This window comes from Monodon monoceros, unplaced genomic scaffold (assembly GCF_005190385.1).
Source record: "Monodon monoceros isolate NGI ecotype Baffin Bay Population unplaced genomic scaffold, NGI_Narwhal_1 Super_Scaffold_9, whole genome shotgun sequence".
Lineage (NCBI taxonomy): Eukaryota > Metazoa > Chordata > Mammalia > Artiodactyla > Monodontidae > Monodon > Monodon monoceros.
In genome coordinates this window covers 7,155,569-7,226,024 of record NW_021703786.1, presented here as the reverse complement: position 1 = coordinate 7,226,024, position 70,456 = coordinate 7,155,569, and the positions used below count along the sequence as shown (strand labels likewise).

General features: G+C 45.9%; 3 protein-coding genes across 7 annotated transcripts in view; 1 reads left to right on the top strand and 2 right to left on the bottom strand.

Moving 5' to 3' along the window:
• Positions 1–9,128, bottom strand: part of LPO (lactoperoxidase) — a 23,882-nt gene extending 14,754 nt beyond the window's left edge. Inside the window, exons 1-3 of one of the 3 annotated variants that reach the window (XM_029212093.1) lie at positions 8,971–9,089; positions 5,101–5,178; positions 3,786–3,873 (exon numbers count right to left, since the gene is read on the bottom strand). In XM_029212093.1, the coding sequence (XP_029067926.1) occupies positions 3,786–3,873; positions 5,101–5,176 (164 nt within the window). In that variant the 5' untranslated portion in view covers positions 5,177–5,178; positions 8,971–9,089. Of the gene's footprint in view, positions 1–3,785; positions 3,874–5,100; positions 5,179–8,970 lie in introns of those variants that run through there. The other 2 variants (XM_029212094.1, XM_029212095.1) reach the window with 2 other exon arrangements.
• A 31,812-nt stretch (positions 9,129–40,940) lies between these two features.
• MKS1 (MKS transition zone complex subunit 1) lies at positions 40,941–52,380 on the top strand. Of its 3 annotated transcripts, XM_029212670.1 has the most exons (18): positions 40,941–41,084; positions 41,497–41,606; positions 42,727–42,797; positions 43,270–43,425; positions 44,480–44,577; positions 44,765–44,893; positions 45,157–45,261; positions 45,702–45,810; positions 46,343–46,399; positions 47,471–47,513; positions 47,772–47,837; positions 49,333–49,403; positions 49,754–49,823; positions 49,923–50,030; positions 50,711–50,844; positions 51,334–51,416; positions 51,503–51,600; positions 51,708–52,380. In XM_029212670.1, the coding sequence occupies exons 1-18, from the start codon at positions 41,005–41,007 to the stop codon at positions 51,797–51,799; spliced, it is 1,680 nt and encodes a 559-aa protein (XP_029068503.1). In that variant the 5' UTR covers positions 40,941–41,004; the 3' UTR covers positions 51,800–52,380. The 3 variants fall into 3 exon arrangements, with proteins under 3 accessions (XP_029068503.1, XP_029068505.1, XP_029068504.1); XM_029212672.1 differs by lacking the exon at positions 51,334–51,416; XM_029212671.1 differs by lacking the exon at positions 41,497–41,606 and having other exon boundaries at positions 41,008–41,084.
• EPX (eosinophil peroxidase) lies at positions 52,007–67,947 on the bottom strand. The gene is made up of 13 exons (XM_029212673.1): positions 67,863–67,947; positions 67,662–67,755; positions 67,229–67,404; positions 66,967–67,084; positions 66,747–66,876; positions 65,075–65,281; positions 59,640–59,958; positions 57,987–58,147; positions 57,376–57,631; positions 56,783–56,953; positions 54,183–54,420; positions 53,404–53,616; positions 52,007–53,092 (listed from the first exon to the last, which is right to left on the bottom strand). The coding sequence occupies exons 1-12, from the start codon at positions 67,936–67,938 to the stop codon at positions 53,415–53,417; spliced, it is 2,148 nt and encodes a 715-aa protein (XP_029068506.1). The 5' UTR covers positions 67,939–67,947; the 3' UTR covers positions 52,007–53,092; positions 53,404–53,414.
• Positions 67,948–70,456: the final 2,509 nt, after the last annotated feature.

Below are 70,456 nucleotides of genomic sequence, written 5' to 3'. Positions count from 1 at the left end.
CTCCCCCTTCCTGTGCCTCAGTTTCTTGTGTGTGAGATGAGGGGTCCTATGAGATGATCTTTACGGCTCTAAGACTGAAATTTTGGAAATGGCTCAAATTCTCACAAAGGCAACCCTGCTTTGGGGATATGCGTCACAGGCTGTAACTCCTGGCCTGTCCCTGTGGATCAGGTTATCGATTCTACTTCAAGCATGAGGGGGTCTGGTGCTCAACCTGAGGGGTGACAATGGGTGATGACTGAGCTGTAATCACCAGGCCTGACCCCTCCCAACCTCCCCCCAACCTCGGTAAGAAAGGACCCAAGAAGATAAGCCAGACTGCCTTTTGTTGCTGTTACAAGAGACATCATGGCCCAGTGGCCCAGACTGCTGCATGGCATGTCCAATATGGTAACCGCTAGCCACATGTGGCTGTTTAAATGGAAATGCATTCAAATTAAATACAATTAAAAATTCAGTTCCTCAGTGTCACTAGCCACATTTCAAGGGCTCCGCAGCCACATGTAGTCAGTGGCTCCTGTATTGGACAGCACTGACCTAGAGTTTGAACCCTGGTTCCCCCAGGATTGGTTTACAGACATGACCTCTGAGTGAGCTAGGACTCACTGTGTTACTTACATCAGGGCCTCCGGAACACGCTGGCTGGGTTTGACTCCTGCGGCCACTTAGTAGCTGTGTGCCTTTGAGCAAGTTACTCAACATCTCTGTACCCAATTTCCTTACCCATAAAATGAGGATAATGGTCGCAATCACGTTATTTGATCATTTTGACCTTCAAAAACAGCTACTTCACATAGTTGGATTTAGCACTTTCTAGGATTTGGGGGGGAAAGGCGTGGGAAGTGCTGAGAGCTGTCTCTGGCACAGAGGAAACACTCACACGTGTTAGCATCAGCGCCATCACCATCATCATGGGTCCCAAAGGGCCCCCCCACCCAAGAGAGAAGGTGTGTTGCTGGGCCTCCCAGGGCTCCACCCAAAGGTCCCATGCAAGCCCCTCCCTGTTCCTGCCTTTCTCCCCTGGCTAGCGTTATGCGCGGTCTCCTGCCTGACCTTGACTCGCCAGGGACTTAGCTCCTGATCTGCCTCAGGGCCGGGCTCCACAGACGCAAGCAGGGCCTTGGAAGAACTCTGTTTCCATCTCCAGGCCTACCCCCTTGTCCTAGCCCCCAACCTCTCCCATCTGGATGGCCACAGTAGACTCCTAATGGGACTCATGCCTCCTCTCCTGTCCTTCTCCCATCCGTTCTCCATCTGGCTGCAGGAAGGTGCTTTTTCGAATGAAAAGCAGACCAGGACACTCTTCCTGAAGCACTTTCTTGGCTCTCCCTGTGACGTGCATGAATCCACAGGCTTACTGTGTACGTGCTCGTGACGTTGTGGGATCTTTGCCTCTATCTAGTTCCCAAACATTTTCATCACCCTCCAAGGAGACCCCACACCCATGAACAGCCAGCCCAATCCCTCCCCTTCTCCCCCAGCCACTGTCAGCCACTGCTGTGCCTCTGACTCTCTGGCCCTCAGGCTCCACCTGTGTGTCCTCTTTTCCTACTGCCACCACCAGCGTGGGCCTTCTTTCTGTTTCCTGAGCACCCTAAGCTCTTTCCTGCCTCAGGACCTTTGCCTTTGCTGCTCCCAGACCCTGGCTTTCTACATGGCTGGCTCCTTCTCATCCTCCGTCAGGCTTCCCTGCTCCCCTGCTCCCCGCGCCTAGAGTAGCAGCCACTGCCCTGTTTATTTCCTTCATTTTCCTTATCACAGACTGTGAGTCACTGGATTGTGTGTGTGCTTGTGAACAAGATGTTTAAATGTGATTCTCTGTGTCTCCATGAGACCCCTAAATCCAAGAACTAATCGGTGGGGATGAGTTCCAAGGCACGGCTGGGTCGTCCTGTGCAGCACGACTTGCAGAGGAGGTGATGAAAACCAATTGTGAGGCTTTTATTCTACCCCGACCTTGGGCTATAAAAGGATTGACATTAAGGAGGGGGGGAGAATGTTCGTCTGGAGGTAGTTGCTGAAATACCAGGTAGTTCCCTCCTGTCACTGTGGGGCTTCTTCTTGGCACTCAGTCTAGTGACAAGGGCCTTGAGAGGAGGGCCCTGCTGCGTGTCCTGGAGCTATGGCCGGTGGTTGACCCCTGCCCAGAGAGCCTAAAGAGAACAAGAAAAGCAGACGTGGCTCGTGCTGTGCACCTAACAGCAGAGTAAGCCAGACAGGGCAGCCCTCGGCCCCAAATCGGCACGTCCTCCAGCAGCAGGGCAAAACTTTTAGTCTTCTGCGGCATCTTTAAAGGGGACCTGGCCCAAGATGGTGTGAGGAGGGGTGAGGGAGGGAGCCGCAAGCTCCAGGGCTGAGGGGTGGAGCTGTGAGCTACTGGTCAGAACTTCTCTGGGCCAGAGAGCTGGCAGCAGAATCTCTGAGAGCCGAAAAGCGCCCAAGGAGGGAAGGAGCTTCTGACCCAACCCCTAACACCCAGGCTCTAAGCTGTCCAGGCGACTTAGACTTTGCCATCCTGTACCTCTCCTACCTCCCCCAGCTTGACCCCTAAGAGGGACAATCCTGGGCTGGGGGATGAGGAAAAGCTCGAGAAAGAGGGACGGGCGGACCACGCGCCCTTCTCTCACTATGAAAGCCTAAAGCAGCTCCGAGGGGAGGAAAGTGAGAGGCTCTGTGCTTTGTCTTCTTCTGCTGACATTTGAGCTCCTGAAAGGACTAGAAGTGATCAGAGCACATCTTGTCATCTAAAAGTCAGCAAAAAAGTTATGGGACCTCTTGAGAGTTTATGCAAGGGCCAGTGAGGAATGAAACCCCAAGTCCAGTAAAGGGGCAGCAAGAGGAACGAGTAAGGTTGTTTTCTGCTCAGTAAAGTGGTTACTCTTGTTTTTCTGCCTCTCTAGCTCCAGCATGGGCTTCCCGAGGGCAGGGACCCAGTCTGCATTGCTTATTTCAGGAAACCCAGGCCCTACACATGGTTGGGAGGTGGCTGACTCTGCCGGTGTCCTGCACGTTTCTCAAGTTCATTTGGGCCCATTTATAGCTTTGGCGTGCCCCTCCCCTAGCCGCTGATGGCTCACTCCCGTAACTGTCCTGAGCAATTGCTTCTGAGTCAGGGTGGCTTCCTGGCTGGAGGTGCCTGGGAGTCACACAGTGTGCTACACCACGGCCCCCCCACCCCAGTGCCAAGCTTGCAGCACGTCTGGCTGACATCAAGGACCCTTTTGGCAGGTGAAAGGTCTGCTCTCTTGCTTGGGGTAGGATAGGCTCTGAGGTGCAGCCTACACTCTGGATCTCCCTGTGGGGTCAGCTGGGGCTAGACCTTAAACCACATCCCTGCTTAACCCCTTCTTTTTACCTATCTGGCCTCACTCCCTCACTCCGCTACAGCTTTCGTGAGAGCGCTCCCCAGTAAGCCACCCACGTGTGAGTCCAGGTCTCAGATTCTGCCTCAAGGGGACCTGACCTAAGACATGTTGAATGAATGGAGAACTTCTAGGGACAGGCTTTGTGAGAGCCTGCAATGCGTGACCTAAGGAATCACTTAGCCACGTGGAAGAAAGTGCTTATAGGAGCAGATGAGACATCCCCTTCAAGGTAACTTAGAGGCTGAGGATTTTAGGAATTGTTGGCTTTTACTCATACTTGCCCCATACTCGCAGGTGGGCAGGGGCTGGGAGTGGAAGGGCAGGTTGTAAAATTGCTTTGGCTCATTGGCTTGTCAGGACTGGCCTAGATGCACTTGTCAGCCTAGGAAGAGAAGCATGTGGTATGTGTGTCTCACCTACCTGGTCCGGGAGTCCAGGAAGGCCTTGTTGACCTGGATCTTGACCTGACTCACAGCATCAGAGATGGTGAAGGTGCGGGTGGCCTGCTCTTGGAGGGGGAGAAGCAAGGAGCAGGGTATCAGACACCACCCTTTGGAGAAGCCCTTTTCTCTGTCTCCCTCTTTCTCCACCATTATCCTCACCACTCAAACCTGAGCAGGCAGAAGACCAAGGTTAGGAAACATTCGACAGGAGGAAAAGCCCAGAATGGGAAGAATGCTCTCTGATCCTCAGTAAGGTGCCAATATCACTCTTTAGGAGTCCAGTAGAATACATTCGTCCCTCAGTATCCACAGGGGATTGGTTCCAGGACCCCCCAGGATGCTCGAGTCCCTTATGTAAAAGGGCATAGTATTTGTATATAACCTATGCGCATCTTCCTGTATACTTTGAGTCACCTCTAGATTACTTACAATACTTAATGCAATGTAAATGTCATATAAATAGTTACCAGAGTGGGGTTTTTTTTTGGGAGCCTGGGAGCTTTCTGGAATCTTTTAAAAAAAATATTTTCAATCCACTGCTTGTTGAATCTGCTGGTGCAGAACCTGTGGATACAGAGGCCCGACTGGACCCAGTGATGGGATTAAGAAGGCGTGAGACCACTCACGTTGGCTCTTGGCTCTGGGCTGTGGGGATTTTTTTGGTTCTTGGTGAGGTGGATCTGAAAACAAGTCCCTCAAAAGGCTTAGCTGGTCACAAGGACCCTGAGGTAGGGAAGGGGAGGGTGTAGAGTAGAGGTGGGGTTCCTTGTTTTACTCGAATCGGGGTCTGGAATGGTGGGGGGATGAGGATGCAGTCTTTGAACAAGGGGAGTGTAGTGGCTTAAATAGTGTCCCTCCGAAAAACTTGTCCAACTAGCACCTGAGAATGTGACCTTATTTGGAAATAGGGTCTTTGCAGATGTAGCTAATTAGGAAGAAGCCATACAGGTACAGGACTAGAGTGGGCTCTAAATCCAATGACTTGTGGTCTTATAACAAGAGGAGAGGACACACAGAGGACACCACAGAGAAGAAGGCCATGTGAAGATGGAGGCAGAGATTGGCGTGAGGCACATATAAGCCAAGGATTGCTGGGAGCTACCAGAGGCTGGAAGGGGCAAGGAATGATTCTCCCCTAGAGCCTTCAGAGGAGCATGACCCAGCCAATACCTTGATTTAGGAATTCCAGCCTCCTGAACTGTAGGAGAATACATTTCTGTTGTCTTAAGCCGCCCAGTTTGTGGTCCTTCGTTACAGCAGCCCCAGGAAACACAATACAAGGTGGTACTTACCATTTGTGTCAGATTCTGCAACCTGGAACAAGCTCAGGGAAGCCAAAAGTACTGGGAGATGGAAGAGGACCCTCATCGCTGAAATGAGACCAGGATCAGGATGTGAGCCTTGTAGAGTCCCCATGGGTAGGACTTACAGACTCACAGAAAGGGGGTGGTAAAGCAGAGAAAGCCCAGAGAACATGAGACACCCTAACATTAGAACAGAAGAGGGGAAACCACAGTAACTAACTAGGCATCTACCATATGTGCAGGCCCATGGTAGGTCCTGGGAGATGGAAAGAGGCAGTGGTGGAAGGGAAAGAACACAGGCTTTGTGGTCAGAAGGTCCGAGTTGTAGTTATGCATTTGCTCTAACTAGCTCTGTGACATTGAGCAGGTTACTTGACATCTCTGGGCCCCCGGCCTGATTGAGTGAGAGGGTTGGACCAAGTGATCCAGGATGTCTGATTCTGCCCTGACACCCCGTGACCCAACTTCCTGTACCTGTCTTGTCACCGGTGACAAATGCTCTTACCAAACCCAAAACACAACTTTGGAGTTCCTCTTCCTCTTTTCCCCTCAGGATGTATTGCCATCCTCCTCTGGCCCAGCACCAGGGGAGTGTGCCTGAGAAGCAGACACTCAGTTCCTCCTATGGGAACTGGCAAGGAACTCCACCCTCCCTCAAAGAGTCGACATGATGGGAAAACACGAATGAAAATTGTGGCAAAGCTCAGAGCTCTCCAGAGCTCGCAGCTGTGTTCCAGGTTGCCTGAAGAGATCCCTGCTCTTGGATCAACGCCTTCATCATGAGCTTTAACTCTGAACCTAAATCATCAGATCAAAATTGTGCAACTTTGTTTGCTGACGAGGGGCTTTGGGGCTCAGAGCGTTCACTAGGATTGGTGGGATAGACCCCAAAATGTCTTTTGAGGAGATTCTAGTTCCAGCCCAGGAGGCACCCATGCTGTACGGATGGAAGGATCGTGCGTCTAGACCATGTTCTTCACGAGAGGGCACAGGCTCTCCCCATAGTGTGCATTCACTGGTTGGACCCCAGAAACGTCCTCAGATTGGCTGCCCCCTCTGTCTCTACTCAAAGCTCCCTAAGAGACATCGTGGTTCTAGAGTTTTGCCCAAGAGACCACCCAGGAGGTCTTCCAGATACTCTCCAGAAAAGGACAACTGTGTATCTGGACAGGTAATTTCGGCTTCCCTTGCACTCTCCCAATCTTTCCCTCTGACCTTTGATGATCCCTCTAATCATTTTTATCTTGTTGAATGTACTTCTTGTAAGCTAACTGTAGAAAAAACAAACAAACCAAGGTGCGAATAAATACCTCTCTGGCCAAGATTCTCCCTGGCACTTTTTTTTCCCCAAGAGGAAAACAGCTTGACCCCTCAGTGGGCTCCTGTCCTTACACCTCTATGGCCCCGCGTAGTCCTCCTATTTGTGCTTCGAGGAGACCACTGAGCCAGCAGCAATCTGCCCTTTTAAGCAAACAAATACGATGGTTTTGGAGTAAAAAGCATCACTGATATTATTTTAAGTTGTGGTAAAAACGCACAGGACAAAATTTACTACCTTAACCATTTTAACCAGACAGTACAGTAGTGATAAGTACATTCACATTGACGTACAACAGATCTTTAGAACTATTTCATCTTGCAAAACTGAAACTCTCTACCCACTAAACAACCAACTCCCCCTTCCTCCCTCCGCCCAGCCCCTGACAACCACCATATCATTGATTTTTAAGAGAGCTGATGGGCACACAAGTATTCATTATGTTATTCTTTCAATGACTAGTGTGTTTCGTGATAAATCAAAAACAAAAAGTGAAAGGTTAGTCTATGAAAATAGGCATCATCTGAAATAGATTGAGGACGAAAAATATCATAGCCGGAGAAATAAAAGTTGAGAAATCTGAACAGGAAAAAGTCCTTAGATACTCATTTCTCCTCTCCTTTCCTTGGAACCTCTTTAATACTCCCCATCACTGAAAAGTGGTGGGAGGGAACCTCAAGGCAAAAGCTAAAGTATTTTCCTTGTCTTGGCCATCTTTCCTGGTGGGTGTGAAGGAAGCATGTGGGACAGAAAGCAGAGAAAAGCAAACACGAGGTCATGCTGCTGGGAAAGGGGTGTTCAGAAAGATCCTGGAGGAACCCTAGCTGCAGCCGGAGCCAAGAGGCTTCTGGGATGTTGGGATATTTACCCACAATCTTGTTGTCATCATGCTCAGTGCAGAAACCCTTTCCCAAGCCCTTTGGTTTGCATCAAAGCTTGGAGCCTTCCCTGAGACATGAAGCGTTATCTGGAGACAGAACCACAGCCTCTGCCTCTCAAATGCCAGTCTGGTCCACAATCCCCTGCCTCTTACTCATACTCTCCTATGCAATGCCCTCTTGGTCCCGTGAACTCCTATTCGTTCTTTAAAACCCAGGCCAAATGCCACCTTCTCTGTGAAGTGTACCAGATCTAGGCAAAATTAGGTCATTCTTTTTTCTCTCTTCCCACAGTACTTTATTCACATCTCGTATCACTGTTTTCATGTCCGTTTCCCCGTCAGATCATAAGCTTCTCAAGAGCTACGTCCTATTTTTGCTTTTTCCACTGCCCAAGCCTAGTGTTGATACATAATAGGTGTTGGGTACGTGCTGAATGAATGAAACTCCCACGGTAGCGAAGTTCAACATCCAGATGGTGCAGAGGGAGAGGGTGGTGATGGTCCCTTAACAGGCTTCTCCCACCTTAGTGTGGCTACTAATCACCGGGGGACCTTGTTAAATGCAGATTCTAACTTGGAAGGTTATAGGAGGGACCTGAGAGCCTGCACTTCCAACAAGTTCCAGGTGACGCTGATGCTGCAGGTCTACAGACCACACTGAGTACCACGATCTCCCAGAGTCCGGCTCTCATACTTGCTGAGAAGTCACCAAGGGGGCTGCAGGAAGGCCTGAGAAGGGAAGGCATCAGTAGGATTCTTTTCCATGAATGGTGAACGCTCTGTTGAGGGTAGTGGGATGAGCCGGAAAGAAAACCAATGAACTCACCATCACCCCCAAGAATGTTCTATTTGATCTTTTGAGCAGTTCCAGTATCAAGAGGAAAATAGAGAAGAGACAAGCTCTTATCAAGCTCTCTACAGCAGAAAAAATCCCCCTTAGCCACAGGGTTTGGGATATGCAGTTTCATAAAAAAACAATATGATTCAATCACTCAATTTTCCCAGGATGAAACCCATTTAAATATTGATGCAATTCATAAATCTGATTGAGAACATAGTGTCCACAGGACATTGGAGACACCTGGGACTAGACATTCAGGGCTAACTAGATGTTCAGGTCTGCTGTAAATAGCATGAGACACTAGAAACAGGTTGAAGATCTGAGATCCCTGGCTTAGGGGACCCCTTAAACACTGCAAAATTTTCACTAGAGTGAATTTTCATTAGCGTTCATATCATAATTGCATCGGTCTCAAGAACCCCACATGAAGCATCATTCTGTTACTATTTCCCCCCAACTTTCTGTGCGACCTGGACACATGATATATCTTAGACCTTAGTTCCTAAACAGGATGGATGAGAGGAATATGGTACCTTCCAGCCCTAAGAGTTTATGATTCTATGGCTCGGTGTTCAGACTCAGAAAAGCCTCTTTGCCCCACAATGGATTCAATCACATTCTCCCTTATGGATTCAATCACATTGTCCCTTATGGATTCGATCACACTCTCCCAAACAGGGATGACCTGCCAGGTTGGCAGCCAAATCTGGCACCAGAAAATGCCTGAAGAAGACAAGTCCAAAGGCAGTACCAAGCTTTCTGAGAAGCCTTTAGGAAATTTCATCATCAACTTTGCAGATTCCACTTAATGAGTCTTACCTGCCAAGTGCCTTGGCCTCCTGTGGCAGCCAGGGGAGTTTCTCTTCTTGGAGGAACTGGTCTTTTATACCGTCTATCAGGAATTAATTTCAGGGAAAGGCCCAGAAAGAAAGATTATGAGGGGCTGATGTGGCTTGGAGGCGGATCTCAGGTTCAGCAGGAAATACCCTGTGACTCTGGGCAGATGCTCGAGGAAACTGTCAAAAGGCAGAGATTGGTTGATGCACTATCGCTGGTCCTGGATGAAGCGCATCCTCTTCTTCCTATTTTTCAGGTGAACTATGTGGTCTTGCTGCAGTCGTGGAAGGCAAACCTCCAATCTTTGAGCAGGCTTGCCCCTTTTATGCCCTTAATGGGATCTGAATTGCTCTTAAAATTAGGAACAATTAAATGGCTTTCTTCCCCATTTGTTTATTCAGTGCCCTTTGATCCCTCTCTTACCTTTCACCCAATCACTGTGGAAGCCACTAGATTCATCTTTGGGATTTGCAATAGTTTTCAAGAGTTCCCTTCTGGGAAGGTCAACATTTCAAAATACTACCCCTTTTTGGCCACCAGGGAAGTGAGAAGAGCCCTGGACTTTTTGTCAAGGGGTAGGTTAGATCCCTGCCTCTGTCACTGTGTGGCTCTGGACAAGTCACTCTACCTTCTGTTTCCTCGTATACTCTAGTTGCAAAGCCAATGGTTGGCTTTGATTACTAGGATTCTACGACTTCATACCTTCTATAGGGTGAGCCATCAAAAAAAAACCCCACCACTATACAGGAACTTATTGACTTAAAGCCCAAGTATAATGTTATATACCATCAAGTTCATTAGATCCATACAGGAAGGAAATAAGAAGATTTAAAGAAAATGACATTTCATGAGAGTGTATTTTACAGACAGGCAAATTAAAACATAAGCCTCTTTATAAAATGATACTTTGGGTTGAAAATACTCCGGGGGACTGTCAGAACTTCATCATCCCAAAACCAGCCCCCTGAATTTACCTTCCAAAATATAATATTCCTTTTCTCTGGCTGATGGAAGGTAGTTAGAATCTGCTTCTCTTGTGATGAATCCAGGCAAATGAGCTGGGCATCTCAAAAGCAGGCAGCTGTCCAGGAAAGGTAAGTGAAAGACATCAGGCTTTTCTTGTTTTCTTTGAAAGACATTTCTGCTTGTCAGCCAAGGTTTTCTTTGTCTGAACACTCCTTGAACGTTGGAGCATGATTCTCAAGGCTCTCACCTCTGGGTTTTGTGCTTTACGAGTTAATGAAGCTGTGTCTTTAGGTGGATCTTGACCTAGTTTTTTCTGAATACTTGTATTTTCAGAGCTTTGCTGATGTGTGATGACATGGATTCACGGACTTATCTCAGTTTAGTTAAATCTGTTTAGCGCAGTTAGATGTCTCCCTATGAGGGAACTGGCCCGAGAAATGGAGACTGGAAGACAGGTAGCCCAGTAGAAAGCTAAAAAGGCCAACAGCTTCTCATATATCAGCACAGAGAGTCCAAGATATTTTAGTAATAGCGGCAGCAGGAAATACCCAATGAAGATGAAGTCTGCCACTGGCACATGGTAGAACACGTGTGCACACACACATGCACACACACACATACACTTTCCAAGAATTCACAGTTTATAAGCAAGGCTGGCCTCAGACATGGTTGGCTTTCCTCCTTTACTTCTGGAAGTACAATTCTGCGTGCTGATCAAGGGACATTCACGGTCAATGAGTGACAAAGTGACCACTGTGTATGAGGTGACCGTAGCTCTCGCACTGGGCCCTGGCCTTCCGGCCATCTCCACCGTTTCAGGTGATATCTTCTTGGAAGCCCAGCCAGTCCCTCTCTTAGCTGTCTGTTTTCGCCCACCTTCCGCTGGCTTGGCTGTCATTCACAGCTGGACACGCTAATTTTTTTCTTTGCTGGCTAAAATGCATTTCCTCTTGTTGGTTCTCAGAACACCAAACAAACGGACCTCTTGACCCCAGCATGGCTCCACATGTCAATGTTTACCCTCTTTGGGACACATCCGCTGTTCACCCCAGAGAAGGAAGGAACCCAGGTGCTCTGGCGTCAGCCATCCTGGCCTTGGGACAGGTGTGGAGATAACAAAGTTTCTCTGAATGGTGTCCCTGACAGCACAGGGCCTTGGGAGGGATGGGAACATTACCAGGCAGCCCCCTTCGGGAGGAAGAGAAAAGTGTCTGGGATGGTTTGTGTGTCTTCCTCAGCGGGCAAGAAGAGGCCTTCTGCCTCCTGTAAGTATTTTTTAGTGGGAGGATTCATTGGATACTTGGTGGCTTCTGAGATTGGCATAACATCGGGGTTCTGACTGGTAAACCAAGTATCAATGAGTTTTTCCAATTAGCCACAGAATGTTGGGAGTGGAAGGTCTGGGTCTTGTTCAGGGTTCCTCCAGGGACCACTCTGGTGGGGTTGGCAGAGGGAATTACCAAGAACCTCTCTGCTGGAGTGGGCAGAATGCGCTTCCTTCTCTCCATTAATCTAAAATCCTTTTTGGTCAAGGCCATTCTCCTATTTTCCATCAGTGTTCCATCTCTCCTTCCTTTCTTTTATCTCCCTCTTAGATGTTCAGTGAGCACCTGGTATTATGTATGTGTTCTTGTTTTTTTCCTTTTCTTACCCCCAATCCTCCTTCTTCCCAATTAGCTTACAAATGGTGTATTTTGATAAAGTTGGCTTCAAATGAAAAAGATGTCATATCTGTTCCATGCCTTGGCAGAATTGTGTAGGGACAGAACTGGGAAAGGTGACAGACAGATCTTAGAGCTCAGCTGAGACCATTTGACCTAAAATAGATCCAGAGATGGTTGGGGTAGAGATGGGAAGAGAAACCAACTCTCATATAAGTCACAAACTCAGGCTTTTAAACAAAAGCCAATCTTGAATTGTTATTGTTATTACGTGAGAAGTCAGGTGAGGTATGTTTTGTGGTAAATCCACAGAGAAAATATCATTCCAATAAAATACCCCCTGTCACTCAGCAAGCACGTGCACACCACAGACAGACAGACACGCACAGAGATAAAACACTAAGCAACAAGTGGAAATGCAAGGAACCCTGGATTAAGATTCAGGAAGCCAGGTTCTAGGCTTACCTTGCTATCTACTGGCTGTGTGACCTTGGGGAGGTCATTCTTCATTTGCAGACCTCAAGTTGTCTGTAAAGAGAAGTGGGTCCACTAAATAATCGTGGTGGTTCTCCGAGGCTCTGGTGTTTAAGATTCTCCTGTGAATCGTCAGATCTAGGAGCTCCTAGTACCTGTCCGCTTCTGCCCCACCTGTTCAACCTTGTACGAGTCACACATCCTCAGGTTCTCTTTACACAAAAAGGACATCAGAATCCTATGTTATTCTCTGTTAGGACCAGCTAGGATGGAGTTTCCTTTAGTTCTGAGGGACAACCAGAATAAAAGAACGAGAGGAATCTTGTTGAGAAACGGGAAGAAAAATTCTGCTGGGAATGTGATCATTCCCTCGGTCACTCAAGTGTGGAAACCAGGGAGTCATCCCAAGTACTTCTGCTCTTCTTTCTTTTCTCTTCCTCTGCCTTCCTCCCATCTCCCATCTCAGTCACTGATTCCTACCCATTTGCTCTTCATCAGTCACTTGCATTGGTCGCTTCCTTGCCTTCCCCACATTCTGGTTCTGCTCTGACTCACCTCAGTTTTACTCCAAGATCATATCCTTCTCACTGGTCTCCCTGTCACCAGTCCGCTCCACCCCTTCCTCCTCTATACCAAGGTTTTCACTCCTGAGCTCCCTACTACCCAGAGGACAATGTCTCAAGTTTTAGCCAAAGTTCTAGCCTGCCTACCCTCCCATCTCTCCCAGCCCCTCAGACATCACTCCTCTACCCAATCTCTTTATTCCAGCCAAATTAACCTACTCTTTTTTTTCCCTAACATGCCAGGCACTGTCCTGCTTCTGTGCCTTTCCCACTGCTGTCCTCCATGTCTGGCTGGCTCTCTCCCTTCTTGTCTGACCAGTATCTCAAGCCCTCTCTTGTCCACGGAGACTTCCCTATCTGCCAACCTCTAGGGAGCATCGGATGTTGCTTCTCTTTTTCTCTCCTTTGCTTTTCCTATTTATTATCTCTTTATGCATCTTTCCTGATACCCAAATTAGATCATAAATTCCTTAAGAGCTCCAGATTGTATTGGGCAATCAATGATATTTGTTTGATTGATAAAGATGATGATATCGGGGGGGGGGGAAATGACCTTGCCTTAACTCAGTCATTCAAGTCCAAGGTCTTGGCTGTTGGTCCTAAAGCTGTTTCTGGAAATCACTTCTGGCTTAACTAAAACACGGTGGCTATTCAAAGTGTAACTAGAGGGTATAATTTCTGAATTTTTCTCTTCTCTTTCGTTTTCCCCAACTTAGAGCCCAACTGCCCATCTTAAGCTGCACAAATGCAGAGAGAGCCAGGAGATTGTGAGGAACATCTGGATCTTGGTCCTTTTACAGTTGGGTGAAGACAGCAGCTACAGCCCCTTTTCCAACCTGAAGGTGGAACTTCAATGCTTATTTTCCAGATGGCGGAAGAATCTCTCAGAAGCAACAGAACCCACATGCCCTAGTCTTGTGAAGTTCCATCCTTAGGTCTCTTTGCCAGATGGAGGCTGGAATTCTGCATGGACATTCCTGAGAAGGCACGCCCCTCCCCTGCGGACTAGCCCTGGAACTAGTGACTGGTGCCCACTAGGTGCCAGGGTGTGCAGGCTCTGGGACTTACCGTAAATGGCTGAGACCTTGCTACTTCTTCTTGGGGCTCCACCCAGATAATTTGGGGCTGTGCAAATATAATTATCTCTGGAAGATTGTGGTGGAGGCTGGAATGGGGTGAGGTGCTGGAGCGTACTTGATGTAAGAGAATCCCTTCTGCTCTCCTGGGAAGGGCTAAGTGATTTTTTGCCTCTCACTCTTCTCATAGCGCTAAGAAGGGGGCAGAGGCCTGGGGAGGAGAGTGTACGAGCCCTTACTGTCCTACTTTCTTGTCCTTCTCTGAAGAAATGCAGGGTTTTCAAGATGCTGTAGAATGTCCTTTTACTCTGCGAACAACAGGGCATGGGCAATACTCTTTATTTATTTATTAAAATTTTCTTTATTTTATATTGGAGTAGAGTTGGTTAACAATGTTGTGTTAGTTTCAGGTGTACAGCAAAGTGATTCAGTTATACATGTACGTGTATCCATTGTTTTTCAAACGCTTTTCCCATTTAGGTTATTACAGAGTATTCAGCAGAGGTCCCTGTGGTATACCGTGGGTCCTTGTTGGTTATCTATTTTAAATATAGCAGTGTGTATGTGCCAGTCCCAAACTCCCAGTCTATCCCCCCACCCTTCCCCCCAGTAACCATAAGTTCTCTAAGTCTGTGATCTGTTTCCGTTTTGTAAATAAGTTCATTTGTATCATTTTTTAAAGATTCTGCATATAAGCGATGTCATATGATATTTCTCTGTCTGACTTACTTCACTTAGTGTGATAATCTCCAAGTCCATCCATGTTGCTCCAAATGACATTATTTCATTCTTCTTAATGACTGAGTAATATTCCTTTATATATGTGTACCACATCTTCTTTATCCATTCATCTGTTGATAAACATTTAGGTTGCTTCCATGTCTTGGCTATTGTAAACAGCACTGCAGTGAACACTGGGATGCATGTACCCTTTCGAACCATGTTTTTCTCCAGATATGTGCCCAGGAGTGGGATTATAGGATCATATGTTAGCTCTATTTTTAGTTTCTTAAGGAACCTCCATACTGTTCTCCATAGTGGCTGCACCAATTTACATTCCCACCAACAGTGTAGGAGGGTTCCTGGCAATGCTTTTTAAACATGGCTGCTGATATACCTTCAACGAAAGAGGAGTGTGACCAGGTATTCCTGGAGGAGACTGAGATTCTACAATTTCTTTGATATCTCACATTTTTAAAAATAAAATTTTTATTTTAGAACAGCTTTCTTTTTTAAAATTTTTATTTATGTATTTCACCGCTGCGCGCGGGCTTTCTGTAGCTGCGGTGAGCGGGGGATAGTCTTCGTTGCGGTGCGCAGGCTTCTCACTGCAGTGGCTTCTCTTGTTTTGGAGCTCGGGCTCTAGGCGCGTGGGCTCCAGTAGTTGCAGCACGCGGACTCTAGAGCGCAGGCTCAGTAGCTGTGGTGCACGGGCTTAGTTGCTCCGCGGCATGTGGGATCTTCCTGGACCAGAGATCGAACCCATGTCCCTGCATTGGTAGGCAGATTCTTAAACACTGAGCCACCAGGGAAGTCCTTTTAGAACAATTTTAGATTCACAGTATTATTACTAAGATAGTACAGAGAATTCTCATACACCCAGCCCCAGTTTTCCCTATTGTTACCATCTTACATCACTGTGGTACGTTTGTCACAATTAATGAGCCAATATTGTTACGTTATTATCAACTAAAAGTTCGAGATCTCACATTTTAACTTAACAAGTCACACTTTCGTGTTCTACTCCAGATCTCATCTGTGTGTGTTTTACTAAATAAAAATTTTAAATTTACTTAACATCAAGCTAAAACAGACATCCCAAGGAATATAAGCCATGTCTAGCCAGCGCCCTGTGTTCTCTGGGTTACTTCTTCTCCCCCAGGAGGTGTCCAGCCAGCTTGGGCGGCATGAGTTGTGGAGAGTGAGCTTGGAGTGGGGTCAGATCATCTCCCTGTGTCCTGATAACCCTGCTTGGTCGCTGTGTGGCCCCAGACAGTCACTCAGTCTCTGAGCCTCGGCTTCCTTTTCTGGCCGATGGGAACAATATCACCAGCCTGTATCACAGGGCTCTGTCAGGGCCACTTGAGGTCCTGTATGCAGACGTGGAAAGCATGGATCACAGGTAAGAGATGAGTACGGAGATGAATTCTTAGTCATGGGAGGTGAGCAGCTACTTCTGCATGAACTTGTTCTTGAGACATCACGCTGTCTGCTCTCAGCCTCCTCTGAGTCTCTAGTTACTGAGGAGGCCAGAAGCTAAAACTAAGGCCCATGTTGTCCTTGCTGGGTTGCATTTCACAGGCTGGGAGAGGAGGAGGCAGTAATGGAAAGTTTCTTTTTTGGCTTCTGCTGCTGGACTCAGCTCGAATTGGCTTAACTAATAGGGAAATTTTCAAGTTGGATACTGTAATATCCAAATATACAATGTAGGTGGTCATTATACTATTTCTCCATATTTTTGTTGTCATTTTTGTAATTTTAAAAAAAATTCTGGTAAAATACACAACATAAAATGTAACACCTTAGCCATTTTAAGTGTGGAGTTCACTATTAAGTATATTCACATTGTTGTGCAATCTCTGTTTCATATTTTTGATCATCTGAAATATTAGAAACAAAAAGAAAACGCTAACAAGAAGTCCAGAGATAGGGCAGACTTCAGGGTTGATTTAATTCAGTGGTTCTGGATTTCTTTACCCTGCAGTTCTCCCTGCCAAGCCTCCTCCAACCTGCTTTGGAGGCAAAATGGCACACAACCACCTTCGTAGGAAGGCAGAGAATCTCACAGAAGAGAAAGAAGAGTTTTCCCAGAAATCCTGGCGAATCTTTTCTCAGCTCTTAACTGGCAAAGAAGTTTTAAGCCTCATCAGATTATTGCCTTAGAAAGGTCACTTTGGTATCAGTATGGAGAACAGTTAGAGGGGACAAGAATGGAGACAGAGAGATCAGGAGGGAACCTGTTGCAATCATTTAGGTAAGAAATAACACTAACCTGGAACTAGGTAGTGACTGGTGGTCCTGGAGATGGAGAGCCTGGAGAAGACTCCAGAGATGTTTATGTGGTAGATTAACCTGATTGAGATCTTAGCTCATTTTCTTCTGTTGAAAGGATAAAAATACTTTTCCCTCCACCCTCCCTCAAGAGAGCAGTTAAAAGCTTTGTGTCCTGGAGGGCTGGATTTTCCTTGCCTCCCAGGAAATTAATAAGCCTTTGCTTTAAACAACCAAGAAATAATAAACCAACCAACCAACCAACAAGCCAACCAGCCTACCACCACCACCAACAGCATAACTGACAAACAAACCTAGCTCACAGGGGCTGGGGAGCTCCGTTGAGGTATTGGGGGGTGAGGAATGGAAGTGTACCTTCAAAATCCCCTTCTCTTCTTCTTGGACCTGGACATTCAGCTCCTGCCCTGAACTGATTTGGGAGCCTTGGCCTCCTGCTCTGTGTATCCTGGCTTCCCTTTCGTTCCTTCAACACTTGCTAGCAGCTGGTAAGATCTTCACACGCTGATTCTTCAACTTTCTGCCTGGTGACACTAAGTAGTAGGGTGGACAGTCCATACCAGGACACCCTGGAGTGTGCTCCCTCTTGGCTGCAGGCAGGCCCTAATTCACTGTCCCTTTGGAGTTGAGGTGTCTTTCTTTTTTCAGTTCGTATATTCTAAGCATTAGTACAAATAAACATTTTTACACAGGAAAAAAAAGTAAATTTCATGAGGCCAGAGACTATTTCGTATACAACACATCCCCAGGGCTTAAGACTGGAGGCTAGTAGTTTGATTCCTGAAGCCTGTGTTGATGGAGGGATTGCTCCGAGATGTAGGTCCAAGAAGCAGGGAACTTCAGCTCCCATGTAGCATTCCTAGATGGGGCAGGACCTCTGATGGGGTGGCACATGCGTATCGGGGACTGATCCCTGAGGCTACAGTCTTGGGGGGCCAAGCTGGTCATGAGGAAGATGGACGTCATGAGCAGAAAGCAGCTTACTCTGCAGTGAGCTCAGGCCATGACCATTCCAGCAATGACCGCAGTGGACTGGAGGCCCCTTTCCAGGGCACAGGGACTCTTCCCTGAGTCTAAGGAGTGGGAAGCATGCTCAATAATGACTGACACTGGACATCTCATCAGCTTTGCTGAGTGGAAGCTTGGAGTTAGTTTTAATTTAGCAATATCTATTACTATAATTATTCACATAAATTATAATACAGTGAGAATAAATATAACATACACCCATGCCCCACGACCCTGCTTTGTAATGGCTGAATCCTCTGCCTGGAATGCTCACTCTCCAGATCTCCACATGCCTTGTTTCCCCATCATCTTCAGGTGTTTACTTAAATTTGGCAAAATCTCATTGAGTGTTTCCTGATTTCCCTTAAAAAATATTCAAACTCTTCTCCTCCCACAATTCTTATTATCCTTCCTTGTTTTATTTTTCTTCATGGAACTGACCACCAAATATTGTACCATGTTTTACTTTTTTATTTGTTTACTGTCTATCTATCTACCTAGAATGTAAATTTCATGAGGTCAGAGAATGTTTAGTATATATCACATATCTGCGGGACTTACACAGTGGCCCCCACACAGAAGACCAGCAATAAATATTTGTTGAACTAAGTGAATTAATCAATAAATTGTGGAGCAAACTCATAACTACCATATCTTAGTAGGGTAGGAGCTCAGACAGGATTGCTGAGAATCCTTACTCAAAATACTTTCTATGCCCCTTAATTTCAACCTTAATAGCCGTAGCCAAATGATTCTTTTGAGGCGATAGCCAAAAACTTGATTCATAATTATTGTGTAGATATAGATATAGACTTTCAACAGGTCATTGCTGATTTGGGGAAAGTCAATGGACTTTAATGAGATTAAACTTGAAAGAGTCTTGTAGTTGGCAGAAAGTGCTGGCATTAGAATTTATTGAAGAGATAAATTTCTTCTTATTTCCAGGAGAATACCAAGAAAGGGAGGAGCATGGAAGGTAAATTTTAAAGTCCCCGTGTTTCCAAAAATTGAAACCTCTTCTTGGAGGAGGAGGGACCATAGGAGCCAATGTCATCAGAGTCCTACCATTCAGAACACTCCTACTGCTCCAAGTCTTGAGGTGTCACTGAAGACCTGGGCTAACTTGTTGGGACACATTGTAGGGAAAATGGGGCTGCCCAAGATAAAAGCAATTATTTATCAAAAGCTGAGTATGTTTCTTGAGAAAAGGCATTTGAGATCTGGTTAGGACATACAAATCAACCGCTTCAGAGGCTGAGTTTCTGGGTACTGCTGACCTGTTTTATTCTCCTACTGATTCTGGTAATGTTCATGTGGCACTACCCATGTGGTCCCACCTGTTCTGCCTATTGACATACTGCCTGGAAGGGGCTGGGGAAAGGTGAGGATGCTTATGCTCGTTGTGCCCTGAGTAAGCTGGCCTGTAAATAACGCTGTTATACAAGTACTTCCTGGGATCACCTCTGCAAAGGACACTTGCCGCAGATGCTGTTGGTGCCCTGCCCAGGCCCCCTTGATGGGCTGCTGAGCATCTTGACTGTTAACAGCTCATAACACCCGTCTCAGTGCACCTGTCTCAGGACTGCCCTTGGCTAGCTAGCCCAGCGGTTTCTAAGAGGCTCCATTCTGTTTCTTCCAGGAAATAAAACAATTCCTCAAGGAGCCTAATCCCTTATAATGAAGGATGATATTTACAAACCACGTCTGGGTACTGGGAATGCTCATTTCTCCTGGAGAGTGACTGCTTCTGGACTCTCTCGGTGGACAGAGCTGGGAAATGTATGTATGGATAGTACTCATGCATACATACACACATACTTACATACCTCTATTCATGTCTGACTCTGTCTTTATACATATTTTAAAAGACACCCAGGAGTTTTATCATTAACTCCAACTCTGATCCAGCACCACAGGGTTCATTCTCACCTTTACCTCCTTTCCTTTTTGTAACTTCTTTCTCAGACAGTGAGAAACATTGCTCTTGTTCTCTACAGTATGATTACTTATTTCTTCAACCTTAGTATACATATAAAGTAGTTTCAGAATTGCTAATCCATACCCCTCTGAGAAATGAATTTACCAACCAGAGTACAGTGTTTGTGGACAGTTCTTTTTGTCTTTAGCTTTCAGTTTCCATCAAAACACTGCTTTCCAGAGTTATTTCGGTTGGCTCCTTACTTTCTCAATCCCTTCAGTGTGGTTATGTAAATTACTTGTAACACAGTTAGATTCCTTTGTCATAGTCTGCATTCTGGTCTTGGTGCTCTGGCCGGGGGTCAAGCCTGAGCCTCTGAGGTGGGAGAGCCGAGTTCAGGACATTGGTCGACCAGAGGTCTCCCGGGCCCACGTAAGATCAAACGGTGAAAGCTCTCCCAGAGATCTCCATCTCAACGCTAAGACCCACCTCCACTCAAGGACATGCAAGCTACAGTGCTAGACACCCTATGCCAAACAAGTAGCAAGACAGGAACACAACCCCACCCATTAGCAGAGAGGCTGCCTAAAATCATAATAAGTTCACAGACACCGCAAAACACACCACAGGACGTGGTCCTGCCCACCAGAAAGACAAGATCCAGCCTCATCCACCAGAACACAGGCACTAGTCCCCTCTACCAGGAAGCCTACACAATGCACTGAACCACCTTACCCACTGAGAGCAGACACCAAAAACAATGGGAACTACGAACCCACAGCCTGCAAAAAGGAGACCCCAAACACAGTAAGTTAAGCAAAATGAGAAGACAGAGAAACACACAGCAGATGAAGGAGCAAGGTAAAAACCCACCAGACCAAACAAATGAAGAGGAAATAGGCAGTCTATCTGAAAAAGAATTCAGAATAATGATAGGAAAGGTGATCCAAAATCTTGGAAATAGAATGGAGAAAATACAAGAAACGTTTAACAGGGACATAGAAGAACTAAAGAGCAACAAAACAATGATGAACAACACGATAAATGAAATTAAAAATTCTCTAGAAGGAACCAATAGCAGAATAACTGAGGCGGAAGAACGGATAAGTGACCCTGAAGATAAAATAGTGGAAATAACTACCACGGAGCAGAATAAAGAAAAAAGAATGAAACGAGTTGAGGACAATCTCAGAGAGCTCTGGGACAACATTAAATGCACCAACATTCGAATTATAGGGGTCCCACAAGAAGAAGAGGGAAAAAAAGGGACTGAGAAAGTATTTGAAGATATTATGGCTGAAAACTTCCCTGATATGGGTAAGGAAATAGTCAGTCAAGTCCAGGAAGTGCAGAGAGTCCCATACAGGATAAATCCAAGGAGAAACACGCCAAGACACATACTAATCAAACTATCAAAAATTAAACACAAAGAAAAAATATTAAGAGCGGCAAGGGAAAAGCAACAAATAAAATACAAGGGAATCCCCATAAGGTTAACAGCTGACCTTTCAGCAGAAACTCTGCAACCTAGAAGGGAGTGGCAGGACATATTTAAAGTGATGAAAGGGAAAAACCTACAACCAAGATTACACTGCCCAGCAAGGATCTCATTCAGATTCGCTGGGGAAATTAAAACCTTTACAGACAAGCAAAAGCCAAGAGAATTCAGCACCACCAAACAAGCTTTACGACAAATGCTAAAGGAACTTCTCTAGGCAGGAAACACAAGAGAAGGAAAAGATTACAATAACAAACCCAAAACAATTAAGAAAATGGTAATAGGAACATACATATTGATAACTACCTTAAATGTAAATGGATTAAATGCTCCAACCAAAAGACATAGACGGGCTGAGTGGATACAAAAACAAACCCATATATATGCTGCCTACAAGAGACCCACTTCAGACCTAGGGACACATACAGACAGAAAGTAGGGGGGATGGAAAAAGATATTCCATGCAAATGGAAATCAAAAGAAAGCTGGAGTAGCAATTCTCATATCAGACAAAATAGACTTTAAAATAAAGACTATTACAAGAGACAAAGAAGGACACTACATAATGATCAAGGGATCAATCCAAGAAGTATAACAGTTGTAAATATTTATGCACCCAACATAGGAGCACCTCAATAAGGCAAATGCTAACAGCCATAAAAGGGGAAATCGACAGTAACACAATCATAGTAGGGGAATTTAACACCCTGCTTTCACCAATGGACAGATCATCCAACATGAAAATAAATAAGGAAACACAAGCTTTAAATGATACATTCAACAAGATGGACTTAATTGATATTTATAGGACATTCCATCCAAAAACAACAGAATACACTTTATTCTCAAGTGCTCATGGAACATTCTCCAGGATAGATCATATCTTGGGTCATAAGTCAAGCCTTGGTAAATTTAAGAAAATTGAAATCGTATCAAGTATCTTTTGTGACCACAACGCTATGAGACTAGATATCAATTACACGAAAAAATCTGTAAAAATTACAAACGCATGGAGGCTAAACAACGCACTACTTAATAACCAAGAGATCACTGAAGAAATCAAAGAGGAAATCAAAAAATACCTAGAAACAAGTGACAATGAAAACACAATGACCCAAAACCTATGGGATGCAGCAAGAACAGTTCTAAGAGGGAAGTTTATAGCAATATAATCCTACCTCAAGAAACAAGAAACATCTCAAATAAACAACCTAACCTTACACCTAAAGCAATTAGAGAAAGAAGAACAAAAAAACCCCAAAGTTAGTAGAAGGAAAGAAATCATAAAGATCAGATCAGAAATAAATGAAAAAGAAATGAAGGAAACGATAGCAAAGATCAATAAAACTAAAAGCTGATTCTTTGAGAAGATAAACAAAATTGTTAAACCATTAGCCAGACTCATCAAGAAAAAAAGGGAGAAGACTCAGATCAATAGAATTAGAAATGAAAAAGGAGAAGTAACAACTGACACTGCAGAAATAAAAAGGATCATGAGAGATTACAAGCGACTATATGCCAATAAATTGGACAACCTGGAAGAAATGGACAAATTCTTAGAAATACACAACCTTCCGAGACTGAAATAGAAAATATAAACAGACCAATCACAAGCACTGAAATTGAAACTGTGATTAAAAATCTTCCAACAAACCAAAGCCCAGGACCAGATGGTTTCACAGGGGAATTCTATCAAACTTTAGAGAAGAGCTAACACCTATCCTTCTCAAACTCTTCCAAAATATAGCAGAGGGAGGAACAGTCCCAAACTCATTCTACGAGGTCACCGGCACCGTGATACCAAAACCAGACAAAGATGTCACAGAGAAAGAAAACTACAGGCCAATATCACTGATGAACATAGATGCAAGAATCCTCAACAAAATACTAGCAAACAGAATCCAACAGCACATTAAAAGGATGAAGGGGTTTATCCCAGGAATGCAACGATTCTTCGATATACGCAAATCAATCAGTGTGATGCACCATATTAACAAACTGAAGGAGAAAAACCATATGATCATCTCAATAGATGCAGAGAAAGCTTTCGACAAAATTCAACACCCATTTATGATAAAAATCCTCCAGAAAGTAGGCATAGAGGGAACTTACCTCAACATTAAAAAGGCCATACATGACAAACCCACAGCCAACATCATTCTCAATGGTGAAAAACTGAAACCATGTCCACTAAGATCAGGAACAAGACAAGGTTTCCCACTCTCACCACTATTATTCAACATAGGTTTGGAAGTTTTAGCCACAACAATCAGAAACGAAAAAGAAAGAAAAGGAATCCAAATTGGAAAAGAAGAAGGAAAACTGTCACTGTTTGCAGGTGACATGATAGTATACATAAAGAATCCTAAAGATGCTACCAGAAAACTACTAGAGCTAATCAATGAATTTGGTAAAGTAGCAGGATACAAAATTAATACACAGAAATCACTTGCAGTCCTATACACTAATGATGAAAAATCTGAAAGAGAAATTAAGAAAACACTCCTATTTGCTACTGCAACAAAAAGAATAAAATACCTAGGAATAAACCTACCTAAGGAGACAAAAGACCTGTATGCAGAAAAGTATAAGACATTGATGAAAGAAATTAAAGATGATACAAACAAGTGGAGAGATATACCATGTTCTTGGATTGGAAGAACCAACATTGTGAAAATGGTTATACTATCCAAAGCAATCTACAGATTCAATGCAATTCCTATCAAACTACCAATGGCATTTTTCACAGAACTAGAACCCCAAATTTCACAATTTGTATGGAAACACAAAAGCCCCCAATAGCCAAAGCAATCTTGAGAAAGAAAAATGGAGCTGGAGAAATCAGGCTCCCTGACTTCAGGCTATACTAGAAAGCTACAATAATCAAGACAGTATGGTACTGGCACAAAAACAGAAATATAGATCAATGGAATAGGATAGAAAGCCCAGAGATAAACCCATGCACATATGGTCACCTTATCTTTGATAAAGGAGGCAAGAATACACAATGGAGAAAAGACAGTCTCTTCAATAAGTGGTGCTGGGAAAACTGGCCAGCTACATGCCAAAGATGAAATTAGAACACTCCCTAACGCCATACACAAAAATAAACTCAAAATGGATTAAAGACCTATATGTAAGGCCTGACACTATAAAACTCTTAGAGGAGAACATAGGCAGAACACTCTATGACATAAATCACAGCAATATCCTTTTTGACCCACCTCCTAGAGAAATGGAAATAAAAACAAAAATAAACAAATGGGACCTAATGGAACTTAAGAGGTTTTACACAGCAAAGGAAACCATAAACAAGATGAAAAGACAACCCTCAGAATGGGAGAAAGTATTTGCAAATGAAGCAACTGACAAAGCATTAATCTCCAAAATTTACAAGCAGCTCAATATCAAAAAAACACACAACCCAATCCAAAAATGGGCAGAAGACCTAAACAGACATTTCTCCAAAGAAGATATGCAGATGGCCAACAAACACATGAAAGAATGCTCAACATCACTAATCATTAGAGAAATGCAAATCAAAACTACAATGAGGTATCATCTCACACAAGTCAGAATGGCCATCATCAAAAAATCTAGAAACAATAAATGCTGGAGAGGGTGTGGAGAAAAGGGAACCCTCTTGCACTGTTGGTGGGAATGTAAATTGATACAGCCACTATGGAGAACAGTATGGAGGTTCCATAAAAACTAAAAATAGAACTACCATACGGCCCAGCAATCCCACTACTGGGCATTTACCCTGAGAAAACCATAATTCAAAAAGAGTCATGTACCACAATGTTCACTGCAACTCTGTTTACAATAGCCAGGATATGGAAGCAACCTAAGTGTCCATCGACAGATGAATGGATAAAGAAGATGTGGCACATATATACAATGGAATATACTCAGCCATGAAAAGAAACAAATTGAGTTACTTGTAGTGAGGTGGATGGACCTAGAGTCTGTCATACAGAGTGAAGTAAGTCAGAAAGAGAGAAACAAATACCATATGCCAACACATATATATGGAACCTAAAAAAAAAAAAAAGGTTCTGAAGAACCTAGGGGCAGGACAGGAATAAAGACGCAGACATAGAGAATGGACTTGAGGACAAGGGGAAGGGGAAGGGGAAGCTGGGACAAAGTGAGGGAGTGGCATGCACGTATATACACTACCAAATGTAAAATAGATAGCTAGTGGGAAGCAGCCACATAGCACAGGGAGATCAGCTCGGTGCTTTGTGTCCACCTAGAGGGGTGGGATAGGGAGGTAACTAATACACCATTTTAAAGCAGTTATACTCCAATAAAGATGTTTAAAAAAGGTAAGGTTGTTTGATGATTACTGAGTTGTAAAATTTCTTTGTTTTTCTGGATATAAGTCCTGTGTTTTGCAAATACTTTTACCAGATATGTGTTTTACAAATACATTTTTTTCCCAGTCTGGTTCTTTATGTGTGTGTGTAAATGTTTTGCTTTTATAAGTGTCCATTTTTCCAAAGCAGCTGTACCATTTTGTACTCCTACTTGTAATTTCATGAGTCCCTGTTTATCTATCTATCTATCTATCTATCTATCTATCTATCTATCTATCTATCTAACATTTATATATGTTTTATATATATATGTGTGTATATATATATATATATATATATAAAATGTATTCTTTATCCATTAATCTGTTTTGGACATTTAGGCTGCTTCCATGTCTTGGCTATTGTAAATAGTGCTGCTGTGAACATTGGAGTGCATGTATCTTTTTGAATTAGAGTTTTCATTTTTTCTGGATATATACCCAGGAGTTGGAGTGCTGGATCATATGGTAACTCTATTTTTTAACTTTTAAAGGAACTTCCATCCTCTTTTCCATATGGTTGCACCAATTTACGTTCCCACCAACAGTGTAGGAGGGTTGCCTTTCCCCCACACTCTCTCCAGCATTTGTTATTTGTGGATTTTTAAATAATGGCCATCCTGACTGGTGTGAGGTGATACTTCATTGTAGTTTTGATTTGCATTTCTCTAATAATTAGCGATGTTGAGCATCTTTTAATGGACCTATTGGCCATCCGTATGCCTTCTCTGGAGAAATGTCTATTTAGGTTTTCTGTCCATTTTTTTATTGCATTGTTTGCTGTTTTGATATTTAGTTATATGGGCTCTTTGTATATTTTGGAAATTAAGTCCTTGTCGGTCACATCATTTGCAAATATTTTCTCCCAGTCTGTAGGTTGCCTTTTCATTTTCTTTATGGTTTCGTTTGCTGTGCAAAACTTAAAAGTTTGATTAGGTTCAATTTCTTATTTTTGCTTTTATTTCTAGATAAGGATAGTTTTACTTCTTCCTGTCAAATTATGCTTTTCATTTTCATTTTTTTGCCTTATTTCACTGGACAGACCTTCAAGTATAAAGTTAAATAGAAGTTGTGATAGCAAATATTCTTCTTGATTTCCAATCTTTGGGAAAGTGTTCAATATTTTATCACCAAGTATGAAGCTAGCTGTTTTTATGTGGATATATGTTTTCAATTCTCCATGTAAATACCGAAGAGTGAAAGTTCTGCATCATATGGTATCTTTATGTTTAACATGTTGAGGAAATTCCACTGCAGCTTTCAAAAGCAGCTGCACCATTTTATATTCCCAGCAGCAGTGTATGAGTGTCCCAATTTCTTCATATTGTTGCCAACACCTTTTATTATCTGTCTTTTTATTATAACCATCTTAGTGGGGTGAAATTTGCACTTTGTGGTTTTGATTTGCACTTCTTTTTTGATCAATGATGTTGAACATCTTTCCATGTGCTCATTGGCCGTTTGTATATCTTCTGTGGAGGAATGTATACTCAGATCTTTGCCCATTTGTTTACTTGAGTTGTGTATCTTTTAATACATATGATTTGTAGGAGTTATGTGTATATTCCAGATACAGGTCTCTTGTCAGATATATGGTTTGAAAATATGTTCTCTCATTTTGTAAGTTGTATTTTCACTTTCTTGATATTGTCCTTTGAAGTGCAGAAGTTTTGAATTTTGATGGCATCCAACTTACTTTTTCTTTAGTTGCTTGAATTTTTGGCGTTGTATTTAAGAAGGCTTTGTAGAAGTCATTCTAACAGGTATGAGGTGATATCTCATTGTGATTTTGATTTACATTTCCCTGATAATAACTGACGTTGAGCATCATGTACCTGTTGGCCTCTGTATGTCTTCTCTAGAAATGTCTATTCAAATCTTCTGCCCATTTTTAAGTTGGATTGTGTGTTAGGGAAGAATTTTTTTATTAACAATTCAATCTGATATAGCTCTTCTTAGATTTTTTATTTATCCTTTAGTAAGATTTAGTTTTTGTTTTTCTAGGAATTTGTCCATTTCATTGAAACTGTTTAATTTACAGACATATAATTTTTCATAGCACTCCCTTATTATCCTTTTTATTTCTGTAAGGTCAGTAGTAATGTTCCTTACTTTATTCTTGAATTTAGGAATTGTTATGTCTGCTTGATGGAGTGACACTTTTTTTTTTTGCAGTACACAGGTCTCTCACTGTTGTGGCCTCTCCCGTGGCGGAGCGCAGGCTCCAGATGCGCAGGCTCAGCGGCCATGGCTCACGGGCCTAGCCGCTCCACGGCATGTGGGATCTTCCAGGACCGGGGCACGAACCCGTGTCCCCTGCATCGGCAGGCGGACTCCCAACCACTGTGCCACCAGGGGAGCCCCGATGGAGTGACACTTTTATCATTGTAAAATGTCCTTTGTCTCTATAACAATGTTTGTCTTAAAGTTTACTTTGCCTAATATTATTAGTCCAACCATTCTAGCTCTCTTTTTGTTACTGCTTGCATGGTATATCTTCTCCTATCAACTTACTTTCAAACTATTTGCGTCTTTGAATCTAAAGTGTCTATTATTGATAGCATACGATTGGATCATATATTTCCAAACCATTATGCCAGTCTCTGCCCTTTGATCAGTGTTTTTAATCCATTCACATTTAATATAGCTACAGACAAGGTAGAATGTACATATGCCATTTTGCTATTTGTTTTCTATATGTATTCTGTCATTTTGTTTTCTGTTCCTCTATTACAGCCTTATTTTATGTTAGATATTTTCTAATGTACCCTTATCATTTCCCTTTCTTTCTTTCTCTCTCTCTCTCTTTCTTTCTTTTTTTCTTTCGAGTTATTTTCTTAGTGGTTGCCCTAAGGATTACAATTAACATATTAAAATCTTAACAATTAACAACTTAAATTAATCTAGTTCATATTAATTCCAGCTTAATTTCAAGAAACTGGCTCCTATATAGCTCTTTTCTCTGCCCCCTCTTTTATACTATTAGTCATATAAATTGCATCTTTAGTTATTATAAGATCATTAACACAGTTTTAAATTCTCACTTTTAACAATTGTCATTTAAATCATATATGAGAAAAAAAGACTTACAAAAAATTACGCTTTCTTATATTTGTCTATGTGGTTACCTTTACCGGTGTTCTTTATTTTCATGTGACTTTGAGTTACAGTCTTGTGTCCTTTTCTTTCAACCTGAAGGTCTCCCTTTTAAGGAAGATCTGCTAGTGACATATTCTCTCAGTTTTTGGGTTTTTTTGGAATATACCTTAATTTATCTGTCTTTTTTTTTTTTTTTTTTTTGTGGTACGCGGACCTTTCACTGTTGTGGCCTCTCCCATTGCGGAGCACAGGCTCCGGACGCACAGGCTTGGCGGCCATGTCTCACGGGCCCAGCTGCCTCGCGGCATGTGGGATCTTCCTGGACGAACCCGCGTCCCCTGCATCGGCAGGCCGACTCTCAACCACTGCGCCACCAGGGAAGCCCTATCTGTCATTTTTAAAGGATGGTTTTGCTGGTATAGAATTTTTGGTTGACAATCTTTTTCTTTCAGCACCTGAAATATGTCATACTACTGCCTTCTAGTCTCCATATTTTCTGATGAGAAATCAGCTGTTAATCTTATTGAGAATTCCTTGTACATGAAAATTGTTTCTCTTATGCTGCTTTCCAGATTCTCATTTGAGTTTATACTACTTGGAGTTCATTAAGCTCTTTGGGAATGTAAATTAATAGTTTTTACATCAAATTTGGGAAAATTTCAGCCATTATTTCTTGAAATATTTTTTCTAATCCTTTCTCTCTCTCCCCGCCTTTTGGGATTCCCCTTATTTAATTGTTGGTATAATTGATTGTGTCCTATAGGTCTGTGAGGCTCTGTTCATTTTTGTTCAATCTATTTTTCTCTCTGTTCCTCAGAATGAATTATTTAAATCAGACTGTCTTCAAGTTTACTGATTTTTTCTTCTGCCAGCGTTCATGTGCTGTTGAGCCTCTCTAGTGAATTTTTCATTTCATTTATTAATCTTTCCAACTCCAGAATTTATATTTGTTTCTTGTTAAAAAATAAGTTATATTTCTTTACTGATATTCTATACTTGGTGCAACATCATTCTCATATGATCTTTTAGTTCTTTAGATATGGTTTCTTTGAGTTCTTTGGACATATTTATATAAAAATTACTAGATGCACATAAATATTCCAACTATCTGTGCTCTCTCAGAGACTATTTCTATGGACTGCTTTTCTTCCTGTGTAGGGACAATACTTTCCTTGTCTTGTAAGTTTTAGTTGAAAACTGGACATTTAAAATAATATAAAGTGGCAACTCCCTCCCTCCTTTCCAGGGCTTCTTGTTGCTCTTTGTTGGTGGTGATGCTGCTGCTTATTTGTTTAATGACTTTTCTGAACTAATTCTGTAAAGTCTGTATTCTTTGTCATGTGTGCCAACTGAAGTCTGCTTAGTTGGTTAACTTGTTGGTCAGCTAATGACTGGATAGAGATTTCCTTAAATCCCCTAAACCAATAAGTCTCTCAGCCTTTATCTAAGGCTCTCTGAACATGTTGAGGTACACTGTTAATTCTTTGGCAGACACTTTATAACTCTGCCTTAGCCTTCACATTGTGATTGTCAGAGCCTCAAGATCAGCCAGAGATGAGAGATTCAGTCATCTCATATCTTTCCTGGGCAAACACACCTCCCTGCACATGTGCATGACCTAGATTCCCAAGAATATATTAGAGCTTTTGAAAACTCCCATGAACTTATCATTCCCCAGTTTTTCAAGTTTTTTTTTTGATAGTTTCTTGTTTATCTCAGGTATTATCATCACCTGAAGCAGCTGCAATATTAAACAATTGCCACTCATTCCTTTTGACATTACCCTCAGGGTAAAAGGCTAGTCACAATGAGTTTATGCTGGGGAGAGGAGAGAAGGAATAGGACAGCTAAAATGCCACAAAGCTCACTATTCTTACTGAAATTTGGCTCTCTTTATTCGATAGATGTTCCTTGGATTGTTTCAAGGATTTGTAGAATTTTGAAAAAGTTGAGTTTGATAATTTTTGCCAGGGTTCTCATTGCTTTATGGAAGAGTGAATTTTTAAAGGCCCTTCCTTCACCACTCCAGAAGTGGCTTTTTTAGAAATTTTTTTTATGTTTTTGTCTTTGGGTTTTTTTTGGCCGTGCCACATGGCATGCAGGATCCCGGTTCCCTAACCAGGGATTGAACCTGTGCCCCCCTGCAGTGGAAGCACAGAGTCCTAACCACTGGACCACCAGGGAAGTCCTGGTTTTTATGTTTTTTTAATTGTATTTCATAAATTTATGCTCTTATGTTTATTATTTTCTCCCTACTTCTTACTTAGTTTTGATTTTCTCCTCATAGTTTATTAAAATTGAAATTTAGATAACTGATTTGAGAGCTTTTTTTTTCTTACAGAAGCACTTCATGCTATAAATTTCCCTCTAAGCACTGCTTTAGCTGCATACCCAACATTTTGATATATCATGTTTTCTTTTTCACTCAACTCATTTTCTAATTTCCATTATGATTTCTCTCTTGAAAAATGGATTATTTAGAAGTATGTTGTTATAAACCAAATACTTGGGAATTTTCCAGACACCTTTCTGTTTTTGATTTCTAGTTTAATTCTGTTGTGTTCTGGGAATTTATTTCATATGATTTCAGTCCTTTTAAGTTGATTAGAATTTGTTTTATAGCCCAGAAATCGTCTATCTTAGTAGTCCTTGTGCACTTATAAAGAATATGCTTTCTGCTGTAGAGAATGTCTGTTGACATTCTACAAATGTCAATTTGGTCAAATTTGTTGATAATGTTGTTCAAGTCTATATACTTACTGATTTTCTGTCCATGTGTTTCATCATGTACTAAGAAAAAGTGTTGAGAAAAAGGGATCAAGATGGCAGAGTAGGAAGAGCTGGAGCCCACCTCCTCCCACAGTCACACCAAAACTACAACTACATGTAGAACAACTCTCTTTGAGAATGACCTCAGGACTAACAGGACAGCACTTCTACAATTAAGGATATAAAGAGAAAAAAAGCACATCAAAATGGGTAAGAGGGACAGAGACACAATCTAGTCAGGGCCCACACCCACACCAGGCAACCCAAAAGCAGAAGGGGATATCACAAACTCAGAGATCCTCCCCAAGGAGTGAGGGGTTCGAGCCTCACTCAGGAACCCCAGCCATAGGGACTGGCACCAGGAAAATGAGCCCCCTGAACTGGTTTTGAAAACAAGTGGAACTTATGACCAGGAGAGCTGTAGGGCTGTAGGAAACCAAGACTCCACTTTTAAAGGGATCATATATAAACTCACTCAATCCAAGTCCCAGTACAGAGGCAGCAGATTGAAAAGCACCTGGTTCTCTGCTGGCCTGTCAAGAATACACCAGCTTCTCCTGCAGCCTGCACTGGGCTCCAGCTCCAACATCTCCACCTCAACTGTCAAGGCAGTGGCCCCTGGCATGCACCAGGAGAAGCCCAGCCTGTGCAGGGCTCTAGCCCCAGCCTCCTGCCCTCTGCCCCCTGCCAAGTTGCAGCTTCCAGCACACCCCAGAGAAAGGCCTGGCCCATACCTGCTTTAGTTTCAGCCCTCCCACCAAAGCCACCAGTCACACACAGTCTGCAAAGGGATGCTCCTACACAAAGACATGCCTTCAAGACTGGTAGAGGTAACTGTTTCACCTAATTCATAGAGATAAAAACACAGAAAGTTAAACAAAATGAGAAGACAGAGATATATGTTCTAAATGGAAAGACAAGATAAAACCCCAGGAAAAAACCCTAATAAATAGAGGTAAGTAGTTTACCTGATAAAGAGTTCAAAGCAATGGTCATAAAAGTGCCCACTGAACTCAAGAAAAGAACAGAGGAACACAGTGAGAACTTCAACAAAGAATTAGAAAATATAAAAAAGAACCGAGTCAGAGGTGAAGAATACAGTAACTGGAATGAAAAATACACTAGAGGGAATCAACAGCAGATTAGGTGATACAGAAGAATGCATAAGGACCCTGGAAGACAGAATAGTGGAAATTACCTGATCAGAACAGTGTAAATAAATAAACAAATGTGTTTTTTTTTTAATAAGGATAACTTAAGGGACATCAAGCAAATTAACACTACATTATAGCAGTACCAAAAGGAGAGGAGCGAGAGAGAGAAGGGGGCAGGAAATGTATTTGATGAAATAATGGCTGTAAATTTCCTTAACTTGGAAACAGATAATTATTTCCAGTAATCATAGAGAGTCTCACACAAGATGAACCCAAAGAGATACACACCAAGACATATCATAATTACAATACCAAAAGTTAAAGATAAAGAGAGAATTTTAAACGCAGAAAGAGAAAAAGAGTCACATTCAAGGGAACCCTCTTAAGGGTATCAACTGATTTTTCAGTGAAAAGTTTGCAGGTCAGAAGGGAGTGGCATGATATATTTAAAGTGCTGAAAGGAAAAAACCTACAACCAAGGGTACTCTACACAGCAAGGTTATCATTCAGAATTGAAGGAGAGGTAGTTTTCCAGACAAGCAAAAACTAAAGAGTTCATCTACCAAACTGGCCTTAAAAGAAATGTTAAAGTGTCTTCTTTAAGTGAAAAAGAAAAGACAATAACAAGAAATAAGAAAATACACGAAGAAAAAAAAATCTCACTGGTAAAGGGAAATATATATAAAGGCAGTGGATTAACCACCTAAAAACCTAGGATGAAGATTAAAACACAAAAGTCATAAAATCAACTATTACTACAATAAGTAGTTAAGGGATACACAAAAAATGTAAAATATGACATCAAAACATAAAACGTAGAGGGTGGAATAAAAAATATAGATCTTTTAGAATGTGTTCAAATTTAAACAACTATCAACTAAAACAGATACATGTAGAAGTCAATATACATGAAACTCATGGTAACCAGAAACCAAAAACTTTCAATAAATGCCAAAGAAACCCCAACAACAACAAAGAGAAAGGAGCCTGAACATAACACTAAAAAAAAAAAAAAAAAAAAATCATCAAATCACAAGAGAAGAGACTAAAAGAAGAAAAAAACAGAGAACTACAAAAACAACCAGAAAGCAAGTAACAAAATAGCAATAAGTACATACTTATCAATAATCACTCTAAGCGTAAATGGACTAAATACCCCAATCAAAAGACAGAGTGGCTGAATGGGTAAAAAAAAAAAAAAAGCAAGACCCATCTATATGCTGCCTGTAAGAGACTCACTTCAGAGCTAAAGACACACACAGACTGAAAGAGAAGGGATGGGAAAAAGACGTTCCATGCAAATAGAAATGAAAAAAAACCCCAAAAAACCTGGGGTAGCAATATTCATATCAGACAAAGTAAACTTTAAAACAAAGACTATAAGAAAATACAAAGAGGTGCATTACATACTGAATAAGGTGTCAATAGAAGAAGAGGATATAACATTTGTAAACATATATACACGTAGGGGCATCTAAATATATTAAGCAAATATTAACAGGTATAAAGGGAGACGTTGACAGTAATACAATAATAATAGAGAACTTTAATGCCCTATTTACATCAATGGATGTATCATGCAGACAGAAAATCAATAAAGAAACATTGGCCTTGGGACTTCCCTGGTGGCACAGTGGTTAAGAATCTGCCTGCCAATGCAGGGGACGTGGGTTGGATTCCTGATCAGGGAAGATCCCACATGCCATGGAGCAACTAAGCCCGGGAGCCACAACCAGTGAGCCTGTGTGCCACAACTACTGAAGCCCGCAAGCCTAGAGCCTGTGCTCTGCAACAAGAGAAGCCACTGCAATGAGAAGCCTGCACACCGCAATGAAGAGTAGTCCCCACTCACCACAAGAAGAGAAAGCCTGCACACAGCAACAAAGACCCAACACAGTCATAAATAAATAAATAAATAAATAAAATTAAAAAGAAACATTGGCCTTAAACAATAAATTAAACCAGGTGGACTTAATAGACATTGATAGAACATTCCATCCACAAAGAGCAGACTACACATTCTTTTCAAGTGCACGTGAAACATTCTCCAGGACAGATCACGTGCTAGGTCACAAAACAAGTCTCAATATATTTAAGAAGATTGGAATCGTATCAGTCATATTTTCCAACCACAATGGTACGAAACTAGAAATCAGTTACAGGAAGAAAACTGGAAAAAATACAGACACATGGAAACTAAACCACATGCTACTAAAAAGCCAATGGATCACTGAAGAAATTAAAGATGAAATTTTAAAAATTCTGTAAGATGAATGAAAATAGAAACACAACTTTCCAAAATCTATGGGACACAGCAAAAGCAGTTCTAAGAGGGAAGTTCATAGCAATTCAGGCCTACCTCAAGAAACAAGAAAAATCTCAAATAAAGAACCCAACTTTATACCTAAAGGAATTAGAAAAAGAACAAACAAAGCTCGAAGTTAGTAGAATGAAAGAAATAATAGAGATCAGAGCAGGAAGAAATGAAAGAGACTGAAAAAACAAAACAATAGAAAAATTCAGCAAATCTAAGAGCTCTTTTTTGAAAAGATAAACAAAATTGATAAACTTTAGCCAGACTCATTGAGAAAAATAGAGAGCCCAAGTAAAATCAGAAATGAAGAAAAAGAAGTTATAATCAATAACACAGAAATACAAGCAATCATAAGACAATATTATGAATAACTATATGCCAACAAACTGGGCAACCTAGAAGAAATGGATACATTTCTGGAAACATATAATCTTCCAAGAAGAGGGAATGCTTTCAAATGTATTCTATGAAGCCAGCATTACACTGATATCAAAACCAAAGACACTACCAAAAAAAAAAAATTATGGGCCAATATCCCTGATGACCATACTCACAAAAATTCTCAACAAAGTATTAGCAAACCAAATTCAATGATACATTAAAAGAACCATACATCATGATCAAGTGAGATTTATTCCAGGGACAATAGGATGGTTCAATATCCACAAATCAATCAATGGGGAAAAGATAGTCTCTCCAATAAGTGGTGTTGGGAAAACTGAACAGCTACATGTAAAAGAATGAAACTAGACCATTTTCTCACACCATATACAAAAATAAGCTCAAAATGGATTAAAGACATAAATATAAGACCTGAAACCATAAAACTCCCATGAAAACATAGGCAGTACATTCTTTGACATTGGTCTTAACAATATTTTTTTGGATCTGATTCCTCAGGCCAGGGCAACAAAAGTAAAAATAAACAAATGAGACCACATCGAACTGAAAACCTTTTGCACAGTGAAAGAAATCATCAACAAAATGAAAAGACAGCATATCGAATGGGAGAATATATTTGCAAATGATATGCCTAAAAAGAGGTTAACAGTAAATATCCAAAATATATAAAGAATTCATACAACTCAATATATAAAAAACAATCTGATTTAAAAGTGGGCAAAGGACCTGAATTGGCAGTTTTCCAAGGAAAACATGCAGATGGTCAACAGACACATGAAAAGATACTTAACAGGGCTTCCCTGGTGCCGCAGTGGTTGAGAGTCCGCCTGCCGATGCAGGGGACACGGGTTCGTGCCCCGGTCCGGGAAGATCCCACATGCCGTGGAGCGGCTGGGCCGTGAGCCATGGCCGCTGGGCCTGCGCGTCCGGAGCCTGTGCTCCGCAACGGGAGAGGCCACAACAGTGAGAGGCCCGCGTACCACAAAAAAAAAAAAAAAAAAGATACTTAACATCACTAATCATCAGGGAAATGCAAATCAAAACCACAATGAAACATCACCTCACACCTTTCAGAATGGCTATTATCAAAAAGAGAACAAATAACAAGTGTTGGTGAGGATGTGGTAAAAAGGGAACCCTAATGCACTTTTGGTGGGAATGTAAATTGGTATAGCTGTGTGGAAAACAATATGGAGGGTCCTCAAAAACTTATACATAGAACTACCATATGATTCAGCAATTCCACTCCTGGGTATTTATCTGAAGAAAATGAAAACACTAATTCAAAAAGATATATGCACTGCAATATTCATTGCAGCATTGTTTACAGTAGCCAAGGTATGGAAGCAGCCTAAGAGTTCACTGATAGATGAATGGATAAAGAAGATGTGGAATATTATACACAATGGAATATTAGCCATAAAAAGAATGAAATCTTGCCATATGCAACAGCATGCATGGGCTTACAGGGTATTATGCTAAGTGAAATAAGTTAGAGAAAGTCAAATACTGAACACTTTCACTTATATGTGGGACCTAAAAAAGAAAAAAGTATAATAAAACAGAAAAAAACAGAAACAGACTCACAGATACAGAGAACAAACTTGTGGCTGCCAGAAGGGAGGAGCGTGCAGGGATGGGCAAAATAGGTGAAGGGGATTAAGAGGTACAAACTACCACTTAAAAAATAAAAGTCATAGGGATAAATGTCCAGCACAAGTAGTATGGTCAATAATATTGTAATAACTTTGTATGGTGTATAATCTATAAAAATATTGAGTCACTATGCTGTACACCTGAAATCAATATAATATTGTATATTGTTTTTAAAAAAGAAAATAAATAAATGCTTGTATTACAAACAAAAAGAAAAAAATGTTGATATCTCCAACTATAATTGTGGGTTTCTTTCATTTCTACCAATTTTTGCTTCATGTATTTTGAAGTTCTGTTATTAACTGCATAAATATTTAGGTTTCTTATGTCCTCTTGATGAATCGATGCATTTATCATTACAAAATATACCTCTTTATTCTTGATAATATCCCTTGTTTTGAAGTCTATTTTGTCTGTTATTAATATAGCCACTCTAGCTTTCTTTTGATTAGTGTTTGTTTGGTATATCTTTTTCCGTCCTTTAACTTTTAAAAACATTTTTTTTCTTTTCCTGCTTTTTCTTTTTCTACTTTTGTTTTCTTCCAGTTTTATTGAGATATAATTGACATACAGCACTGTGTAAATTTAAAGTGTATAGCATAATGATTTGACTTACATATGTCATGAAATGATTATCACAATAAGTTTAGTAGACATCCATAATCTCATACAAAATTACAGAATACAAAAATACACATACAAAATTAAAGAAATAGAAAAAAATATTTTTCCTTGCGATGAGGATGCTTAGGATTTACCTTCTTAACAACTTTCACGTGTAACATACAGCAGTGTTAATTATATTTATCATGTTGTACCTTACATACCTAGTACTTATTTTTATTATAACTGGAAATTTGCACCTTTTGACTGTCTTCATCCAATTCCCTCTCCCCCCACCCCCCACATCTTGTAACCACAAATCTGATCTTTCTTCTATGAGTTTGTTTGTTTTTGGAGTATAACTGACCTACAACATTATGTTATACAACATAGTGATGTGATATTTCTATACATTTCAAAATGATCACCATGGTAAGTCTAGTTTTGATCTGTCACCATACAAGGATATTACAAAATTATTTACTATATTCTCCACAAAGTACATTTCATACCCATGACATTTATTTTGCAACTAGAAGTTTGTACTTCTTAATCTCCCTCATCTATTTCTTTCCTCTCCCCACCTCCCTCCCCTCTGGCAACCTCCTATTTGTTCTCTGTATCTATATCTCTGTTTCATTGTTTGTTCACTTGTTTTATTTTTTAGATTCCACATATAAATGAAATCATGAAGTAATTTTCTTTCTCTGACTTTTTTCACTTAGCAAAATACCCTCTGTATCCATCCTGTTGTCACAAATGGCAAGATTTCGTTCCATTTTTTTAACTTTTAAAGTATCAATGTCTTTATATTTAAAGTGAGCTTCTTGTGGACAGCATATAGTTGGATCTTGCTTTTTATCCAATCTGACAATTTCTGCTCTATGGTGTGTTTATGGCCCCTTCCTCCATCTTCAAAGTCAGGGAGAAAGAGAGAAAAGCAAGAGTCAAGTCTGTTACTCCTCATAAGATTGTTCCATTTCAGTAGGATCTCTTCTCTGGACCAAGGTGAGTTCAAGGCATAGTAATTAGGCATAAAGCATAGGCACTGTGGGACCCAGAAGAATTTTTGAAGAACTGCTTTCCTAAAGTCTTGTAGTGGGGGGAGCCCAAGTAAGTTATAAAGTACCAATTGGAGAGGGGAAAGAGAGAGCGATTGGACTATTATGATATAGCTCAGATGTGGCTGGTTTAAGAAAGAAAAAATTGGGGTTGGGGGTGGGAGTAGATGTAAGGAGGCAGCACAGTTCAAAGGAGAGTCCATAGGTTTGAGTCAAAACATCCTGAACGTAAGTCCAGGCTCTATACTTCTTGGTCATAAGACTGAGCAGTACAATTAATGTCTTGGTTTATAAATACGTGAAATGGAGGCAATATCTACCCTTTGTGATGGTTTGTGTTAAGTGTTTTCTAGCCAAAAAAACAAAAAACCTCCAAATAATGGTTCTATTTTAGGGAGAACACATTAAATGTCAACTCTGAACCTTCCTGACTGGGGATGGGGGAGGAAGGGTTGCTGGGGGTGGTACAAGGGATTTTGGCCTTTATGCTATATAATCCAAACTTTTGATGTTTAAGAAGATGTCAGTATATAAATGTAGTGGGGATCAGGCTACTCTTGATATCAGGGTACAAACTCCTTCCAGAATCTGATAAAAGCCATGGACTCTTTCCAGAAAATGGCCCCCACAAAAGTCTAGGGAGGTTTTTTTTTTAATTGACGTAGAGTTGATTTAGAACATATTAGTTCAGATGTACAACATAGGGATTCAATATTTTTTATAGATACTCCAGTTAAAGTTATTACAAAATAATGGCTATATTTCCCTGTGCTGTAAAGTATATCTCTGCTGCTTATTTATTTTATACATAGTACTTTGTATCTCTTAATCTCATACTGGTACCCCCTACTGGTAATGGAAAGAGTCAATAGACCCCTTGAACTCTCCTCATGGATCCCAATTTTAAGAATCCTGACTTATACCAGTAAATAAGGAGAATAAAAATCTAGTTTACCTGTATAAAAATAATTCAACTATGGTTAGACAAATAACTTATATTTCCAAACCATGTGGTACAGTACCTACTTTGTCTATGTCAGATTGACTTTGCTATAAGTTTGATTTGGTATAAAACTAAACTGTTGGTACAGGCTCCACCTTTATCATTTGCTGTTCATGTGGCACAGTGTTGCCTATTCACAACTTTAAAAGAAAAAATTAGAGTGGCTTTTCTCTTAAAAGCTAATATTCTGCCTCCATGTTTTCACCTGTTGAAATAATTATTTCCCAGATTGGCAACTGTGTGCTCTTATAGAATAAATTGGTAGGTGAGAGGTCGTGAAGCAGAGTGGAAGGTGTTCAGGCTTCAAAAGACAGACCTGGGCTGCCTCAGCTCCTTCACCACTTACTAGAGCTCAACCTTCAAGCTCTGGCCTTCAATAACTTCATTGATTAAATGAGAATAACAAATACCTACTTAAGGGGTTTCTAGGAGGATTGGGGACAATACAAACAAAGCACCCAGGCTGTATCAGATCTTAAATAAATAGGGCTATTGTTACGGTGAGTCCTTAGTGTTACACAACAGCAGCTTTGTTGCTTAGGGCTCCCAATGCCATATAATGAAACTGGCATGAGATTCTTGAGTTCAGGGGACAATTGCCTACTCTGTTGAGGAAGCAGCAAATGTCAAAGGCTGAAAATTGTTGCCATCCCCAAGGTGTCAGGGAGCTAGACTCAAGGTTATGGTGTGTCCTGCCTTTGGCAGTCCAGTGAGGCACGTCTTCATAATGGCATTTTGTTGACTTTTCCCAAGGCCAGTGAGGTATCTAAGGTGGCTTAAAAATCCGGAAATAACACACGCAGGGGAAAACCCAGTGCAATAATGACATCTTTTCCTTCCTTACTGTTAGCTTCCTTGTTTCTTCTTTCTCTGGTTCAGTGAATGCCAACACAAGGATTAATAAATCTTGACACTTTTTTGTCTTCTTCCAAGAATATATTTTCATGTCTGGGTAACCGTCATCACCTCCCCTGACTCCTTTGGGAAGAATGGGTGCATTCTGTGAGTCACCTCCACCGATTAGGAGGCCAAAGTTTCCCAGGATTCAGTGGAAGGCTGTGTCGTGTGGTGGAAAAAGTAGTAGTTGAGAACTCAGGACGCTTGGGTTTGGTGTCCATCACCATTTCTGTCTGAATCTGTATAAAAGGGGCCTATAGCGCTGCTTTAGTTTCCTCATTTGTAAAGTGCATCAAGTCTGGCCTTGGGTGTGAGCGAGCTTCGTTCCCACTCAGCATCAAAGGCAAGCCCGCACGAGCCCCAGCCGAAACGTGCGCTGGCACCAACTGGCCTGCGCCTGCAACGGGCGGGGCTCTGCCGCGCCGCGTAGGGAACCGGGTTCCCGCCTCCCTAACCCAGCGTTTCCGTTGCCAGGGGAACTGGGGCGGCGCGCTTTCCGGCACAGTCGCGCGCAGCGCAGCTGTCATGGCGGAGACCGTCTGGAGCACTGACACCGGAGAGGCCGTGTATCGCTCTTGGGACCCCGTGCGCAACCTCCGCCTCCGGTAGTCGCATCACCCCAGAGCCCCGTGCTTTTATGCTGTCAGATAATTAGAGCCTGAACTTCACTTCTTGTTTGCTGGGACCCTCACTTGGGTTTGCAGTCCTGACCGCTGTCACCTCGTCTCCCCGCGTCTCCCTCACTACCCGGCACCCTCTTCACTCACAACTTCCAGACCCACCCTTTCAGGACCCTGCCCCTCCCAAGTTTCTCGAGGCCCTGTGTCTCCAGTACACTCTCCCATCGTCTTCTCCTTAGGTCCCCGTGCCCCACTCACATCCCCTCTGTCGCCTACACCCCGCCGCATTCTTGGTAGCCGTACCCTCTTCTGATTTTGTTTCCCCATCTTTGCTCTGCGTTCATCTCCTGGTTGAGTGTTTTGTAACGAGTATTTTGGGCTTCTCTATTCCTGGCAGAGTCCACCTGCAAAGAATCACATCAAGCAGCTACCTCCACCACCAGCCTGCTGCCCAGCCCGGGAAGGACCTCATAGACTTGGCCACTTTTAGGCCTCACCCATCCACCAGTGGGTGAATGGTGGTGATGTGGCCGCTTGGGGATCTGGGGAAGGGCCTAGGGCGGAGGTTACCTCTTAAGACAGAGTAGACCCAGGTCTATAGTCTGAGACAAGGTATAGAGAGGATGGGTTTATTGTCCAAGGTCACAGGGCCGGTAAATGTTGAAGCCAGGATTTGATCCCGGGCAATTTTAACTACTACATTATGTTGTGTAAAATTGAATAAGGCTTGATTCCTGCCGTCAAGATGCAGATCCGAATTGTGGTCAAATGTAGGGAAATAGCAAATACCATACTTTAGATACGTTGTAAATTTGCCTGTCAACCTAGATACCATTTGTGGCATTTTTTTCCTAAGAGAAAGTGTCACTCCAAGCTTGAAACATACAACTAAACACTTTCTAAAACAGCTTAAAAATTGGGGTCTGCTTGGAAAATGTACATATTAACACCGTCTGTGTTCTAGCAGTTTTCCTTATCTGGGAAGCCAGAAGAGTGAGGAAGAGAGGACAGTGTGTTTGCGTTAGGTCACTGGTCTCTCTGCTTTTGTTGTTTCTGTTCAAAAATATTCCTGGGCAAGAGTGTGAGCTGGCAGGTTGTGAAGCATGTGTCTTTGGAAAAGGCACACTCAGCTAGGAGTGTGTGTATTAGATTTGGTTCTTTAAAAAAAAAATCAGTTGTATGTCTTTCCTTTTCTCTCCTGATACTTGGTCTCTTAAGGTTATAGTGTTTGTGATTCTAGATATATGGCTTCAGGAATAGTGAAGATAAAAATGCCACAGTTCCTGTCTAGCAAATGTAGGCCGTTGGGATTGAGGAAGAGCTATTCAGCCTATATCTAACAAATTTCAGCTCTTGACACTGAATTAGATCAAATAATTCCTGGAAGGCATGACTTCCTTTTATTCAAATCAGAGTAGTGATTAAGACTTCTTGGGTCCTAATCTTGGCTTCTACACATATCCACAGCCTCTATAGAGTAAGTCTAGAGTGAGTGCTTCATAGATCAGTGAACTCCAACTGATTTTGTGGCAAATATAAGAGCAGGGACTTTGGTTATAACCAACCACAGAGTGAGAAGTGGTGCTAGTTTGGCTCAAACATTTGACTCACTCTGTTGTCTTTGGAGGTGGACACCGCCCAGAGGTAGATGAAGAGGAGGAGGTCGTGATTGGGTGGCAAGAGAAGCTCTTCAGCCAGGTGAGCCAGTGTCCCTTGTCTGCTCAGTCTGCCTCCCCCGGTCCACCTCCACCTGACTAGTCACAGGGAAGGTTTCTTGATACATATTGCTAAACTGATTTCCAGAAAGCTTATAACAGTTTATACTTTCCACTGTTGTGCTTATGGGGTCAATGGAATATAGTGCCTGCCACTACCCAGTTTTATAATCCTGGGTAAGACACTTTTCATCTCTGGGCCACATACCAAAACAGCAGAATTACTGTTTTGGTATGTCAGTTCTGTAATAGCAGAATTGAATTAGACTATCACTGTGGTTCCTTTTAGCTCTAACATTCGTTGGCTCTCCTGTCCTCCATTAGTTTAGATAAACGACAGTTGGCTATGAGAACATGTCAAGTTGCATCAGCTCTATAGAACTAATTTGACCAAACTGTTATGGGAGCAAAATTTGACATATTCTCAGTAGAACTTTGTTTCTTTGTGACCTCAGTTCGAAGTAGATCTGTACCAAAATGAAGCAGCCTGTCAGAGCCCTTTGGATCATCAGTACCGCCAAGAGATTCTGAAGCTGGAGGATCTGGATGGCAGGAAGAACCGACGAATCTTTACCTACACTGACTCTGATAGATACACCAATTTGGAGGAGGTAGCATTCTTCCCCAAGCACCGTAGCTCCCTTCACCTTCGTCTCCCCTAGCTTTCTGGCCTCTCTGTATGTTAACTCGGAAGCCTCTTAAGGGGATACAGACCTTCTGGCAGCCAAGCTGGAGTAGGTGGGCACAGTCTGCGGGTGGTGAGGCTGCTGCTCCCGGCTCCATCTGCTGGAGGGCCTGGGGGAGCCGGCAGTGTCTCTAATCATAGGCTTGCAGCCTACAGACTGGGAGAAGCAGCCACTGGGTTTGGCTTCCTCCGTGCATCATGAGATCAGACAGGTGGATGGAGTCTAGAGCCATCTAGATAAAATTCATCACGGATTCAGCCGAAACTGAATATATGGGTCTGCAGAAGGATTCAGTACTGCGTGGGGAATGGCTTATATCCTCAATTTGCCCATGACAGCTATACCCTCATGGACTTGTTTTTACATTTTCTTCTGCATATCCTGCCATCTTAGTGAGATTTTAAACTCCTTGAGGGAGGGGAGTGCCTATATTATCTGATTTTTGTCTATGACCTTGTAGATCTCTGCAAGGAGCCAGGCGTTAAGTGAATGCTTTTGAAAGGTTGATGCTTATATCAGGAAAGCTGCGGGTTGGTAGCATATAAAATTTGGGTTGTCTGTTTTGGTAAACAAAAGAAAATTACAGATAGTGTTCAGTTACCCATGGGAGGGTTTTCCACAGCATACTTGTGTTACACTTCACATCTTCCCACCACCTAGTGATGTCAACGTCTACCGGGCAGACTCACCAAACCTTTTGTCGGTGTGTGTTTAGAGATTGCAGGCTCATTTGAAGATGGGCCTAAATAAACTCATTTCTCAAGGCTAATGTGCTGCTGCAGGCTTCGGGCAAACCAAGGCTTGGTTGGGCTCTTCCTTGGGCTGTTTGTGCCACTGTGCCCGCCGTCAGCGTGGTTGTGAGGTGGCCGTGCGCTGAGGTTCAGGTTCTGTGTGAAGTTTCAGAAGGAAGACTTCCCTCCAGGTCCTTGGTCCCACACGGCCCTGAGCAGGCTTACACTGGGCTGCTCTGTTTTCCCAGCACTGTCAGAGAATGACCACCGCAGCCAGCGAAATGCCGTCATTCCTGGTCGAGCGAATGGCAAATGTCAGGCGGCGACGGCAGGACAGGCGAGGGATGTGAGTGCAAGTGTGTACAGGGCCGTGGCGGCCTCTGTGGTCCGTCCATGCCTGTGTTCCCCGTATGCCCACCAACCTGAGCGTCCCATCCTGCAGCGGGCCTCCACCTTCGTGTGCTCCCCTGAGCTCCTCCTTCAGGCTGTTCGGGGGGTGCCAGGGAAGTGACCCTTCCTGTGGTGTCTCCCAGGGAGGGTGGCATCCTTAAGTCACGAATCGTCACCTGGGAACCCTCAGAAGAATTCATCCGGAACAGCCATGTCATCAACACCCCTCTTCAGACAATGTACATCATGGCAGACCTGGGCCCCTATGGAAAGTGAGTGAAGCTTCTTACTGCCCAGCTCAGACCTTCATTCTCTTCTCCTGTCACTAACCATCACTCTCCTGTTATAGTCCTCCCAGGTATATGGGAGGGAGGGATTTTTTCCTTCTACTTTTTCTTTGGAAGAGAGTGTTTTACCATGACAATTCTCACTCCAGCCTCTGTCCTCTCCCCTGATGTGTCCCGAACACCTCTTCCTCTTTCCCTGGAGGTGGGGCAGCAGTCTTGAACCCTGGTGTTAATTCCCTGGTTTCTAGGCTTGGCTATAAGAAGTATGAACATGTCCTCTGTACTCTGAAGGTGGACAGTAATGGTGTGATCACAGTAAAACCTGACTTCACTGGCTCCAGAGGACCCTACAGGTGAGAAGAGGAAGAAAGGGATGGCGGAGACTGGCATTGCTTTCCTTGGCTTCACTTCTTGCCCCAAGTTGAGGAGATTCTCTGAAAGCCCTTCATGTGTTCTAACTTTTAAATTCCCAGCCAGTGCTTCATATTCTGTTCAAGGTCATAGACCCTTAGGACACTGGGCATCCTTTTCTCAGAAAATATGCACCTACCTGGATTTGAAAGTGATACCTTCATCAGTATAGTTAGGTGAAAATAATTCTCTGTGCTGCTGCGTGTAGGGACTAATCAAAACTGGGAGAGATGAACTAGCCAGGTCTTCTCCTCTGGCTTGACTGTTCCTCATCTTACGTCTTAGAATAACAGAACTGTAAATCGGCTCCTCTCTGGGCTGGGTCTCGAGGGCCCCACCTCCTGTTTGCTGATTTAGTCCCTTTGTGGCTTTAACCTTACAGAATCGAGACAGACGGGGAGAAGCAGGAGCTGTGGAAGTATACGATTGACAGCGTGTCCTCCCTTGCACAGCCTGAGGAGGAAGAGCGGGAGCAGCGTGCGCTCAGGGATGTAAGTGCTGGTTCAGTCCGGGAACCAGAGAGCTGGGAGCCGAGGCCGCGGCCGAGGTTGGGTCAGCAGCTGCAAGGCCTTGCTCTTAGAGGCCTCGCCTGACTTGGGAAGCACTGCTGACATGTCAGATATAAGGTTTCGATCCTATTATAAGATCATCACAATAATGGCCATTTATTTGAGCATTTACCATGCTCTGTGCTAGGCCCTTCACATACTTTATTTCATTTAGACTGTACCACAGGCCTTTGAGGTGAATATTTTTATTATTACCACTTTATAAATGAGGAAATGGAGATCAAGAAGCTAAGCAGTCTGCCCGAGGTCACGTAAGTGCGAGAGCCAGGTTGGTCCCAGACCAGTGGACTCCAGAGCCTCTGTGCTTCACTGTCAGATGTCAGTGTCGGGATGCTTAGGCCTCCAGCTTTCTGTGGCACTTCCCACTCCTGCTGCTTTTCTCCCTCCCATGCAGATCTGAACCCTGGTCTGGCTGGGGTCGCACCTTGAGTTTCAGTGTGGTTTGTTTCCTCAGCTCTATGGCCGGCACAAGGAGTATCTCAACAGCCTCGTGGGCACTGACTTTGAGACGGTGAGTAGCTGGGTTTCCTGCAGCTCCGCCAGCTGGGTTTCTGTAGCCAGAGCGTTCTGACTGCGGCTCAGTGACAGTTCTCTCTTCAGGGTCCCAAAGACATACTCTTCAGTGGAAAAAAGTAAAAAACAACATTTAGAGTATAGTCCTTGTTATGTTTTAGAAGCATTGCATATTGATATAGAACTGTTAATGCATAGGAAAAGGTCTCAAAGGGCACACACCCTATGGGTGGCTTTCTCTGGGGAGGGGGTGGGATTGGGAAATGGTAGATGGCTATTGGGTGGTGAGAGGGACATGTCAGGAATGTTTACTTTTTATCCTCTAAACTTAGGTGGTTTTGAATTTTTATCAGCGGGAATGCATTCATGTATTACTTTGTAATTAATTTTTTAAATAAATGTAAAGATGAAAAGTGTCTTCCTTACTCTTCATGTAGATATTTTTCCTAATGCCCCATAGAGAGGGAGGGGTGTCATTTCTGTTTGTCAAATAGTTTGGCTCTTAAAACAAGAGTTTAAGTCCGTAATCCTGTGGTCCTATTCTTTGTCCTCTCTTATTCCAGGAGTTCCATTTCTAGATCTGGAAACAAGGAGAGAGTTACCTGGTGGTCTCCCTCTCTCTCTCTAAAAAATTAACTTTCACTATTTTTGTGTTGTATTAGCAACAGATTTTCGGTGTTAAAAAGTGAGATAAGATAGATACACAAATAATTTAAAAAGGAAACTGCCTAGTCTCTTGACCTCCCTCTAGAGGGAGCAGGGGTCTCTAGCCTCTCGCCGTACGGCAGCAGGCAGCTGTGGGTGCTTCTCTTGGCCATTCTTGTAAATACCCCACACTTTGTTGCCTTCCCCACCATTTAAATTAGGTGCTTTTTCCATTACATTACACACTTTTAGAAATGAAGGAAACAGATTTATGGAGAAGTGGCGGGTGGGGAGGAAGCGGGATTAGTCACACACCTGGATCTGGCGTCCAGCGTCAGGTCCTCTGGGGATTTACGGGCAGGCTGGAGGAGAGGTGTCGCTTCCCTCAGACCTCCTGATCTGTCCCCACTTCTCTCTACCTCAGACGGTACCAGGTGCCCTCCGGCTCTTTGTAAATGGAGAGGTAGGTAAGTGTCTTACCAGACAGAAGTCCCTTGATGCTTGGCAAGTGCCAGATTTAGCTGTGGAGTAATCCTCCCCGCCCTAGTAGAGCCCTTGGGCTGTCCGCAGCACTCGGGGAGGCTCAGGCATGTGTCTTTCCTGGAAGCACAGGGAGTTCCTGGCCCTTGAGGGACTCGCTTCCACACGTGGGTAGGCCCTTTAGGACTGGGGCGGGTGTTAAGGGTGATAGGAGGATAAGCTGAAACAGTTTCCTGTTTTCTTAGTTTCAGCCCAAGGCTATGAGTTTGACAATCTTTACGTCCACTTCTTCGTGGAATTGCCAACTACTAGTAAGTAATATTCATAAGTCTCTCTTTTTACCCATTCTGACAGTTTTCCAGAGGCATTCGGTCAGACTTCCTTCCCCACTCCTCCACTGAAATTGGTACTATTCTTTTCAAGATCATAGATCACTTCCAAGATGTGAAATCCTGTGGTGACATCTCTGCCTTCACCCTACTTGGCCTCTCAGAAGCATTCACCACAGCTCACTTTCCTCACTGAGACTCTCCTCTTGGCTTCTGGCTCTGTGCTCCTCTCGTCTCTCTCATTGGGGGCTCAGTGGCCTTCTTGGCCGTTCCCTCATCTTCTGTTGATCTAAAACTATTAGAGTATCCAAGGCTGGGCCTGGCCTTCTGTTACTCTCTCTCCACGGTCTTTCTAGGTGGCCTCATACATCCTGTGGCTTCAGTACTGTTTGTATGTCTCAGACTCCCAGATGTCCCTCTCTAGCCTTAGCCTCTCCCCTGAACTCCAGAGTCATGTCCACTTACCTCTTTGTCGTTCCTGTTTAACATGACCAAAAGCTTCTTGATTCCCCCTCTTGCCTCACACCTGCCCTCATGGTCTTGCCCATCTTAGCTGAATGGCAATGTCATCTACTTAGTTTCTGATACCAGAAACCTAAGAGACATCCTTGACTCCTCACTTTCTCTAGCTCCCTACCGCCATTCATTCTATCAGGAGTTCTTGGCAGTTCTGTCTCCAGAAGATGCCTTGAATCCTCTATTCTCTCGAGGACCCTGGGCCAAGCCACCATCATCTCTTGCTTAGGCCAAAGCATTAGGTTTCTAATTTATCCTCTCACTTCCTGTCTTGCTCCCTCTTACGTTTCATTTGCCACGTACACCACAGCCTAACTGAGCCTTTAAAATGTAAACCAGTTGTGTCTCTTTTGAACTTAAAGCCCCAACAGCTTCCCTTCCCACTTAGAGCCAAATCCAAACTCCATTCTCTGAACGAGCTGGCCCCTGCCTATCCCTCCCTTACAGCATTGCAGTTGTAATTTCTGTTCTTGAGCAGGCCAAGTTCATTCCCACCTTAGGGCCTTTTCAGGGCCATTTCCTTTGTCTGAAAGCTTTTGTGTCCAATCTTTGCACGACTGGTTCTGCTTTAGTTTAGGTCTCAGCCTAAGTGTCACCTCTGAGTGGTGTTCCCTCACCACCCCGTCTAAATGAGCCTCAAGCCACTCAGTCCCTTCACCCTGTTTTATTTTTACTTTAGCATTTATTACTACTTGATAGTCTTTTTGTTGGTTGGTTTGTTGTCTGTTCCCCCCTCCAACCCCAACTGGAATGGTAGTCCCATGAAAGACAGGAAGCTTTTTTATCTGGTCACCAAGATGTCCCCAGTGATCGGTCATAGCACATAGCAGACACACAGTGAATGTGAAATGAATGATTGATTGCATGAATGAGTGAGTGAATGGAGAAGGGAACTTTGTCTTTTTCTCAACTGCTTGCCTTCCTCCCTGTTGACTTACTATATGTGGTCTTTGGTTTTCAGGCTGGTCAAGCCCAGCATTCCAGCAGCTCTCAGGAATAACACAGACCTGTGCCACCAAGTCCCTGGGAATGGTAGGGCAGCGAGAGGGGGCACCTAGAAGGGAACAGTACTGCTCGGGGGAAGGCATCTGAAGATTATCACGCTCGCGGCCTGGGGAAGATTCCAGAGCTGGGTCCGGCCCTTCGCTGTGGGCTCTGCAGGGATGCCTGGTCCAAGGGTTCTCTCTGCCTTTTTGAGAGTGGTAGCAGCTCGGGTTTGGGTGTCCCTTCACCTCTCAGCCTTTTATTTCCTACCTGGGGTGATAGTTTTTCTTTTTCCCTTGGGATGGTGACCTTGTCATTGGCTACAGGGAAGACAAATTCCAAGTGAGCCCTCGTCCACCCCATGACACTGAGTATAAAATAACATTCCTCTTTTTTAGGATAATGTGGCTTACTTCTCCTACCCGTTCACGTTTGAGGTCTCCTTCCTCCACGAGGATGAATCTGCCGGTGAGTGGCCTGGCAGGTGCTCGGCCTTGGGGCCCCTCAGACAGGCCCTCTCCTGGTGAAGGCCTCCCATGACCTGGCCGCTTCTCCCCCTTGCTGCAGGTGCTCTCCCGGCATGGCCTGTGCTCTACTGCGAGGTCCTCTCGCTGGACTTCTGGCAGAGGTATCGCGTGGAAGGCTACGGGGCTGTGGTGCTGCCTGCCACCCCAGGTGACCGCTCATCCCTGCCCTTCATGTGGCCCATGTGCCCTAGCTCCTAGAAACAAGGCTAACACTTCAGAAGATTCGACCACTTCCTGTGAGGAGTAGGGATGATTGGGAATTAGAAGCACTTAACTTGCAAGATTTCCTTGCTCCTTTTGAGGAAATTTTCCCCCTCTGTTAGAGACAACAGGGTGAAATGACAGCTAACTGGGAAGCTGAGCAGCTCTGGGCTCTGCATCCGGCTCCTCTGATCTGACTCGTGGCCTTGAGGGAGCAGCCACGTGGCAAGATGGGCTCTCGGTGGATGTGTATTGAGTGGATCAGCGTTCCTTTTGAAATAATAGCCGCTCTCTTCTATTGTGCGCCAGGCAGTGTGCTAAGTGCTTCTCATTTAATTCTCCCCACCACTCTGTGAGGCATAGGTGTTGTTATTAGATGAGGAGAATGGGGTTCAGAGAGGTTGAGAAACTTGTCCTGGTGCCCGGGTAATAACTGGCAGAGCTGAGATCTGAATTTCCATCTGATTGATTTTCAAGTGGGTACCCTAAACCACTCTGATGACCTTCACCAGAGGTCAGGCCATTACCAGACCAGGTGTTTCGGTGGTGGCGAGGCCCGTGTCATTGCCGGGAAGGCAGCAAGGGACCACGTGCCATTTCCGGCCCCGTTCTCCTCTTCCTGCACAGGCTCACACACCCTGACAGTCCCTACATGGAGGCCCCTGGAGCTGGGCCCGGTGGCTGAGCTCAGGAGGTTTTTCATTGGTGGCTCTCTGGAACTGGAGGACCTCTCCTACGTGCGGATACCAGGAACCTTCAAGGTGACTTTTGTCTTTGGGGAGACTTCATGCTGGGAACTTATGTCCCTATCTCTTCTGGAGTAAGGTGGAATCTGGGTTAAGGACTCTTAATTGTTCATTACTTCATTATTGCTTAGTCCCTTCCCTCCTGTCTCGGCCACATCTTGCACCAGGTACAAACATCACTGCTATCCTAGGAGAGCTCTGGAAAATAGTACACTTAGAGGTTTCCCCTGGTCCCTGTCGGAATAACTGGCCCCTCCTTCCAGCCCATCCCTGAGTCCTCAGGAATCAGAGGATTGGCACGCAGCTTATAAGACTGCTGATTCTCCAACGAGGTTGGAATGTTCCTTGATTTACAGTTGGGAGGTGGTGGAATCTGGGTGTTGGGATGAAGTTTCCCCAACAGAACTGTTCTCCCCAAGAATGGGAATAAGAATGGGAGTGAGGCCACTGTGGTGCCTGGGGTCTAGGAGCCAACAGAAACCTGACGTTAACCGGATGCCGCAGGGGGAGCGTCTGAGCCGCTTTGGACTCCGCACAGAGACCACAGGCAGTGTCACCTTCCGCCTGCATTGCCTGCAGCAGTCCAGGTGAGTGGCCATCGCCCTCCGCCTCGGGGCTTCTGACCCTGAGGGCTGCAAGAGCAGCCATGGCCATGTGGCGGGCTCCCCTGCAGGGCCTTCATGGAGTCAAGTTCTCTCCGGAAGAGGATGAGGAGCGTGTTGGACCGTCTGGAGGGATTCAGCCAGCAAAGTTCCATTCACAACGTGCTAGGTAGGCTTCCCCCCACCCAATTCCAGCTACACCCCCCTCCAGCATCCCCGTGTGCCCCATTTCCCCCACACCGTGGCAGCTGACTCCTGTGTCTGCTTCCCTCACAGAAGCCTTCCGTCGAGCCCGGCGCCGCATGCAGGAGGCCCGAGAAAGCCTTCCCCAGGACCTCGTGAGCCCCTCGGGAACCACGGTCTCCTAGCTCACTGCAGTCCTGGCCCGCCGTGCACGAGGGCAAGACGGGTGATATCCAAGGCCTGGGCCCTCTTCGTCTTTCTGATTAGAGACCCCACTGACCTGCTGAGAACCGGAAGAGCTGAGAATCCTGGGCTGGACCCCTGCCTGGTCTTCAGCTGCTGGGTGGCAACAAAGCCAAAGACCCTGTGGCCCCCATATGGTCCCTGTCTTCATATGTCAGCCACTGCAAGTGACCTTCGCAACAAGACAGGCTTTTTGGTTTGAGACCAGTTTTGGGGGAAAGCCCAAAGTTAGTTCTGTCCTTGACACAGCCTCCTTTCTGGCCTGTCTCATGGTCTCAGTGGCAGAGGGCAGCAGTACCACCTGCTCCACACCTGCTTTACACATGGAGGCCCGAGAAAGAAGGCGAGAGAGATCTTACACTCCTGGCCCGGGAACCCAGCCTCCTCTTCCCAGGGTAGCCTACCCTTCCTGCTGGGGGCTTGTTTCTATAGTAAATGAAGGCTGAAGGCAATGCCCAGTCCTTTCTGCTAGCTAGCTGTCATCTTTTATTGTGTTTTTGTACATAAAAACTTTTTATACTGACTGACGTTCTGTCGGCTGGTTTTCTGCTTGGGTCGCTTTCACGGCCAAGCTATTCTCCTTAATGTTGGGGCCCCTAACGCTGCTGCCCTTTCCTGCCTTTTCCTACTCCACAGTGTTTCTTTCGATGCTCTAAACTCAGCCCCCAGGGGAGGCTTTAAGGTTAGTGCCAGCTGTGTCTTAGCAGCACTCCTCTTAAACATCTGGAGCAAAGCATGGGACTGAGGTCCAGCCCCTGCCCCCCCTGAGCCCAGTGCAGAAACCAGCTTCTGCCCTCAGGGGTGCTTTATTGGTAGAAGCAGAGGGTGCTGTGCAGCCTGCAGGCTCCAGAGAAAGACCATGGGGTGGCTGGAGGCTGGGACTCTGTGGCCTCCCAGTCATAGGCAGGGGTCAGGGACAGGGTGGGAAATAGATGAGAGTGGCTGGAGATGAAGATGACTCTTCTTGCCTGGGCCTCAGGACCCCCTTGCTTGGCTCACGAGCCCTTGCACCTGGAGCTGACGTGTGACCTATTACATAAGAGGCTCGCATGGCAGGAGGGTTCACTGCTGCTGGGAACCCTGGCCGTCACTCCCAGCCAGAGAACCAGCTCTGAGCTATAGCCAGCAAAAGCATCAGCAGGAAGCAGTTGCTCCAGGGGAGGAGGTAGCCTTGTGGTCTTCCCCAGGATTCCTTGTCTCCAAGGTCTCCAAGGTCAGAGGCTTGGGATGGACTCCTGCGGAAGCAGCACAAGTGGGCAAGTGAGGAACTTGCTGGATGTCCAGAGATTGAGCTGTTCTTAGGGTGTTGATGACCAAGCTGAGGCTAGCTGGATACTTCCTAATTGCCCCTCAAAGTCCTGGGCCCTGGGGTTAACTATCAACCCAGAGGCTAGCACACTGGGAAGCCACTGTGAAAGTGTGATCTGTTGCTAGAGACAAGCTCTGTTGTTTCTGCTTAGGGGCCTGCGAGGACTCAGCTGTCCTGTCCAGGGAAGGGTGTGAGGGCCTGACCCAGCCCAGGGCTGTTGGAGGAGGCCCCCCTTACCTGCAGAAGCCTCATCTGCCCCTCCAGGCTGACAGGTTCAGGCTGGGGATGCAGGTGCAGGGCACAAAGCCCCAGGGATCGATGCTGGCCCTGAAGATGTCCCTCGGAACGGTGGTGATACCAGTGTTGTCACACACAATTCGAGACAAGGAAATGTGGCTCAGGGCCCTGCGCTGTCTCTTGGTGAAAACACCCTGTTTCTGCCACCAGAACCTACCAAGACAGCGGAGAGATGTGGGTGAAGTTTGGCAGGGATGAACAGGAATGAGCACCTGCTGTGTGTGAGGTACTTTACATACGTTATTTCATTCAATTCTCCAAAATCCCTGCAAAATAGGTATGATTCCCATTTTATAAAGGAAGAAACAAGTTCAGAAGTCTAGTAAGTTGCCCAGTATTAATTGCACAGTAATTTACGTAGCCAGGACTGGATTTGAACCCAGGTAAATGCCAAATCCAAATAAGAAGTCAAGTCTTAAACCACAAGCTTATTGGAGGGAAACCAGATTTAGCTTTTGTGCCCATGTTTTCTGGGATCCTTAAGCCTGGAACAGTGAGGCTGAGAAGTCTCTCTCCTGAGTTAAAGGTGCCTCCAACTCAGGCAAGTGCTCTCTCTGCCTCTTACCAAGCTCTCCAGGGAGGAGCTCCTGGTCTCAGATCCTGTGTACTTGGAAGAGATGAAGCTAAAAAGAGTACTTTCTCTCATTGCTGAGTCTTGAAATTCTAGTGCTTTTCTGCCCTGCCCCTGGGGCTGGTCCCTTTAGGGTAGGGGCACTTACCTGTCTCCATTTCGGGCTCTTCTGAACTGGTTCTCAAAAAGACAAGCCAGAAGAGGCCCCACTCGGGCCCCTGGCAAAAGAGGCTCTGCGATGGCCCCAACCCAGATGTCAATGTTGTCAGGTGTTCCATAGAGATTCAGGAACTTCCTTGCCAAACCCTGGTTTTTCAGAACCTGGCTAAGCTGTGCCAGATTCCGGGGCTGGGAGAGCCCGCAGAAGCGCCTCCAAGCATTGTACCCTGTAGGGAAAGAGGACAGGAGCAGTTTAGTCTTACCCCTGCGGATTCCCATTAGCTTCTGCTCGCTGCGATTTCTCCTGAGGGAGCTCTGTGGTCAGGCAATTTTGGGCAGAAGGGAATCCCTGCTGGCAGAAGAGGCCTTGAACCTTCCAAAGACCAAACCACTGCCCTCTTAATTTGCAGTGCGAGCAGACAACCATGCTTTGTGCACACGCTGAGGAGTGTGTCCTAATGTAAGAAGCTGTCGTAACCCAACACTCACAATCACAATATTATCGTGGCATTAATCGGGCACAAGTAAGACATTACCTAGAACAGAAAAGACTCTCAGATTTGTAGAATGCCCGAATGAATAAATGAGTGAATGAACCAAGAAATGAAGAACATGGATAAAATTTATCTACTCAGAAGAGGACCACATGCTATATGATTCCATTTATATGAAAGGTCTAGAATAGGCAAATATGTAGAGATAGAAGATTGGTAATGGTCAGGGGCTGGAATGGGGGTAGGGAGTGACTATTATTACTAGGTTTCTTTTGTGAGTAATGAAAATGTTCTGATATTAGACATGATGCAGAACTCTAAATATACTAAAATCATTGAATTATATGCTTTACATTGGTGAATTTTGTGATATGTTAATTATATCTCAATATAATTTAAAAATTTTACTAGAATTAAAAATTTTTTTTCGCCTCATAAACTAACAAAGACCATACTGATTTCTCAGCCATCAGGATCCCACACCAGGACAAGTCACATGATATGATGGGGACCATTAAGATAGGAGGAAGATAGCTTTGCCATGACTCAAAGAAACACCAGCCCAATGTTGTCCATTGAACTACAACTCCCAAACACCGTCCCCCAAGCTGAACAAAGGAAAACCATATAATGTTTCACCATTACTGAGCACTGCTGTGTGGCTATCTCTCAGGATCCTCACGTTTTTGTGAGGTACTTTGTAATCCCAATGTTATCAATGGATATTCGCTGAGCTTGAGCAACTGTGACTTTTCCAAGGTCACCCCACCATTAAGTGGAGTTCAGACCAGGCCTTCCAATTCCAAATTTGGGAAGGGATTGGAGGAGACTGCAAGAGCTGCGATCAGTACACTATTTCTGGGACAGTTTAGAGGGTACAGAAACTGACTGTGTGGCAGCTTGGGCAGCTAGCAATATCAGACCTCCAGCAGGGGGCGCCCACAACACTAGCTGTCAGGAGCACCCAAGCGTAGTGAAGGAAAGATACTCAGGTCCTTGAGCGCCTGCTGTGTGCTAGCCGGGGGCTGTTAGGTGCAGTAGAAACTGCCCACTCTTTATTATTCACGGCCAGAAATTAGCAGAGGCAGATGGGGCTTCGGGTTGTGTTTAGACAGGGAAGTAGGAGATGGGGAGAGGGAGAGATGAGTGAGGCTGTGGCCAAAGCCTTCCCCTAACATCAGGGATTGAACAGGGGGATGAAAGGAGAAATTTTGGAACTGATTCGAATTTTACTACTTCCTAGTTATGTGGGCTTGGGCCAATTACTAGATGTCTCTGAGTTTATTTTCTCATTTATAAAAATGTCTGTCACAGCTGCTTTTCAAGGTCATTGGGAGGACTAAAAGAGTTAATATCCATTAAACATCCTAGCAAAGTGCCTAATTTTTCTTATTTCCTGAGATGAAGTCTTTCTGTGGCCTCACCAAACAACCAAGGCAGTCTTACTTTTACTCCACCTGTTCCCTGCCTCTCAGGCTCTTTGCCCAATTAGAGCCAAGAGCCAGTTTCTATATCCCTGGAACTGCCTCCCTGGATCTTGCCAGGGTGGTGGGGCATGGAGCAGCTCTTCTCTCCCTTTTTTTTTTTTTTTTTGCGGTACGAGGGCCTCTCACTGCTGTGGCCTCTCCCGTTGCGGAGCACAGGCTCCGACGCACAGGCTCAGCGGCCATGGCTCACGGGCCCAGCCGCTCCGCGGCACGTGGGATCTTCCTGGACCGGGGCACAAACCCGTGTCCCCTGCATCGGCAGGCGGACTCTCAACCACTGCGCCACCAGGGAAGCCCTTCCTTGCTTTTTAAAGCCACTGTTTTTCTCTACTTGGAAAGTCCTGATCTCCTTTGTTCAGCTCCTGCGTCCAAGTCCTGGTCCTGTTGTGACCCTGAAGCTAGAGACCCTATGGAGGATGGAGAAGACGTGGCAGAACAGCAACAAGGAGGTCTCAGGGATGCTTTGTTGCATCAGCCTCAGCGCATCCTGTAGACAGTCCCAGTCAGAAAGGAGGCGCCAAGGGTCTTCTCTGAACCCTCTCCCCAACCAACCATCACCAGCAACCCTGCTCTGGGGAAGCCTGGGAAGGGGCGGGCAGCCCCCTCACCTGGGAGGCCGTGGTCCCGGCTGCGTTGCATGTTGAGAGCTGCCAGGTCCAGCCCGATCCTTCTCACTTGCTGAAACAGCCGGTCTCGGAGCTCATCCACTAACATGGAATTTTGACGGTTCAGCTTGGCAGGGGTGGCCATGAGGCCTCGGAGGATGGGGTCGATGCCACCTGGTGGCGGGGAATATGAGCAACACAGATTGGACCAGCCTTTTGGAAGCCCCTAGGGTCATCACATGATGCCAAGCTAGCTCAGAGCTGGACAAGCCAGCCACTTACATTCTATAATGTTTGTATCCAGAAACGGTGGCCTGGGTGGACATGAAGGGAGCTGGAGCCGGCAAGAAAAGCAATCACCCCCACTTCTCTGAGAAGGAGTGGAAGGCAAGCTCCTTTCAGGACCACAACCACCAGTCTCCTCCCCTTTTAGAAATCCTCTAATCCCGGAGGGGATGGGAGGCCCGTGACTGAGGGTCTTGGTGGCACCTGCCTTGTTTTCACTCGCTTGGGGAGATGATTAGCAGTAGCCTGGCCTCTGGCACTAAACTGGGCCCCACCCCCTCGCCCTGTCTGCCTCTGGAAAACCTGGTCACCTTCCTGCACGATTCGCCAGCTGGCGAAGAAGGCGGAGCTGAGTGGGACCCGCGAGTGGGGTCCTGAGGCCTGGTACTGGCTGTCCAGGCGGAACATGAAGGGCTGGATCATGGTGTGGCCGAAGCGGAAGGCCAGCGTGAAGACGTTGGCCACACGGGGGTCTACATTGGGGTAGTACCCCTGGTAGGGCCCCAGGGTTTTCCTGGCCCTGGCCTTGCCCAGAACCAAGGGCAGAAAGTCCCGGTAGGTGATGATCTGGAAGAAAAGATGGAGGAGGAACGTTACCTTTGTGGCCACCCACCCCACTCCCCTGCCTTTGGACAGACCTTTTGCTTTTCGAAGGGCTGCTCAGACATATTGATTCTTTATTGGCAGTATGTCAAATGTGGTGATGTTAATCTCCCATTGTCTGATGGAGATACTGAGGCCCAGAGAGGCTGGGTGACATGAACGGGGCCACAGAGAGAGCTAGCGGCAGTATTGGGGATACAGGTCAGATCTCAGGAACACTCCCAATCACCCAGACCTAGCTGACTTGAGGCACATCCCCCAGGATGGCTTCTCACGCCAGATTGCCTTCTAAGGGATGCTGAGACCTAGGGCCCCCTACCTGGACCATGGCCCCCACGATCTTCCGAGCCTCCTGGTACAGCTTGTCACTGGTCCACCGAGGATTCAGGTGTCTCAGCTCAGTTGCCAGCCGGTTGTGCTCTCGCACAAAGAGGGTGTGCATGGCTGCCAGTTTCGGGGTTTCAGTTGATCGGCTGTCACCTTGAAAACCCCAAGTTCAGAGTCACCATAGTCCTTCCCAGAGCAATGTCTTTCTGCTAAGGCAGACAGAGCTCTGGGGACTAGAAAGAGGTGGTGGGATTTTGTGACCTGGGCCAAACTCCTGGCCCTCACTGGACCTCCATCTCCTCAGCTGTGCTGTGAGGCTCCACTGACAAACACAATGGGCCAGGAGTGGGAGGACAGTGGAGTCTCGAGTCCCTAAGTTACTGGAATGAGTTTGCGTGAGGTGGAACAGGGCAGCTGCTGGTCTTGGGCAGAGCCCTTTTGCCTAATGATTCTGCTCTGCAGGATTACCAGATCCACAGCTGGTGGAGGGTCCTGGGTGACTCTAGGAACCTGTCCTGTGGGTTGTATCCTTCTGCACGTTCTCTCCCGGGGGATGGACCTCTCCCCAGCTTGGGCTTGGTGTCATGCTGCTCTCCCCAGGGAGCCCCATGGAAGGAGAAAGAAGGAAGGTTGGGCAGAGCCTGTTCCTGTAGCCAACCTTCTCCTAGAGGCCGGGAAGGAAAGTACGTTCCTGAAGGTGGCCTTACACACAGTCATTTGCTGGCTTTGAACTAAGCCCTTGTAATATGGTCTTATTCAATCTACTCTTAAGTAAACCTCTGGTGAAGGCGCATGCCGCTCTTGCCAGGAGCAAAGAAACATACAGTCCTTAGAAAAGGGGCTGGAGCTGACTCCCTGCAAAGGAGGTGGTGGAGCAGAGTGGAAAGAGCCCAGACCTGGCCACTACACTGACTTAAGTCCTCACTGTGGACTCTGCCGTCTGACACTCTGCTCTGGAGCACGTTAGTTATCTTCCCTGATGAGTGTCTCATCTGCAAAACGAGGGTGCTAATAATGCTCTCCTTTCAGGGCTGCTGTAAGGATTAGACATGGCACATTTAAATATATTAAGTAACCAGAAGCAATGACCATCATTATGATAACCAGCAAGGGGGGCAGGGGCAAAGACCCCTAGGAGAGTTCAGATTATGCCTCCAGAAGAAGGTACCAGGTGCCAGTGTCTGGCAAGAGCAGGGGGGAAACTGAAGATTCTAAGGGAATTTAGCCCAGAGGAGAAAAAAAAGTTAGGCGAAAGTGAAAGCTACTTTCAGGTTATTAAAGAGGCTATTACTGTGTGAAAGATAGAGCTTTTTCTCCGAGGTTCTAGAAGCATGATGAAGAGCAACAGATGGGCATTGGATCAAAATGGGGGGGGGGAGGGGCTTTCTGCAGTCAGCGCCGCACCAGATGAACAGCAGAGGGGGTGAGCCCCTTATCACCGAAGAGAGTCAAGTGGTGATCTCCGGCCACACACCGGGTTCACAAAGGGACTCCTTCCAACATACTGATTCTGGGATGACTATGCACAGATCTGTGTGCCTAATATTGAGGTCTGAAGCCATGCACCCCCATCGAGTCCCACGAGGCTTTCCCAGCCCGGAACCCAGGGACTGGCTGTTTCGTCCTTCCGTCCCCCCAGTCTGACCTGCCAGGAAGCAGGGGATGTTCGCGGTGCGGTTGGTGAGGAGGCAGGGGTCATCGTGCAGGTTGTCAAAGGGCAGCAGGGCCCGGCCGTTGTCATGGAAGCGGGTGTTGACGGCCATCAGCCCCAGCTGGTTGGTCAGGTTGCGCAGCTTCATGGCCAAGGTGTCGTCGCTGCCGTACACCATGCTGGCGTCCAAGAAGGAGGTGAGCGCGTTGATCTGGTTGCGGACTTTGTTCTTGTTTTGGGGGCACGAGGGTGCCGAGCGGAAGAAGGGGATGCAGTCACGCTGGTTCATGATGCGGGGGTCATTGGGCGGGATCTGAGGTGGAAGAGGAGCCAGTGACACTGGGGCCCCTCCCGGGCAAGCTCACTCCTCCTGGTCATCCCCCACCTGCTTCAAAACCTTGCTCAAAACTCCCTTTTTCCAGGAAGCCCTCCTTGACTCATCCAGACTCACGCTGCTCACCAGGTCATCTGAGCACCTTTAGCACGTTGTGTCATAGAGGCATGAAAGGTTAGAAATGGACGAGGTCTGGGGCTTCCCTGGTGGCGCAGTGGTTGAGAGTCCGCCTGCCGATGCAGGGGACATGGGTTCGTGCCCCAGTCTGGGAGGATCCCACATGCCGCGGAGCTGCTGGGCCCGTGAGCCATGGCCGCTGAGCTTGCGCGTCCGGAGCCTGTGCTCCGCAACGGGAGAGGCCACAACAGTGAGAGGCCCGGGTACCGCAAAAAAAAAAAAAGACGAGGCCTTAGATCCTCATTTTACAGGTGGGGAAACTGAGGCTCAGAGAGGGGAAGTGACAACTCGTTAGCGGGGGAGGAGGGATTAGAACCTAGTTCTCCTGACATGAGGCTTGTGCTCCTTTCATTCCATTCAATTCAACAGACATTTCCTAAGCCCCTTTCTGTGCTGGTGCCTTGGAGACGGTGAAGGTCGAGGAAACCCAGGACAGGTTGCAGGAAGCTGGCAATTCCGTGAAAACAGACCTGCTCATCCAGTAATGTAACTCTAAATTGAGGTGGCATTTGCTATGCTTGGCTTAAAAGTCAAGAGCTAGGGAGACCTTCAAGATGGTGGAGGAGTAAGACATGGAGATCACCTTCCCACAAATACATCAGAAATACATCTACGCATGGAACAACTCCTATAGAACACCTACTGAACGCTAGCAGAAGACCTCAGACCTCCCAAAAGGCAAGAAACTCCCTACGTACCTAGGTAGGGCAAAAGAAAAAAGAAAAAACAGACAAAAGAATAGGGACGGGACCCGCACCAGTGGGAGGGAGCCGTGAAGGAGGAAAGGTTTCCACACACTAGGAAGTCCCTTTGAGGGCGGAGACTGCGGGTGGCGGAGGGGGAAGCTTTGGAGCCACGGAGGAGAGCACAGCAAAAGGGGTGCGGAGGGCAAAGCGGAGAGATTCCCGCACGGAGGATCAGTGCCGACCAGCACTCACCAGCCCGAGAGGCTTGTCGGCTCACCCGCCGGGGCGGGCGGGGCTGGGAGCTGAGGCTCGGGCTTCGGTCGGAGCGCCGGGAGAGGACTGGGGTTGGCGGCGTGAACACAGCCTGAAGGGGGATAGTGCACCACGGCTAGCCGGGAGGGAGTCCAGGAAAAAGTCTGGACCTGCCGAAGAGGCAAGAGACTTCTTCTTGCCTCTGTTTCCTGGTGCGCGAGGAGAGGGGATTAAGAGCGCTGCTTAAAGGAGCTCCAGAGAAGGGCGCGAGCCGTGGCTATCGGCAAGGACCCCAGAGACGGGCATGAGACGCTAAGGCTGCTGCTGCCGCCACCAAGCAGCCTGTGTGCGAGCACAGGTCACTATCCACACCCTCCTTCCGGGGAGCCTGTGCAGCCCGCCACTGCCAGGGTCCCGGGATCCAGGGACAACTTCCCCGGGAGAACGCACGGCGCGCCTCAGGCGGGTGCAACGTCACACCGGCCTCTGCCGCCGCAGGCTTGCCCCGCACTTCGTGCCCCTCCCTACCCCTGAGTGAGCCAGAGCCCCCAATCAGCGGCTCCTTTAACCCCGTCCTGTCTGAGCGGGAACAGATGCCCTCAGGCGACCTACACGCAGAGGCGGGGCCAAATCCAAACCTGAACCCCGGGAGCTGTTCGACCAAAGAAGAGAAAGGGAAATTTCTCCCAGCAGCCTCGGGAGCAGCGGATTAAATCTCCACAATCAACTTGATGTACCTTGCATCTGTGGACCACCTGAATAGACAACGAATCATCCCAAATTGAGGAGGTGGGCTTTGGGAGCAACTGTAGACTTGGGGTTTGCTATTTGCATCTAATTTATTTCTGGTTTTATGTTTATCTTACTTTAGTATTTAGAGTTTATTATCATGGTAGATTTGTTTATTGATTTAGTTGCTCTCTTCCATTTTTTTATATATAGATATATATATTTTTTTCCTTTTTCTCTATTTGTGAGTGTGTATGTGTATGCTTCTTTGTGTGAGTTTGTCTGTATAGCTTTGCTTTTACCATTTGTCCTAGGGTTCTGTCTGTTTTTGTTGTTGTGGTTGTTGTTTTGCGGTACGCGGGCCTCTCACTGCTGTGGCCTCTCCCGCTGCGGAGCACAGGCTCCGGACGCGCAGGCTCAGTGGCCATGGCTCACGGGCCCAGCCGCTCCGCGGCACGTGGGATCTTCCCGGACTGGGGCACGAACCCGTATCCCCTGCATCGGCAGGCGGACTTTCAACCACTGCGCCACCAGGGAAGCCCTGTTGTTGTTTCTACTATAGTTTTAAGTGCTTGTTATCATTGGTGGATTTGTTTTTTGGTTTGTTGTTCTCTTCTTTCTTTCTTTTTTTCTATTGCTTAAGAATCTTTTTAATTTTTAATAAATTTTTTATTTTAATAACTTTATTTTCTTTCTCTCTCTCTTTCTTTCTTTTTTTCTCCCTTTAGCTCTGAGCCGTGTGGCTGACAGGGTCTTGGTGCTCTGGCTGGGTGTCAGGCCTGTGCCTCTGAGGTGGGAGAGCTGAGTTCAGGACACTGGTCCACCAGAGACCTCCCAGCTCCATGTAATATCAAACGGCGAAACCTCTCCCAGAGATCTCATCTCAACGCTAAGACCCAGCTCCACTCAACGACAGGCAAGCTACAGTGCTGGACACCCTATGCCAAACAAGTAGCAAGACAGGAACACAACCCCACCCATTAGCAGAGAGGCTGCCTAAAATCTTAATTAGGTCACAGACACTCCAAAACACACCACTGGATGTGGTCCTGCCCACCAGAAAGACAAGATCCAGCCTCATCTACCAGAACACAGGCACTAGTCCCCTCCACCAGGAAGCCTACACAACCCACTGAACCAACCTTAGCCACTGGGGACAGACACCATAAACAACGGGAACTACGAACCCACAGCCTGCAAAAAGAAGGCCCCAAACACTGTAAGTGAAGCAAAATGAGAAGACAGAGAAACACACAGCAGATGAAGGAGCAGGGCAAAAACCCACCAGACCAAACAATGAAGAGGAAATAGGCAGTCTACCTGAAAAAGAATTCAGAGTAATGATAGTAAAGATGATGCAAAAGCTTGGAAATAGAATGGAGAAAATACAAGAAACGTTTAACAAGGACCTAGAAGAACTAAAGCGCAACCAAACAATGATGAACAACATGATAAATGAAATTAAAAATTCTCTAGAAGGGATCAATAGCAGAATAACTGAGGGAGAAGAACGGATAAGTGACCTGGAAGATAAGATAATGGAAATAACTACCACAGAGCAGAATAAAGAAAAAAGAATGAAGAATTGAGGACAATCTCAGAGACCTCTGGGACAACATTAAACACGCCAACATTCGAATTATAGGGGTCCCAGAAGAAGAAGAGGGAAAAAAAGGGACTGAGAAAGTATTTGAAGAGAATATAGTTGAAAACTTCCCTAATATGGGTAAGGAAATAGTCAAAATGGCCATCATCAAAAAAATCTACAAACAATAAATGCTGGAGAGGGTGTGGAGAAAAGGGAACCCTCTTGCACTGTTGGTGGGAATGTAAACTGATACAGCCACTATGGAGAACGGTATGGAGGTTCCTTAAAAAACTAAAAACAGCACTACCGTATAACCCAACAATGCCCCTACGGGGCATATACCCTGAGAAAACCATAATTCAAAAGGAGTCATGTACCACAATGTTCATTGCAGCTCTATTTACAATAGCCGGGACAGGGAAGCAACCTAAGTGTCCATCGACAGATGAATGGATAAAGAAGATGTGACACATATGTACAATGGAATATTATTCAGCCATAAAAGGAAACGAAATTGAGTTATTTGTAGTGAGGTGGATGGACCTAGAGTCTGTCATACAGAGTGAAGTAAGTCAGAAAGAGAGAAACAAATACCTATGCTAACACATATGTATGGAATCTAAAAAAAAAAAAAGGCTCTGAGGAACTTAAAGGCAGGGCAGGAATAAAGAAGCAGGTGTAGAGAATGGACTTGAGGACACGGGGAGGGGGAAGGGTAAGCTGGGACGAAGTGAGAGAGTGGCATGGACATACATACACTACCAAATGTAAAATAGATAGCTAGTGGGAAGCAGCTACATAGCACAGGGAGATCAGCTCGGTGCTTTGTGGCCACCTAGAGGGGTGAGATAGGGAGGGTGGGAGGGAGACACAAGAGGGAGGAGATATGGGGATATATGTATACGTATAGCTGATTCACTTTGTTATACAGCAGAAGCTAGCACACCATTGTAAAGCAATTATACGCCAATAAAGATGTTAAAAATTAAATAAATAAAAAAAAGTCAAGAGCTAAAGGTATAATAGGAAGATAAGGGACAGTTCCCCAGAGGAGCTTGAGGAAGGAGCCAGCCAGGGGCCCTCACATGTCATGTCGCGAGAACATTGCCCTACCCAGTAGGGGCGAGTGAATATGTATGTGTGTGTGTGTGTGTGTGTGCGTGCGCGCGCGCGCGCGCACGCACAGAGGGTCCCCTCTGTCCCCAGAAGAGGCTGTGCTCCCTGGAGCCCGTCTTTTCTTCCCTAGTGTCCCTCACCATCCTTGCCTCTCAGCTGAAGGATAGCACCGTGCTCACAGCCCGATCCCAGGAAATGGTGAGAACTGCAGGGCCCTCAGACCACCCCAGGAGGGAGAGAAGGGCAAGAGCTAAGAGACCCTAAAGGCTTCCCTTGTTGGAAAGGGACCCAGGGGTCAAGGCTGGTCTCAACTTCTTCCCCTTCTGTGAGGCCAGCACCGGGACTTCCTGGCAGGTTGCCCCCCACCCCCACCCCAAACACACACAGAACCAGGCGTCTGTGCCGGACTGTGCATCTTGTCTCTGTCTGATACTCCAGAGTCACAGGCAGCTCCTTAAGGCAGGTGCACTAGGTACCAGATGCCCAGCCCCAGCTCTCGGCCAGAGGTGGAGGCCACATCAGGAGCCTGGGAGTCGGGGTTAAGTACCTTGATGGGGAAGCAGGGGGGCAGCTGGGCACAGGTCCTCTCACAGTCGATGCCCACAGTGAAGGCCACTCTGGCTGCGGACTCAGGGACGAAGTCCAAGTCGTGGTCAATGAACTGGCCCCACTGCATGAACATGAGGGACCGGCCCCGGTCGGTGGTTAGCCTCCTGCTGGGGAAGCGCACGATCTGGTTGGAGACGGCTCGGACCTGGTGGGGAGATAGATCAGCGTGGGGCGCTGACTCTGCAGGGTGTCCGAGCCAACCCAGGACTCAGGGGGTGGCAGGTTGCCCCTGCTGGAGTTAACACAGTTCCTCCTCCTCCCCTGCCCTCCCCTCCCCTCTCCTGCTTTGTCCCACTTCCTATGTGGCTGTCATTCCTACAAGGATGCTCTCCAGCCCAGCTCCTGAGGACTCCAGGAGTAATTCCAGGAAGGGGACGGGCCAGGTTGGCTGGCTCAGACCCCACCAGCTTCTCCAGAGAGATAAGTAGAGGAAACTGATAGATCAATTTATAGACTAATGGATAATTAGATGGTAGAACTGATTGATAGATGCAAGGATCGGTTGCTAGGCGATGGATAATAAATAGAGAATTGGATAGATGGAAAGATCAACGGAAGAAAAATTGATAAATAGATGTTGATAGATGGGTAGATGACAGATTGTTATTTTGGCATATGAATGGAAGATTGATAAATTGTTAAATGTGAAATAGTTTAGGTCAATAGCTAGAACTACATTAAGTTGTATTGCTTCTTATATTTAGCAAGGCACTTTGACATGAATTCTTTCAGAAAAAAACAATAGTGTAATGGCTAGCATTAATAGATCACATCCTACAGGGATGTTTATATCAAGGACTTTATTTAATAGTCACAACAGCGATATTAAGTGGGTTTTACGGCCAAGGAAACTGATTCAGCTGGAGTCCTTGCCCAGAGTCATCAGCCAACCTGTGGGACAGCCTGGTTCGAGCCCTGTCCGACTCCAGGCTGTGCTTTTACTCCCCACGTTTAGAAGAGATGGAACGGCCCATCATCGGATGAATGGATAAAGAAGATGTGGCACATATATACAATGGAATATTACTCAGCCTTAAAAAGAAATGAAATTGAGCTATTTGTAATGAGATGGATAGACCTAGAGTCTGTCATACAGAGTGAAGTAAGTCAGAAAGAAAAAGACAAATACCGTATGCTAACACATATATATGGAATTTAAGGGAAAAAAAATGTCATGAAGAACCTAGGGGTAGACAGGAATAAAGACGCAGACCTACTGGAGAACGGACTTGAGGATATGGGGAGGGGGAAGGGTGAGCTGTGACAGAGCGAGAGAGAGTCATGGACATATACACACGAACAAACGTAGTAAGGTAGATAGCTAGGGGGAAGCAGCCGCAAGGCACAGGGATATTAGCTCGGTGCTTTGTGACAGCCTGGAGGGGTGGGATAGGGAGAGTGGGAGGGAGGGAGACTCAAGAGGGAAGACATATGGGAACATATGTATATGTATAACTGATTCACTTTGTTATAAAGCAGAAACTAACACACCATTGTAAAGCAATTATACTCCAATAAAGATGTTTAAAAAAAAAAGACATTGAATATAAAAAAAAAAAAAAAAAAAAAGAAGAGATGGAACGTCCTTCAGCCCCTCAGCCCTGACTCACAAGGGGGAGGAGGAAGCCATTGCGCCTCTTGCCGCGGGTCCAGCCGAAGGGGAGCGACAGCCTGTCCTCATACTCGGCTGGCAGCCAGCGCGCCAGGGGCTGGTTGGAGGCCCCCAGCTGTGGTCTCCTCCTGCAGTGGTGGGTGGGCTGGGGTTAGCAGGGTTGGGGAGGAGAGGAGGGAACTGGGCCCCACCAGGTTAGGTGCTGCCCCAGCACCCACTTGTTGTTGCATCTCCCAGTGATGGTTCGGTACTTGTTACTGCACTTCTCGGCTTCATCCTGGGGTGCACAGCCACTGGCCTGGGACAGCAGCCGCATTTGGGATTTCGTTAGCACATCTGCGGGTGGGACAGTGGGCAGGGCTCTAGCTTCTTCTAGAGCTGGTCTGTTCTGTACCTCCCATCCCTTTCCCCTCTCCCCTCCCAACACCCCAAGGCGTGCACCCTGCAACCCCCTCCTGGCTTCCTTCCACTCTGCAGTACCAGTGACATTGAAGGATCTGGACCCCTGGAGTTGTAACTTCTCTTCCAGCAGTCCCAAGGCCACATGCATATAATCAGCGGCCTGAACGACTCTCCTGGTGGCCGCTGTTGGTTGTTTGAAGTAGGACAGGAGGTCCATGGGGCTGGCCAAGCCACTGTGAAGGCGCTGCTTGATGCTGCCCAGAAGAGGAGAAGGGAGGGCTGGAGAGAGGAAGCAGACACACCCAGCAGAGCCCTAACCTGGGCAGGGGACAGTCAGCACGGTGTAAACAGACAGAAGGATGGCTAGAAGGGAGACTCTCTACCGACATGGCACTGTCCCAAGGTGCCCAGGGGCAGGTGATGGGTGAGATGACCTTGGCTGGAGTCCATCCATCCCCCATCGTCAACCCTTCCAGGCCCACGCAGTCCCCAGACCCAGGCCCAGGCCCACCTCCTCTCAGTCTGATTGTAGGCAGCATCCACTAGCAACCTGGCCTCTGTTATGCAGCTCTGGAGGACTGAGGTCTCCACTACCCTAGGGGAGGCTGTTCAGAGGGAAGGAGGCTTAGGGTCCAGGGCAGCCACAGGTCCCTCAGACCCAAGTGCTCCCCCCTCCATTGCCCTCCTCCTTGGCTGTCCAAGGGGCTATTACCTGGAGTGGTGCCCTCAGAGAGCCGGGCCAGGATGAGGGTGTCTAGGAGCCCAACCAGGGCCAGGAGCAACTTCATCTCTGCAGTGAGACCCCAGCCACAGGGGGGTAAGCGATCACACCTCTCACCTCCTCCTGCTCTTCTGTGGAAGTAGCTGGGAAGGGACTTTTATAGCCTGTCCTGGGGGAGGGAGGGGAGCTCTGGGCCTCAGAAGCCCAGCCTCTTGAGGTGGAGCTCTGGGACTTCCCTCTCGTTTTGGGGGCAGTTGTGACACTGAAACACCCCACTTTACCCCTCACCAACATGGAGATGTTCTTTCATCTGCTCACTCCATCCCCAGCCTCTTTGTTATCGAGTTCATTGATATATTTCTCCCAGGGCCCAGAGCAGTGCCTAGAACACAGATGTCACTCAGTGAATATTTGCTGGGTGTGCCTCAGAAGAGCGCTGCGTCTGGTCCTGCCCCTAACTATTTGTATGGTCTTGGGCAAGTCACTTCCCCTCTCTGAGCCTCAGTCTCCACATTCCTAAAATGGGACTTGGGCTAAATAATAGGAAAGGTCCCTCTCCTCCTCCAACAGGGCAGAAGCCAGGTCTGCCTTACTGTCATATCTCCCCAGCCCCCAGCACAAGGCCTAGTATTCAGTAGGTGCTCAGTAAGTTGATTGAGGGGGTGAATGATGTGGGGTCAATGATTCGGTCCCTCCCCCTTGCTCCAGCTGTCTCCAAGATGCAGGGGAAGGTGAGGTGATGGTGGAAGCAGGGCCTAGCAGTGAAAATTAAGGTGCTGCCTTATGGGCCATCTGGGGGACACAGTGCGAAGTCACCGGGAAGCACCCCACGGAGCAATGGCAGCAGGATTCCGTGCAAGCTGAGGACCTGCCTCGGGCTTAGCGCTTCTCTGCGTGCTTCTTCAGTGCATGTCAGTAGCAGGTCTGCACCACATGCTGGGTGTAAATTCTGACTTTCTATGGGCTTGGTCAGCAGTGGCTTCCTTAGGGGAGGCGGTGGGCTCCGACCCACCTGGGTTTGGACCCCACTCGGCCTGCACCACCTTGGCTGGACCTCCATTTCTGCATCTGAAGGGTAGAACGCCCCCAGTCGGCGCTCCCTCCAGGGCCCAGGCCTTCACACCCCTTGGCCTTTCCTCCTGGTTTCTGCCACTGGATGAGCCAAGCTCATCCTTTGCTCCGACCCCATCCTGGTCTGCCTGGACAGCGCTCAGCCCCAGAGTCACCCTCGCTGCACCCTGCAGCCTGCCTGCGCTCGCCCCTTCTTCAGGTGGACGTGTCCATCCCTTCCTCGGAGCAGTCGCTGTGCCTGCTGGGTGTCCCCGCCTCCTGCCCTCCGAGCCCCGCCCCGCCTAACGCAGTCGCCGCGCCCTCCGCAGCCTCTTCCCACAGCAGCAGCACCGGCCCGCCGGTTGCTCTCGAAACGGCCCCTTCAGCAACCCCTTTCACAAGCCCCAGTTGAGGGCCTGGGCCAGCTGATCTTATCTCCTTGTCTTCAGCGGGGGCCCCTCTCCTGCACAGGGTCAGGACGGACCGTCACCGTGCAGTTGCAGCAAGCCTACCGAGTTCCTTGCTGCTGACCCGCCATGTGACCGGGGTAGACCGCACCGCTCCCTGGACCTCAGCTTCCAGGCCTGTGAGAGTGGGACAGTGACCCTCAGGAAGGAGAGAGATTGCAAAAGATGTGGAGTGCTCCCCAAATGTGCTCGCCTCCCCTGCCCTCAGGATCCCATATGCGCCCAGGAGATTGGAAGCTGGGGCAGGGCGTATGGAACCAAGGTCGCTCTCCTTCCAGGGTCCCCCCCCGGAGAGGACTCAGACTGAGCTCTGCTCTCCCCCCGAGAGGACTCTCATTCTTCAGCAGTAGTGAGGTGTGCACGGGTTTTGCCGCAGCTGCGGGCTGCGATGGTCCCTGGGACAAGCTTGAGACAGAACCCTGGCTCTAGGCCCATCCCTGCCATGTTGGCCCATCTCTGGGGGGTTTTGGCGTGCTGACCGCTCCAGGTGGTGATGGAGGAAAGCAGATAGGAAGGACCCGCCAAGAAACCCTGCACAACCAGTCTATGGAGGGCGGGTTCCCGGGGCTGCAGGGCTGGACAGGCAGGCAGTGTTCAGGCAAGGGACCCTGCCCCTCTTCTGCAACCACCTTGACCTTCTTGTCTGCTCCCAGGCTTCTGCTGATGCTGCAGGAAGGCTCCCTCTGGGAGCCACAGCACTTAGCACCCAGGAGCTTGTTGAGAGCAGTACAGAGAGGTGATACAGACCTGGCCTGGGTCCAGATCCCAGCACCGTCATTCACCGGGCTCAGCTGCTCAGCTTCAGAGCCTGCCTCCTCACTGTCTAACAGAAGGCCTTTCTCTGTTTACCTTGCAGAGCTGTTATGGAATAAAGGTGAAACGCTACCAGGGCCAGGCATGCAGCAGGTGCTGGACGGTGTTTGTCTGACAAGCCTTGTCGTTCCGCCCTATTGCTGCTTCCTTTGCTGAGCCTACTCCAGCAGTTACCATGAGGTGGAAGGGTGGGGGGCAGTGAGTGCAAGAGCTTTGCAGAGCATCCAGGCCCGGTGCCTGGGAAGAAGGAGGGCA

Bases quoted from the DNA above. Each gene is read 5' to 3' on its own strand.
- MKS1 (XM_029212672.1), top strand. From the start codon at position 41,005: ATGGCGGAGACCGTCTGGAGCACTGACACCGGAGAGGCCGTGTATCGC. The intron at 45,811-46,342 runs GTAAGTGCTGGT...TTGTTTCCTCAG, and splicing joins AGCAGCGTGCGCTCAGGGAT to CTCTATGGCCGGCACAAGGA. The intron at 47,838-49,332 runs GTAAGTAATATT...TTTGGTTTTCAG, and splicing joins CGTGGAATTGCCAACTACTA to GCTGGTCAAGCCCAGCATTC.
- EPX (XM_029212673.1), bottom strand. From the start codon at position 67,938: ATGAAGTTGCTCCTGGCCCTGGTTGGGCTCCTAGACACCCTCATCCTG. The intron at 67,405-67,661 runs GTGGGCCTGGGC...TCTTCTGGGCAG, and splicing joins TACAATCAGACTGAGAGGAG to CATCAAGCAGCGCCTTCACA. The intron at 56,954-57,375 runs GTGACCAGGTTT...CCCCGCCACCAG, and splicing joins CTGGCGAATCGTGCAGGAAG to GTGGCATCGACCCCATCCTC.